The sequence below is a fragment of the Miscanthus floridulus genome, chromosome 5 (assembly GCF_019320115.1).
Source record: "Miscanthus floridulus cultivar M001 chromosome 5, ASM1932011v1, whole genome shotgun sequence".
NCBI classification, from domain to species: domain Eukaryota; kingdom Viridiplantae; phylum Streptophyta; class Magnoliopsida; order Poales; family Poaceae; genus Miscanthus; species Miscanthus floridulus.
The window spans coordinates 80,340,553-80,411,911 of NC_089584.1; the positions used below are offsets into that span (position 1 = coordinate 80,340,553).

Sequence of the window (71,359 nt, forward strand, 5' to 3'; positions counted from 1 at the left end):
TTCATCCACTTCCTCCTAGGGCCGACGAGCCCTCCAATGTTGTATCTGATGCCACCTCCGCACCGGATTCATCGTCAAACTCCTCCGACTCCTACAACGGCGATGACGCCCGATCTTTCCTCCAGGAGTGAAGGGTAGCTTAGGACCATTATTCTGAGGTAACTTGGGAGAATGGTCAGCTTGAGATCTATCTTGGGGCTTCTCAAGCCACCCTCCTCGCCGCCAAGGAAGAGGCCAACGCTGCTCAGGCATGGCTAGCCGAATCTAACGCCATGGTGGTGGGTAAGATGAACTCCAAGAAAACTCATCTTCTAGTTTCCACTGTCTTTATCTTGATAGCTCATTTATTTCTAAGATTGCTAGCCCTGACGATGCAGTTGGAGTCCCTCTGACTGGCGGTGAATGTGGCTATGGTGGTCGTCAACGCCCGAGCCCCCCCTCATCAACGCCTGCCTCCATGACATCCTAGCCCATGTCCAAGAGATTGCCCTTGATGGCGTCCATCATGGTGCATTGGTGGCGCTAGCCGTGGCATAGGTCCAGACTAGGTACATGCTCCATACCATGGAGACTGGTTTCCCAATGGGCGATGGCCCTGAGGAGCATGAGGAGTTGATCGAGGACTTCGTTGATGCAATGGAGGCCATCGTGGACATTACATCTGCTCAGGATGTGATAAACAATGTCTTTGATTAGTTTGTATTTAGGGCAAACTAATCAATGAATAAAATCTTCTGTTTTCTATGATCGTATCTCAGTGTACTTTCTGCAATGTCTTTGTATACATCATGATTGTCTCTGTGTTTGTTTTTTGCTCTATAGGCAATACATCTCATATTGTCTTTTCCCCGTTTTGGGGTAATTTTGAGCTAAAGGCGATACCCTTCTGGTACCGGCTATTAGAGCCAATGACTGAATAAATCGGCTGTCAAGTATTGATCCAAATGCTAGCATAATATCCCTTCAGACATTTTCCATTGATCGCTTCTTGATAGGTTGCACCACAACTCTTTAGACCAAAGATCAAACAATTGATCGATCTAGGCCAGGCATCTCATTGTATCCCTAAGCAAAACAATCTTTAAATTCCTTTAATAAATCAATCAACTCTTGCTTATACTCCGGATCCAACTTAGCATTCACATATGTTGGCCTAGGCCTATCTCTAGGACCAATGTCTATCTCCTTCAATTCATCGGCCGACATGAAGCCATGCCCTAGTTTACCATCTGTACCATCTATTGGATTATCCATTAACACAAACTCTCAGAGCTAATTGCTTGGATCAGCTGTTGGCTTTCATCATTGATTTTAATGAAGCCTCCTTCCCATAGCTTGCTAGAAAAACACTCAAAGTCTTCTAGCTCCCAATACATTGGATCAGCTGTTGCGATACTTATAGAATCATCAGCGTGAACCGGCTCAACATCATCTCCATGCCACTGAATCAAGCATTGATGCATGGTCGATGGTACACAACAATTTGCATGAATCCAATCGTGATCAAGAAGTAAACTGTATGAACCCTTTCCATCAATGACAAAGAATGTAGTGAGCAAAGTCTTACTTTCGATTGTTAATTCAACGTTTTATTGCCCCCTAGTCCTGGATGCCTTACCTCCAAAATCCTTAAACATCATGTCGGTCTCAATAAAATCTCCTGGTCCCTTGCCAAGCTTACGAAAACTAGTATAAGACATAAGATTAATAGAAGCACCTCCATCCACCAACATTTTGCTCATCGGCTTCCCATCAACAAAACCTTTTACATATAAAGCCTTTAAGTATCGATGCTTGACTGGCTTATCGAATATAGCTTGCTGTATCATGTCAACTTGGCAACTATCTCCTCATATTCCGATTCATTAAAATTTGAATAGACTTATTGATCTGCTGGAGATCTGAATTCTGACGGCAACAGAAAAGCCATTTGAATATTAGTCGATGGTCAACCCCTATCGGCTATTTGTTTAGCATGCCACATTTGAGATCTACCAAATGCCTAAGCCTGCTCTAGCTCTCTGTTCCTTAGGCATTGTACCCTTCTTTTCTGGCTTCTTGTCAAACCTCATGGACACCATTGCCCTTCCTGCCAAACATAATCTTCCTCATTACCTTCTTCTTCATAATCAGCCCAGTTTTGGTCAACAACTCGTTTCCCAAGACGATCATAAACACTTCTATTTTTAAGCGCCGATCCATATTATTATGATGATACTCATCTTGAGCATGGATAAACCTATGGTTGGTTTGAGATTGCCTAAACTCCCAATATTGTTCACTGCACTCTGGGCAATTATTTCTAGTAGGTAATTTCAAACCTTCATTCCAACAATATCTGAAGAAAGGATAATTCCAATGTGATTTAGCTTGCTATCTTTCATACCTCTCTTCTCCTTGTTGACACTGATATTCTTTCTCTTCTAACCAATGCTGATAATCCTTTTCCTTCTACCATTGCCATTTATTCAACAAAATTCGAGATGTGATACGTGGCTTTATCGCCCCATTCCTTGACGTCTCTCCCTGCTCATATCGGCTCTTCTGTTGGTCGCGACGCCTTTTAATCTCTCTATATTCATCAGCCGGTATTTGCATCTTTAGATCGATAGTCCCACTTTCTCTTGCCCTAGTTGATGTTAGGACTTTAGTCTTTCCCTTGAGCAACTTCACATTGACCATATTCTGATCTCTTGGGAAAGGATTATCATCAACTTTCATCTTCCGAGGTGTATCAAATTTAAGCTTCCCTTACTGAATAGCCCTCTGTATATGTTGTCGGAAAATTCTACACTCATTAGTAGAATGAGAAGTAGCATTATGAAATTTGTAGAACTTCTTATTCTTCAACTGATCAGGAGGTAACATAATATGGTTGGCGGGCAATTTGATCTATCCTCTCTCAAGCAAAAAATCAAAGAGCTTGTCCGATTTTGTGATGTTGAAATCATAGCTCTCTTCAACTCCTTTTCCCCAAGGATTTGGTACCATTACTGTCTTCTTACCCCAATTCCATTCGGCCACAGTAATCTCTTCTTCTTCATCGTTCTCATCGCTATCACTAACTAACTATGGATTATAAGCTTCAGCAATTGCGGCATTCTTTTGGCATTGGGTATCTCTGTGCATACTCTAGAATTGGCTATTGAGTGCTGCCACCCATTAAGCCAACTGACCCAAATTGTAAAACTCTTACCCCAGCAGCTTCTCCCTCCATGTTGGCAATATTCCTTGAACAGCTAAAGCAGCTAGCTGATCATCAGTTAGATTCAATGAGAAGCACAAATTTATGGTCTCTCGGAACCTCTAAAGAAACTCAGCACACAATTCATTAGTTCTCTGCCTTATGGTCATCAAATCTGTTATTTTCTTTTCTCCTGTTCTAGTATAGAAATATGTATGAAACTTCTTCCCTAGGTCAGTCCAATTGGCAATGGAATTAACTAGCAATGATGAAAACTAAGTGAAGGTTGGTCCTGACAGGGACAAGGAGAAGAAGTGAACTCGATGAGCCTCTTCAATGGATGCTTCGCCCAACTATGTAAAATACCGACTGCCATGTTCTATTGTACTTGTGCTATCTTGACCAGTGAACTTAGCAAATTTTGAGAGCCTGTAATTTGTAGGAAGAGCAACCAAATCATACCACTCTAGATATGGACGTTTGTAGGAAAAGGTCTGCCCTTTTGGTTTCAAACCGAACTGATTCTTCATCATCTCGGTCACCATGAGCAACAACTCATCAGCATTTGAATCTAGATTTCTCTGTAATTATTGACCCATCTGCGGATTAAAATTTTGGGTGCCTTGATACCCTAGATTTGGAATCATATGAAGGGTATTGTAATCCATTCCATAATGATATCCTTATGGAATCTCTATCTATTGGACCCTTTGCTCATTTGCTGCTTGAAGTCTCTAGTTGTAAATGCTGGGATCTGTATCTCTATGAATCCTTTGAACTGATGGTGCTATTTTTTGAGTCGACGATGGTATTTGGCCTAATATGCCAAAATTAACCATCTGATTCTAAACTTGCCCCATTGGCTGTTGCACATACTACACTGATGATCCAAGATTATTTTGTATTTGATTAGTGGTGGTACCTTGAACTTGCTCAGATGAGCCCTGAACTGCCTGGACATCATCATTACCAGTTAGTGCTACTTCTTGATGGCTAGTATCGGCTTGATTAGTCCCCTGAGTTGATGTATGTGGAATGTTATAATAAGCTGGTCCAACCTGATCAATTGGATATCTATGAAACACCTCTCTCTTGGTATTGTGGAACATGTTCAAGAAAGTTGTATTATGGTTCAACATGGCATCATGAATAGATTTGTTTATAGCATCTACGAAGAAACGCCTATCATCAGCTTCGTCTATATCTGACTGCCCATGCATCAAAACTCTTGGTAGTGGATACTTCTGAACAACTTTATTGTCACGTGTCTTGATGTAGGACAACAAACACTTATTCTAAAATTCTTCTATAGCTTTACTAATGACATCTTTATCCTCATTGGGTAGGTCTTCATAAGGCACCATAAGAATGTCTCTGTTGTTGTGAGTTGCCATGACAATTGTGGTGTCCCACCGGGTGTGCCAGAATATGTGTTGACATGAAAATGTCAACACACAGTAAGCCTGAAGGATATGCTTGATGGAGCAAGGCTGAAGATCCGCTTGGCTTCAACGTAGGACCAGTCGACCCTATGAATTTCCGAAGGTGTGCTAGTCAATTTGACCTGCAATTGATAAGGAGAGAAAGTTTATCAGTAATTTAAGGTGGAACATGCTGGGTTTGCCCAGACAGTTCCAAGGGTGCCGCTTCAGGAGCAGCCAAACGAGAAAATCGACTAAATAGCCAATACGAGAAGAAATCTGTTGTCAAGAACTGTAACGCTTGTCGGGTCATGATTGATTTAATATAATGCACCCAGTTTTAATGCTCCTTTCCCTTAAGCTATTAGCATGTATACGTCAAAGATACATCACTGGCTAAGTTAGATTTGATCAATACGTGGTGTAGAGCCAATGAACAATGGATCTACCACGTGAACAATGGACTGCTTGATATAAATAGACCTACGAATCATCTAGATCTAACCCATTACCATCAATAGTGAGGTTCGACCAGATCGATGCAGCTATGATGATGATGATAGTCTAGAACCAGAAAATCTATAGAACCGACCATACTTCAACAGGTTCATGAAAGCATGCCATATCTGTGAAAGCACAGGCGGATTGACTGAAATAGCCGATTCGGGTAGAAAAAGGATTACAACATGTGAATAATCGACTATTTAACATGGACAGATCTATAAACTCATCAGATCTAACCCATTATCCTTAACAGTGGGGTTCGACTGGATCAATAATAGCCATAATAAAGATAACAAAATTAAACCTTTAAAGTAAACAGATCTATTCACATTTAATAGAATCATAAAGACACACTGTAAGCGTTAAAGTACGGGCGATCGGCTTATTTAGCCGATGCAGGCATAGCAAACAGCCAAAGTCATGCCTGGTCAAAAGCAAATCTACCAGCTAGCATACTCCAATTTAAAGTGCTAACAGTGGGGATCGACCAGATCGTTACAGTCATAATAACGAGCTATAGACTAGATTCAACTAGCTAGCAAACCTTCTCAAGATCAGTATGCCTTGACCACGTGCTATGCGCAATCAAGATCAAAGTAGAACAGCCGATAAAACATAATTCGTCGTTTAAAGTAAGAAACATCGCAATGTGGTGAAATAAACGATGGACTTAAAAGGATATGAGGCCGATCTAGATCGATCTTGATCAGGTAGGTTGATATTGCTGAAAGTAATGACAGTAAGAACATCACCAAAATCAATAACTTAATGAATCTATCCGAAGGATGCCACCTTAGGTAGAGCCGATAACTTGACCTTAATCTAATTCAAGCAGTGGAGGTCGAACTTAACCGATGCAGCCGTACTTAAACTAGATAAGGATCGATAACTAGCTTACACTAGAGCTCGCAAGAGGTCGGCCAGACCAATGCAGCCTTACGAACAGAAGTATAAGTCATGACGGTACTTACAGACAAGTCGAAGGTCGGCCGGACCGATGCAGCTCTGCTTGTTGAAAAACTTATCGAGATCTACAGTACTTCTACTCTTAAGGGTTGGCGTAAAGCCAAAAAAAGTAATTGGTATTAATTGATTGGATGTCTTCTTACAATAATCGGGGTCCAATATTTATACCAGGGACTTAAACATGAATCCTACTCAAACACGACTTAATACAATCTTTGAAATAAAAGAAAACATTTCTAATTTAAGATAACTTAGACTCCAATCCTTTTTCCTTTTGTAGAGTGCGACATTTTTCTCCCTGACGCCATCTATACGTGTAGTCCGTCGATTTTGTCTGCTGACGTCATCCATAAAATAGCCGATTCCGACACTGCATCTGAATCAGCTAATATTGATCCTTATGCAATCGATGCCTTGATGACACAATTTTGGAAACTTCAAGTTCCCGCGTTCTTCTTCCCAAATTTTGATGTAAAACGCTTGTCTTTCACCCTCCTGTCCTGTCCTTTTATGATCAAAAGTTACAATGGATGTAAATGGATGGATAGCACCAGAGGTACTCCATGCTATCGTTCAGAATTTATCTCATAAAGACTAGTTAGATGGGGCCATCTACATTAAACCCACTCCACATCCGTCCATAAGAGCACCAGGTTGGATCCATGTGTATATTTTTTGATCTACAATAATGAAGTATATATGATGAGCACCAGGGTTATTTTTTGTCACCACTAATCTATCTAGGACAGGGGAGTATATATGATAAGTGTTTGTCAGTTGAGAGAGGCCCATCTGGTGAAATTCCTGATAACCCTGCATATGGGTACTGCTCCATATGTATTATGTATGTACAGTGGAAGATTCCTGAAATATCTTGAAGGTATCTTGGGCATCGACAAGAAACAGACATCTAAGCCAACTTGGTCCAGTTGTAGGTCCAGGTAAACCAAATATATATAGCTATCTAATTTCAAACATTACATTCCAAGAATTTTGTAGTACTCACCATATATATATTCACCATGTTCGCTTGTTGATTTTAGCTAGGCTTATTCAACCAGCCAATAGTATTTTCTTCTCACAATAAACCAGCACCAGTCAGTCCAAATCAGCCCAGAAGCCAACCAGCGAACACGCCGATTGTCTGAAGAGGCTGGCCTTTTTTAGGAGCGGCTGCAGCTGTGGCAGCTCAGTTTGTGTTGAGGGGTGCAGTGCTCAGCAAGCACTTCCTATCAGGGTGCACAGTAGGAAATGGATGTGTTCACAGCTGTAGCCGCTACAGCTTCTAGCAGAAGCGAACAGGTGCCACGCTATTTATAAATAAATATATCGATACTTGTCGGCATGAAAACGTGTCAATCATACCAGGCACATGAGCAAGCCAGAAGGGTCTGCTCGATGGAGCTAGAGATCTGCCTGGCTTCAACACAAGGATAATCGACCATGCATATTCCTCCCGAGACGTGCTAGTCAATTTAACCCTGCAATTGACAAGGAGAGAAAGTTTATCAGTAATTTAAGGTGGAACGCGTCGGTCTGTGTCTAGATAGTTCTAAGTGTGCCACTTCGCGAGCAGCCATATGGGAAGAACGATTAAATAGCTGATCCGGACAAGAAATTGGTTGTTTTGGACTGTAAAGCTCGTGGGTAGCAATTAATTTTATGTTGACAGGTACAGTACATGTATATGTAAATGAGATCATCAGCAAGGTGGATATTATCGGTATGAATCATTGAGCCGATGAATCTAACCAGCAAAAGATATAGCACGCGAGCGAATCGACTATCTGATACAAACTGATCTACAAATGCTCTGAATCTAATTCTGTTACCAATAACAGTGAGGTTCGATCAGATCGATGATAGCTATGATGATAGTAACAAACTAAAACCAAAGAATCTGCAAAAACATTCGTACTTCGATAAGCTTTCCGAAGGACATGCTATATGTGAAGGCTCGAATGAATCGGCTGAAATAGCCAATTCAAATGAAGACAACTACAACATGCAAACAATCGACTATTTCACATGGACAAACCTATGGACTCTTCAGACCTAACTTGCTATCTCTAATAGTAGGGTTCGACCGGATCGATGCAGCCATAAAAAAGACAACGAATCAAACCCTTAAAGTACACAAATCTATTCGTGCTTAACAAAATCATATAAACATGTTGTAGGCGTTAACGCACAAACGATCGGTTATTTAGCCAATGCAGACATAGGAAATAGCTAAGGTCACGCCTAACTAGGAACAAAACTACTAACTAGCATCCTCCAATCTACAGTGCCATCAGTGGGGATCGATCGGATCATTACAGCCATAATGGTGAACTATAAACTAGATTCATCTAGCCAGCAAACCTCTTCAAGATTATTTATGCCTTAACCGCGTACTATGCGCGACCAAGATCAAAATAGAACAGCCGATAAAACATAACATGTTGTTCATTGTAAGAAGTATCGTGTTGTGGCAAAGCAAACGATGAACCCAAAGGATATGAGGCCAATCTAAATCGATGTTGACCGGGCAGATTGATGTTGCTACAAAAACTAATGACGATAAGGACATCAGCAAGATCAGTAACTTAATGAATCTACCAAAGATTGCCACTCTTATGTAGAGTCGATAACTTGACCTTAATCTAGTTCGAGTAGTGGAGGTCGATCGGATCGATGCAACCGTACTAGAACTAGACAAGAGTCGATAACTAGCTTATACTAGAGTCGCAGTGGAGGGTGACCAGATCGATGCAGCCATACAAACAGAAGTATAAGCCATGACGGTACTTATAGACAAGCCAGAGTTCAGCCAGACCGATGCAGCCCTGCTCACTGAAGAACTCATTGAGATCTACTCTACTCCTACTCCTAAGGGGTGGCCAGAGCCAAAAAAGTAAATGACTTGTATCTGATTGATTGTGTCCTTTACAATAGCCGAGGTCCAATATTTATACCTGGAACCTATGCAAGAATCATACTTAAGCACGACTCATTACAATCTTTGGTATAAGAGAAAACATTTCTAATTTTAAGATAACTTGGACCCTAATCTTTCCTTTTTGTAGAGTCCAACATGTTTTTCCTGACGCCAACTGCAAGCTTTTATCGTTATCTGCTGGCGCTATCTGAAGAGAGTTGATTCCAGTACTGCATTTGAATTAGCTGATACCGACCTTTATGCAATTGATTCCTTGATGACACGATCTTGGGAGCTTTCGAGTTCCTGCAATTCTTCTTCCCAAATTTTGGTGTAAACACATGCCCCCCAATTTTGGGATAAAAGTAATTTTATTCTAAAATTATCATACCTATACCCCTCGATAGGTTCATGGTCATGGGTGGAGAATCTTAATCTAGGGTCTACTATCTGTCACTGTCTTTGCCAGCTTATGAGCCCATGCTTCAAAACTTTACGAGAGCATCATTGCTTCATGGGCACCTTGGATCCATCCTTCAGGCTAACTATAAAAATGTCTATCCGACTCTAGCGGGAGTAATTCAACAACTCAGTTATGTTTCTCTTCTGCATGCTTTCTCGAGTGCCTATGGCTCCACCAGGACCCTCCATGGTCTAATTCCTTGCTATGAGGATCTTGAGTGGTTAGAAGAATTCTTGTGCATAGGATGATTGTGTCACTCATCTTAGCTCCTTGTAGAGCAAGAGGATCAGCTACTATGTGGTTAGAATAATTCTTATGATATCACCTGAGTCTTCTCTCCATGATCACAGAGCTGTTCTAGTGTTTGCAAGGGCTAAAATGTGTGGACACCTTCTCCTTAGTTTGCTTCATCAAATGTCCCATCGGGAAAACCATAGACTTCTTTCCCATAGTTTCCCAGTCATCGAGAAATCGGTAGGGCATATTTTAAGCAGGTGGCCTTTCCCCTTCTCCTAATGCAATTCTATCGATGGGCCAATGTGACTCGGTTCATGATGACCTTCGGCCTTGTGGGGATCTGGACTCCCTTCAATCCAAAGAAGCCTTGGTGGGTTGATCAGTTGGTCAATGTAAATCCTTTCATATCCATCCCACGATATTTTGTGATCATGGGAAGCAATAAGTCTAAATTTGTTATCTCTTCATGATCCGTCCCCTAAATTTCTAGAGTGTCAATCCATTTCCATATCTGGACTTTAATTTCCATAACCCCGGCGAAATCTATCTTCTCACCTTCTCAGGCTATATATATGGGCCATGGCTATGGATCGAAAAACAACCTGCTTCATCCCAAACCTTTCGTGTCTTTAGTGTGGTTTCTGCTTTCCCATAGGTTTGAGATCATAGAGAACAACAAGAGGTCTACTGAGGAGGCCCTCAATGGATCTACATCATCATGCTAGTGCCTTCGTCATCAGGAGGGTGCAACTCGTGATGCCCCTACCATCCCGAGGCATAGGGCCGACTCTGTTTAGCCTTCAGGAGTTATCTTCATCAACAGCTCACCGCCTAGCTCCCCTGCTATCTAAGGAGATGGATTGACAACGATGATCTGCTCGCCTCCATTGATCGGGCTGGCTAGAACCTCATCGACAACCTCTCCCTCGTAGAATCGGCTCTGGCCATGGTTCGATGCCGATCGCCTCCCGAGGTTGATCCGATGGAGGATAGGTTGGCCGAGGCCGAGACCAAAATCACGGGTGAGATGCCTACCACAACTTTATGTCTCCTCTTAATTTTATCTTCAAGATCCTAATCATCTCCCCTTCGAATCTTTTTAGATCTATCGACTCAGCTGGAAAGCCTCCAATCAGCTGCGGAGTACGCGGCAGGATTCATCAATGCCAGAGTCGCCGTTCCAGTGGTTCACTTGCATGACATCTCGAACCGCATCAGGGAGGTCACTCTGCATGGCGTTCGTCATGGTGCTGTCATGGCATTGGCTGCTGCACAAGCCCGTTCTAGCCACAAGCTTCGGCTTCTTCCCCACGGTTTTCCAGCCATGGCACACCCTGGGGATCATGAGCTCCTGGTCGAGGATTTCTTCGATGCCACCAACTCTGTAGCCCTTACTTCTCAGGCCAATGATATAGTAAACAAAGTGTTTTTCCGACCCAGTAGCTTGTAATAGATGATATTAGCAAACAATTTCTTTGTCTTAAGTGATTTTTCTTTTGCTTCGCACTTCATATTCCATGCATCAATCTATCCGTGTTTGCTTTGCTCTTATAGGCGATACATATTATACCGGCTTCTACCCCTTTGGGTTTATTTTTGTACTAGAGGTAATACCCTTTTGGTATCGGCTATTAGAGTCGACGACCGAACAAATCGGTTGTCAAGTATTAATCCAAACGCTAGGATAATATTTCTTTAGATATTTCCCATTGATTGCTCTACCAAATTCTTCCTTTCCTCTTAGTGTTTCCAAAATATAAGCATTGCTAGGAACACAACGTTTAATCCGATAACGTCCTTCCCAATTAGGTGACTATTTGCCGAACTTGTTGTCTTTTGACCCGATCGACAATTTCACTTTCCAGACCAAGTTTCCTTCAGAAAATTGCTTGCTCTTGACCTTTTTATTGTAATATTTTGCAATCCCTCAGTTTATTGGCTTCAATATTCTCAAGAGCACGCAGCCGATGGCAACTCAAGTCCTCTAAGTCTTCTATCATAAGATTCTTGTAGACTTCGGCTGACAAATCATTTTGCAACATAACACGCCTCGATCCAGTTTGAACTCCCTAAGGAAGGACTACATTATGGCCATACACAAGTTCATAAGGTGATGTTTTAATCGATCCATGACAGGCCATCCTATATGCCCATAATGTGCTCATTAAGCGTTGAATGCCACTTTCTTGGCTGCTCCTCAATCTTTTTCTTGCATCAGCTTAATCATAATCTGATTGGACGCCTCTACTTGGCCATTAGCTTGAGCATAGTAAGGAGAAGAATTTAGTAGCTTAATTCCCATACTGGTAGCAAAATCTCTGAACTCTTCTGAATGTGAACATTGTTCCTTGATCGGTAGTGATAGTTTGAGGAATCCCAAAACAATACACAATATGCTCCTTGACAAAATCAACCATGTTCTTTGAGGTTACCATCTTCAAAGGAATTGCCTCAACCCACTTAGTGAAGTAATCCGTCGCTACCAATATGAACTTATGTCCTTTACTTAAGGGCAGAAAAATCTGGCCAATTAAATCAATTCCCCGGCTTCAAAATAGGCCATGATTTGATTATTGGGTTCATAGCCGATGCAGGACGATTTCTAGACATTACCAAAATGTTGACAGTCCTGACACCCCTTATAATACTCAAAAGAGTCCTCCAATATTGTTGGCCAAAAATATCCAGTTCTGCGAATAATCCATTTCATCTTATAAGTCGATTGATGAGCTCCACATATCCCTTCATGCACTTCGCCCATCAACACATTAGCTTCCTCTTGATTTAAGCATTTGAGCAACACCCCATCGACTATTTTGTAATATAGCTGATCATCCAGTAAAACATACTTAGTCGATTTATACCTTAGCTTTCTAGCAACTTTCTGTGACGGATTCCTAAGGTAATTGGCTATTTCAACTCTCCAATCATCATTCGAGGTTTCACTACTCAAGACTTCTTGAAACACTCGATAACCTGACGCATTTTGAGCTAAACGATTAGCATCTTGATTCTGTGCTCTCGGAATATGTTGAGAAGAGACATGAGAAAATTCCTTGAAGCAACCTTTGGCACTCATCATAGTATCCCCTTCAGAGTATCTTCTTTGCACTCATATAGGCCGATCAACTGATTAATAATTAACTGTGAATCTCCAAATATTTTAATTGCTTCGGCCTTTACTTCATGAAGAAGTTGAAGTCCCTTAAGAATAGCCTCATATTCCGCTTGGTTGTTGGTAATCATTAGTTCAGTTGGAAGAGCAAACTCAAAACTTGCCCCCCGAGGTGAAATAATAACAATACCAATGCCACCACCTTGCATGCATGATGACCCATCAAAGAACAACGTCCATGGTACCGGCTCCACATAGCCAACAATTGGCTTATGATGCTGGGTGACAAAATTAGCTATTACTTGTCCTTTGACTACTTTAGCCGATTCGTACCTCAGGTCAGATTCTGACAACGCAAGAATCCACTTTCCCACTCTCTCATTCAGTATTGGCATTGATAACATGTGCTTGATCACATCAGCCTTGGAAACAACCGTACACTCGGCCGATAATAAGTAGTGTCGCAACTTAGTGCAAGAGAAATATAAGCACAAGCATAACTTTTTAGTGGGAGAATATCTTGTTCCTGGATCCAGAAGTTTTCTACTCAGATAGAAAACAACTCGCTCTTTTCCTTCAAACTCTTGCATCAAGGTCAATCCAATTGTTTTGTCATCAACCGATATGTACAACTTAAAAGGCTTACCTTGCTGAGGAGGGACCAGCACAGGTGGACATTTCATATATTCTTTTATCTCCTCAAACATCTTTTGTTGTATGTCACCCCACTTAAATTCTTGATCATTTTTTCAACTTCAACAAGGGAGAAAATGGCAGAACTCTTCTCGACAAATTTGAAATAAACATTCTGATAAAATTAATCTTACCTAAGCAAAGATTGTAACTCTATTTTAGTAGTCGGGGACACTGCCTCATCAATTGCTTTTATACTTTTTTGACCAACTTCGATTCCTCTCTCAGTGGACCATGAAACCCAAGAATTGTCTAGCTGATACTCTGAAGGCACACTTATTAGGATTCATCTTTAGACCATGTTTTCTTATGCATTTTAGAGTCTCCCGCAAATCAGCTAGATGCTCCTTGTACCCCTTGGATTTTACCATCACATCATCAATGTAGATTTCAACAATCCTATCTGATCAACTTATGAAAAATATAATTCATTGCCCTCTGATAAGTTGCACCAGCATTCTTCAGACCAAAGGTCATCACAACCCACTCAAATAAACCGATTGCGCCAGGGCACCTGAAAGCGGTCTTTGCTATGTCTTCCTTAGCCTATGAAAATTTGGTTATATCCTGCATTGCCATCCATGAAGCTAATAACCTTATGCCCGGCTGCTGCATCTACCAACATATCAGCTACTGGCATCAGATAACCATCCATGGGTGTGGCCTTGTTCAGATCTCTTAAATCGATGCAAACTCTTAACTTTCCATTCTTCTTATACACAGGGACAACATTCGATATCCACTCTGCATATCGGCATGGTCGAATAAACTTTGCTTTCAGTAACCTTTCAGTCTCTTTTTTGATATCATCAAGCACGTTTGGGTTAAATCTCCTCAGAGCCTATTTAAATGGCCAATATCCAGGTTTAATTGGCAATCGATGTTCAACAATCGATCAGTCTAGACCAGGCATCTCATAGTATTCCCAAGCAAAACAGTCTTTAAATTCCTTTAATAAATTGACTAATTCTTGCTTATACTCAGGGTCCAACTTGGCACTTACATACATCGGCCTAGGCCTATCTCTAGAACCAATATCTACCTCTTCTAATTCATCAGCCGACGTGAAGCCATGTCCTAGCTTGCCATCTGTACCATCTATTGAATTATCCATTAAAACAAAATTTCAAAGTCGACTGCTTGGATCGGCTGTTGGCTTTCATTATTGATTCTAATGAAGCCTCCATCCCATAACTTGCTAGAAAAGCATTCGAAGTCTTCTAGCTCCCAATACACGAGATCGGCTATCGCGATACTCATGGACTCATCAGCACGAACAAGCTCGACATCATCTCCATGCCATTGAATCAAACACTGATGCATGGTTGATGGTACACAATAGTTTGCATAAATCCAGTCACGACCAAGGAGTAAGTTGTATGACCCTTTTCCATCAATGACGAAGAATATGGTGAGCAGAGTTTTACTCCCAATTGTTAGTTCAACGTTCATTGCCCCCCGGGTCTTAGATGCATTACCCTCAAAGTTCTTAAGCATCATGTCGGTCTCAATCAGATCTCTTGGTCTCTTGCCAAGTTTACAAAAAGTTGTGTAAAGCATAAGATTGATAGAAGCACCTTCATCCACCAACATCTTATTCATCGGTTTCCCATCAACAAAATCTTTTACATATAAAGCCTTTAAGTGCCGATGCTTGACTGGTTTATCAAATATAGCCTGTTGTATAATTGTCAACTTGGCAACTATATCCTCATACTCTGATTCATCAAAATCTGAGTAAACTTCTTGATCTGCTGGAGCTCTAAACTCTGATGGTAACAGAAAAGCTATTTGAATATTAGTCGATGGTTGCCTCTTATCAGCTGTTTGCTTAGCACGCCACACTTGAGGCCTACCAGATGCTTGAGCCTGTTCTAGTTCTCTATTCCTTAGGCATTGCACTCTTCTTTTCTAGCTTCTTGTCAAACCTCCTGGACACCATTGGTCTTCCTGCCAAACACATTCTTCCTCATCACTTTCTTTTTCATAATCAGCCCAACTTTGATCAACGACTCGCTTTCCAAACCGATCATGAACACTTTTATTTTTTAATTGTCAATCCATGTTATTATGATGATACACATCTTGAGCATGGATAGACCGGTGGTTGGCTTGAGATTGTCTGAACTCCCAATATTGCTCGCTGCACTCTGGATAGTTATTTCTGGTAGGCAACTTCAAACCTTCGTTCCAGCAATGTTTGAAGAAGGGACAATTCTAATGCGATTCAGCTTGTTTCCTTTCATACCTCTCTTTTTCCTATTGACACTGGTATTCTTGCTCCTCTAACCAATGTTGATAATCCTTTTCCTTCTGCCACTGCCATTTATTCAACAAAATTCAAGATGTAACACGTGGCTTTGTCGCCCCATCTTTTGACGTTTCTCCCTGCTCGTATTGGCTCTTTTGCTTGTTGTGACGTCTTTTAATTTCTCTATATTCATCAGCTGATATTTGTATATCGGGATCGACTGTTCTAGTTTCTATTGATCTAGTTGATGTCAGGACCTTAGTCTTTCCTTTGAGCAGCCTAGCATCGACCATGTTTTGATTTGGTTGATGTTAGGACCTTAGTTTTTCCTTTGATCAATCTAGCATCAACCATGTTTTGATCTCCTGGGAAAATATTATCATCAACTTTCATTTTCCGAGGCTATCGAATTTGAGCCTTCCTTGCTGAATAGCTCTCTGTATATGCTGCCGAAAAACCCTGCACTCATTAGTAGAATGAGATATAGCGTTATGAAACTTGCAGAACTTCTTATTCTTCAACTGATCGGGAGGCAGCATAACATGATTATCGAGCAACTTGATCTACCCCTTCTCAAGCAAGAAATCAAAGAGCTTGTCCGATTTCGTGATGTCAAAGTCATAGCTCTCCTCGACTCCTCTTCTCTAAGGATTTGGCACCATTACCGTCTTCTTACCCTAATTCCATTCAGCCATGGCAACCTCTTCTTCTTCATCGTCTTCATAGCTGTCATCGACTGAATATGGATTATAGGCTTCGGCCACTGTGGTACTCTTCTAAAATTGGGTATCTCTACACATATTCTGGAATTGGCTATTGAGCACTGCCACTCGTTGAACTAATTGACCCAAGTTATCAAACTCTTGTCCTAACAGCTTCTCTCTCCATGTTGGCAACATTCTTTGAATAGCCAAAGCAGCTAGCTGATCATCAGCTAAGTTTAATGAGAAGCACAAATTTCTAGTCTCTCGGAACCTCTGAAGAAACTCGGTGTCCAATTCATTAGTTCTTTGCCTTATAGTTGTCAAATCGGTAATCTTCTTTTCCCCTGTCCCAGTATAAAAGTATGTGTGAAACTTCTTCTCTAGGTTAGCCCAATTGGCAATGGAGTTAACTAGCAGTGATGAAAACCAAGTGAAGGCTGGCCCTGATAGGGATAAGGAGAAGAAACGAACTTGATGGGCTTCTTCAATGAATGCTTTGCCTAACTGTGTAAGATACCGACTGACATGTTCTATTGTGCTTGTGCTGTCTTGGCCGATGAACTTAGCAAACTCTGGGAACCTGTAATTTATAGGAAGAGCGACCAAATCATACCATTCTAGATATGGGCGTTTGCACGAGAAGGTCTGCCCTTTTGGCTTCAAACTGAACTGATTCTTCATCATCTCAGTCACTCTTAGCAACAACTCATCAGCATTTGAATTTGAATTTCTCTGCACCTGCTGACTCATCTGTGGATTGAAATCCTGTGTACCATGATACCCTGAATTCAGAATCATGTGAAGAGTGTTGTAATATGTGCCATAATGATATCCCTGTGGAATCTCTATCTGCTAGGTCCTTTGCTAGTTTGCTGCTTGAAGTCTGGTTATAGACGTTAGGATCTATATATCTACGGATCCTTTGAATTGATGGTGCTATTTTTTGAGCCGATGCCAGTATGTGGCCTGATGTGCCAAAATTAATCATCTGGTTCTGACCTTGTCCCGTCGGCTGTTGCACATGTTGCACTGACGATCCAGGATCATACTATATCTAATTCGTAGTAGCACCTTGAACTTGGTCAGATGAACTTTGAACTACCTGGACATCATTATTACTGGCTGGTGCTACTTCTTGATGGCTAGTACCGACTTGATTAGTCCCCTGAATCGATGGATGCGGAATATTGTAATAAGTCGGCCCAACCTGATCAACTGGAAACCCATGAAACACCTATTTCATGGTGTTGTGGAATGTGTTTAAGAAAACTTCATTATGGTTCGATATGTCATCATGAACAGATTTGTTTACACCTTCTACGAAGAAACGTCTATCTTCAGCTTCATCTGTATGTGTCTGTCCGTGCAACAGAACTCTTGGTAGTGGATATTTCTGAACAATTGTATTGTCACGTGTCTTGATGTAGGACAACAAACACATGTTCTAAAATTCTTCTATAGCTTTGCTGATGATATCTTTATCTCCATCAGGTAGGTCTTTATAAGGTATCATAAGGATGTCGTTGTTGTTGTAAGCCGCCATGACGATTGTGGCGTCCCACCAGGCGTGCCAGAACGTGTGTCGGCACGAAAACATGTCAATCGTGTCGGGCACACGAACAAGCCGAAAGGGTCTGCTCGATGGAGCTAGAGATCTGCCTGGCTTCAACACAGGGATAATTGATCCTGCGTATTCCTCCTGAGACGTGCTAGTCAATTTGACCCTGCAATTGACAAGGAGAGAAAGATTATTAGTAATTTAAGGTGGAACGTACTGGTCTGTGCCCAGATAGTTCCAAGTGTGCCGCTTCGGGAGCAGCCATACGGGAAGAATGATTAAATAGCCGATCCGCATAGAAATCGACTGTTACGGATTGTAAAGCTCGTGGGTAGCAATTGATTTTATGTTGATAGGTACAGTGCACGTATATGTAAATGAGATCATCAGCTAGGTGGATATTATTAGTATGAATCATTGAGCCGATGAATCTTACCAGGAAAAGATATAGCACGCGAGCGAATTGACTATCTGATACAAACGGATCTACAAACACTCTAAATTTAATCTGTTACCACCAACAATGAGGTTCGACCGGATCGATGACAGCTATGATGATAGTAACAAACTAAAACCGAAGAATCTACAAAACATCCGTACTTCGATAGGCTTTCTGAAGGACATGCTATACGTGAAGGCTCGGATGAGCCGATTCAAGTGAAGAGAACTACAACGTACGAACAATCGACTATTTCACATGGACAAACCTATGGACTTCTCAGACCTAACTCGCTATCTCTAACAGTAGAGTTCGACTGGATCGATGCAGTTATAAAAAAACATCGAATCAAACCCTTAAAGTACATAGATCTATTCGCGCTTAACAAAATCATGTAAATATGCTATAAGCGTTAACGCACAAGCGATCGGCTATTTAGCCGATGCAGGCATAGCAAACAGCTAAGGTCACGCCTAACCAGGAACAAACCTACTAACTAGCATCATCCAATCTACAGTGCCATCAGTGGGGATCGACCGGATCGTTACAGCCACAATGATGAACTATAAACTAGATTCAACTAGCCAGCAAACCTCTTTAAGATTATTCATGCCTTAACCATGTACTATGCGCGACCAAGATCGAAATAGAACAGCCGATAAAACATAACCCGTCGTTCATTGTAAGAAGTATCGTGTTGTGACAAAGCAAACGACGGACCCAAAGGATATAAGGCCGATCTAAATCGATCTCGACCAGGCAGATTGATGTTGTTGCAAACTAATGACGATAAGGACATCAGCAAGATCGGTAACTTAATGAATCTACCAAAGATTACCACTTTTAGGTAGAGCCGATAACTTGATCTTAACCTAGTTCGAGCAGTGAAGGTCGACCGGATTGATGCAGCCGTACTTGAACTAGACAAGAGTCGATAACTAGCTTATACTAGAGTCGCAGTGGAGGTTGACCGGATCGATGCAGCCGTACGAACAGAAGTATAAGTCATGACGGTACTTACAGGTAAGCCGGAGGTCAGCCGGACCGATGCAGCTCTGCTCGCTGAAGAACTCGCCGAGATCTACTCTACTCCTACTCCTAAGGGGTGGCCGGAGCCGAAAAAGTAAATGACTTGTATCTGATTGATCATGTCATTTACAATAGCCGGGGTCCAATATTTATACCCATAACCTACGCATGAATCCTACTTAAGCACGACTCATTACAATCTTTGGCATAAGAGAAAACATTCATAATTTTAAGATAACTTGGACCCTAATTTTTTATTTTTGTAGAGTCCAACATGTTTTTCCTGATGCCAACCGCAGCTTTTATCGTTATCTGCTGGTGCTCTCTGAAGAGAGCCGATTCCAGTACTGTATTTGAATCAACTAATACCGACCTTTATGCAATCGATTTCTTGATGATACGATCTTGAGAGCTTTCGAGTTCCTGCAATTCTTCCTCCCAAATTTTGATGTAAACAATACTTAAGGACAACGAACTGAACTTCTCAGCCAGAAGAATGTATAGGGAACTAGCTAATGAACTGACAGCAACACTTAACTGAAGAATTGCGCATTGACGGTAACCGCTCTCTTTGGTTCGTACTCCTACTTATCTCCACTATATACTACTAAAATCTCGTTCCCGCTCTCTTTGGTTCGTACTCCTACTGACATTATATCTCCACTATATACTACTAAAATCTCGTCACGTTTGGTTGGGCAAAAAAAAAAAAAAAAAGATATTCCGATCAGGAACATGCATGCATAACAAACTGCTGTTCTGAGGTTCCTGCTGCCTCGCCTGAAAGTAAAGCAAAGCGACGCGCCTTTTGCAGAAACGCTCTAGGGCGGGGCAGAGGTAGGCTCAGATCCCTTCTTGACGATCCAAGTTTAAAACCGATTAAACAAGGGCCTAAGTCAAATCTAAACTACTAGGGGAGGGGAGCGCCAAGCGCATATATATGGGCAGTGGAATATAATGCAAAGGAATTGCACTCGGTTTTTTCATCTCGCAAATGTGACAGCGGGTCCACTACTTGGTAGTGTGGTGTGGGTGTCGCAGGAGGAATCGTATGCAAAAATGCAGCCCACCTCTGCAAGTTTTTTTATGAGCTGGGGTTACCAGAGTGGGGGCAGCTTGAGACAGCAGGTTTCTAGCTGAGGTTTTTCAGAGAGACAGGATATTAACTACCCAACCGTTGCTCCTTTGATTAGAGGTTATAGGCTATGATTGTGTTTTCTGCCCTAGGGCTTGGGGTTGGAGGCTGCATATTCATATCTTTTCCTTATATAGCATAGGTTTCTCTTAATTGCATATGTAGTGCTCCTAGGAAATACGAAGCATCCATAAAAGTTTTGGTAAAGAAAAATATTTCTTCTGAAAAGGTCGCACGAGTGAGATATGAACAATTGTCATTACTGAAAAGCTCATCACAATTTGTCGGCCTATGTACGTGGATAGAATTTGCAGCGACTTTCTTAAAATTGATCCCTTCATCCTCTCATGTTTAATTAATGTGTATAGTAAATACACTAGTTAATTCAGAACCCCAGCTGTTCATAAGAAAATCTACAGCGACTTATGAATACACTAGTTAATTCAAAACCCCAGCTGTTCAGAACACAGTTCCATTCCATACAAAAACTTCCTTTCTCACAGAGACAGAGGTCAGAGCATACTGCTGACTGTAGTATGTTCCAAGCATGCTTCTGATTGCACGCACCGTTAGGTATGTTCATCATCTTCCACCGAATAAAACAGCGAAACGATGAGCTACTGTATGAATTGGGTCGACATCAAGGCCTAATAAAAAAGAGGTCAACGACCAGATTCCAACAAAGAATGATGCAAAAATAAAGAGAGGTATTTGGGGACACCACACCATTGTGAAAGAAAGAATAATGCCATATGAAAAGTCTCCAAATCCTCCTGCCGGTTGCATTTTACACGATCTCACCTGAAATTTCTCGATCGAAAACCCATTCCGTACTTTCTTCTTTCTCTTGTTAATTCTGTGGGCATTTCTTTTATGTGTTTGATTTTTGTCCTTTTTATTCCGTGTTTACACTTTGAGGCATTAGAAAGTGTTTTAGGAAGAAAAAGAGTAAATTAAAGTGGGTTTAGTGCCGAACATGTAATCTGATCAACCTTGAATAATCCAGAGCAAAAGTTTGTTCCGTTTATCTGGCTTCTTCTGAGCTGTGTGATAAATGTTCTTGCATGTGGTGGGAAAAAGAACACATCATCAAAAGCTTGAAAATTATTATTATATCATAAAATGCAGCTTTTCACATGAGCACACATATATTATTAATTATAAAGTTTGAAATATCGGATTTGATTCCATCCTTGGGTGGAACCATGCATTCTTTTTTTTAGCAAGGGAAGCATGCATTCTGTATGTATTTTTGTCAGTGTTCTGCGAGTTTTTTTAGTTATCAGCATTCAGCCACACAGAATACATGGTTACAGGTTTCACTTCTCCTTGCAGTAACTCCATCTGGAATTCTGGATTAAAGATGGAATGCCTGTATGCCCGTGGGCATGGAACCCGATGGGCAAGAATACGGGCACCACTTCTTACCCGCGGGCACGGGCGCGGACACCATCCTAAACCCAGAGGATAGTTCTTCGTAGGCAAAGAAATTTGCTATCCTCGTCCACGTATCCACCAGACCCGCTCCACAGGTCTGACATGTGGGACCTACAAGCAAATATATGTATATATACACGATTTGCTGTGAATCTGTATCTTTATATCTCTTGTAATGCACTATGGTTTATGTATATGCTCAACCTGGCGGGCACACGGGCATGCCCGCGGGCATGAAATGCTCGTGGATGGAGGGCGCGGGCGTGGTTTGTTGCCCGTAGCGGGTGGAGGGCGCGGGCGCGGGCGAGAGATTTAGCTGGTGGGCGCAGGCGTAAGAAGGTAGTATCCGCGGGCATGACGCTCGTTGCCATCTTTAAATCTGGATGCACTGAACTGGCCAAAAGAAAAGGCGAAGAAAAAAATTCAACAGAATAAAATGAGGACGACGTGTATGAAACCATCGTCGTTTCACACTTTTTTTTCACATGAAAGGAACTTTGCATAGCGCACATTTCCATTAACAACAATACCATCCATATCAAAGGGAAAAGGAATTTTATCTCATTTACCACTTAATTAAAAGCCTCTCAACAAGGTAAAAATAGGAAGAAGCATGAGCCTCAGGTTACTTAATTAGTGACAACAAAATCCATTCCTTCTTTGTAAATTTCTTAATAAATAAAGAGTTAAATGCACCAGAGGTCCATTAACTTACGAGGAGGTTTCGATTAGGTACATCAACTTCCAAAGTGGTTTTTTGGGGTCCATAAACTTTGTATACCATATCACTTAGTTCTATATCCCTCCACGCGGGCTTCTCATGCAGACATGGTCTGTTGACATGTCCTTCTAAAGCAGCTCTTGACAATGCATTTTGTCAAACAGCTTGTGGGCGAGCGGCACTGCCTCGGCGCCGAACATCGGATGCACACGGGATCACCGCGCGCCTGCGAGCAGGGCGCTGGCCATGACGGCACCAGGCGAGGCTAGAGCGGAGGCTCCACGCTCGAGACCCTCGCGCTGTGCCAGGTGCGCCATGAGCGGGCGGAGCATGCACTGCATGAGCGCCATGAAGGCAGCCCCCGACGCGAGGATATAGACCGAGAGCGCGGCGCCGACGAACACGCGGAGTTGGAGGAAGGCCACGCGGCGGTGGGATGACAAGCTCTAGTAGCGGCACGAGGGCTGGTGCGGCCGGCATGACAGCAGGCGTAACCCCTATCGTCCGCGGCTGCACGACGAAGACAAGAAGGGGAACGACAACATCAATGGTGGGCGCCGCGGAGGAGGACCTGCTCGCGTGCCCGCGTGGCCGCGGCAGCGGCTCGCCCACGCCCACAGCGGCGGCTGTGGCAGAACCTCCTAAGGAATCGGGCCCACATGCACCTATCGTTGTCTTAACAGACCTCGGATAGCGTACACGAGTTCCCAACAACTCAACAGGTCTGTCGGGTGTCCTCGGGAAACCCGAATCATCCACGATTCTCTTTTCAAACAGGATCCCAATCACAGTCATTGCAGATTACAACAGTTTATTCAAATATATATACCAGAGTAAAAGATAGCGGAAGTCTTAAGATAACATAATTACAAACCAGTTGTTTTCAAACTTACAATACCATAAGTGTTATACAACCATAGTAGCGGGATAATATTACGTTAACTTTATTTATCATACAAACTAGTGCCTTGTCCAAAGGCCATTCATCACTCGTCATCGTCATTGACTTCAGACACAGACATGCAGCAGGGACCAAAACAAGCCTGCGCATGCGACTCACCTGCAACAAGGGTTAACAAACCCTGAGTACAAAGGTACTCAACAAGACTAACCCGACGTAACGGGGTGTAAGACTTTAGAGATGCAGGGATTTGGGGCAAGGTAAGGATGTAGCAAGGTTCAAAAGTTCTTTGCCAAAAGCTTACTATCCTTCATTCTATTTTCAAGTTCACCACTAGTTCTTTAGTTCATTATCTCAACTAAATATATATTACTCATATTCCATTCCTTCTCATCATATTTTAGTAATTCACCAGTACTACATTGCTTCTGTAATGAATCGAGTCTCCATATCCGCGGAGCACCGGCAATTCGAATTGATTCAAGTCCCAGCTGGGGATTCCTTATCACACGACATATGTAGAACTTAATCTTGCATATATCAACCTCGCTATCGGATCTTCCTAGACTAAGCCGTCTTCACGCCACCCGAGAGCACAGCACACCTCAAATCCGGCCACATTCCAGCCACGAGGGTACACGCTACTCCCGCCATCTCTCCACTCCCAGTGCGCGGGCATTCGTCTTAGTATCGGATTAGCCGAAGTAGGCTTACCGGAGTATGTGACCAGTACTACAAAGTGTCTCGTTCAGAAGATCCACAATGAGTGGCCTTTAAGCGACATAGTCGGCAACATTACCCACAATTCAAGATAAGTCACCCGACTAGTCTCTAATTCATTCAACCTTCTTTCTTTCTTCGGCCAGTATGCCATCTTTGATTGTATCAAAACTTTTACTTTGAAAGCCTACCATTAAGCACACTAAGCAATCTACGCATTTATAAATGAAAACATCTTCAAGGATGGTAAACAATTATCAAGGTAGGTAATGCATCAAGTAGGTAACATTTGAATTAAACAACTTAATGCAATAAATAACATAGGTGATAACTTTTCAAAGTAAACAAGGTAATGGCTTAATGCATAAACCGGGGCTTGCCTTCGTTGACGATTTCCGGTTTCGGATTAGTACCACAATTATCAAATCCCGTGACAACCGGGGATTCTTCCAGAACTTGCTCAACTAGAATCGTTTCGTTCTCGGGTTCTACACGAAATGATAACATATGCTTTAACATGATGATAATGTAAACATGATGCTTTCACGGTACATGAAATGTAAAAACACCCGCAAATGATTTTATTTCTCGGTACAGTTGCAAGCCAACAAAACCAACCTGCAACCCTATCATCAAGAACCACACATGTGACTCGACCTAATGGATCTTGGAACCCTACTAGTCACAAAACATGACCAAAACAAGACCCAACACTAATCAAACGCTTAGGGTTTGCTTTTATCTATTTTTGAATTAATTTGGAATTAAGCCCAAAAATAAACTTGTTCCAAATGACCTAAAAATTTTATGTAAGCTTCCTTATGACAAATTAGTATACCAAAACAAATTTCATAATTTTTGGAATTATACAGTGACCTACAAAAATCATGGAAATTGCATTTTTCAATTAATGGACTGAATATTTGAACATTCAAAATTTATCCAAATTTCAAATTTCAAATTTTTAAATCATACTAGAACATGTACAGAAGCTACACAAAAATTTTCAGAATTTTTGGATGTGTAAATAAATTCCTACAAAATTACAAAACTGCTGCACTATTCAAAATCAGAAATTAATAAAAGTCACTATTCTCACTCACGCTCTCACTGACAGCCGGCCCCCACCTGTCATCCCTAACCTCGGGATTTGACCGTGGCTGCGACGGCGCTGACCGGCGCTAGCTCACCGATGGCGAGCTCAACTGTGACGACCATGGTACCAAAACAATCACAAGGACTAGCCGCGTCGACCAGTGGGATTTCGGAGGTAAATTACAACACGGAGCTAGGCTTACGCCGTCCATGGCGGACGCGGTGGCACGGCGATGTTACGCCGGCGAAACAAGGGCGGTTGAGATCAATCAAAAAGCTTAGAAAGGATCAGCAGCTCACAGTGATCACAATGATGTGCTTGGCGCAGTCGGAGATGGCCTGGAGTAGCCTGGCCACGGTGAAGGCAGTCGCGGCGGAGCTCCGACCGGTCACGGGGAAGACGGGTTGCGCCGGGCGATTCTGGCCAACATCAGCGACGAGAGCAAGTCGGGGAGGAGCACAAGACCAAAGCGCTCGCGTTGACGTAGCTAGGAACGACAGATTCGGCTCGACGAGACCTACGGCGAGCGGCGGAGCTACGCGGTGGCGGAGCAGAGCAGAGGGAAGAAATGGGAGCGACGGCGACGACGGTGGCTATTTATAGCCCGGAAGGAGGCGTACGGTGTCGCCAACGCACGGGCGGACTCGCCACGGTGACAACGGCGTGTCACCGCGCGTGAAAGCGGCGAAGAAGGGCGGCGGCAAGCTGACTGCGTGGCGCCGGCGGTGAGCAGTGAGGTGGAGGTGAAATTTTGAAAAATTTACTAAACTGCCATTGCGTCCATTTCTCAAATTACTCTCAAATTTTCTAAAGAAGTTGAAAATCTCCAAAAATGAAAGTTGCTCAACTTTTCAAGTACTACAACTTTGGTTTAAGAAACATTTTCAAATTCTGCCTCCATTTTGAAATTCAAATTTGGGGTACATTTAAAGATTTGAATCAATTCAAAATTACTCCAAATTTTATATGTAAACTTGAAAAACTTTGAATACCAAAGTTGATCCTTATAAAATAATCTCCAACTTTGCTTTTTGCCTCAACCCCAAATTCCTCATGGATTTTTAATTAGTTAAAAGGGTCAAAAAGGACTTTTATAATTTGAATGTGAATTCAAATTTGATTTGTCTTCCTTTTACTTAGATTTTGATTTTTGACCAGTAACATGGCCCATTAGGGTTATTTGAGTCAAAGGACATATGACCTCACATGATCACATAAAATTTAACCCCTGTAGTCATGATCTGTATTTAGGGTTTTTGAAACACATCACATGAAATAACAACATTATGAAATAAACCTTATTTAGTGAATGCATTCAAAACTTTATACTATATGAATGCTTTGCAATGCACATGATGACATGTCAAATTTTAGTATTAGGTCGAAACACCAGAGGTGTTACAGCGGCGACGGCGCCTCCTGGCTCGCCCGCGCGCCCATGGGGCCACGGCGGGCCTGCTCGCGTGCCCGTAGGGCCGCGGCGGGCCTGCTTTCGTGCCCGTGTGGCAGCGTCGGCGGCGGTGCCTACTCGTGCGCCTGCAGTCTATTTGACAAAATGCATTGGCATATGGCTGCTTCATTGAGCCTAGTCATCATGCCACATCAGCATGAGAAGCTAACGTGAAGAAGTATGGACCTAAGTGATACGGCATACAAAGTTTATAGACCTAAAAAGCCACTTTGAAAGTTGATGAAACTGAAATCTCATCACAGGTTAATAGATCTCTGGTGCATTTAACTCATAAATAAATACATATATGTGTGAGGCATCCGAAGCTTATGTAAACCTCATCTCCACGAACTAATGCCCTGAAAGCAACACGGCATGAAACGGGGATGGCATTGTCACCATCACCATCATCCGATTCATCACCGCCGCGGGAATTTCCTCTTGGTGTCCTTGGCGCCCTTCTTTTGGTTCCTCTTTGCCACTATTGTGAAACACTACAACACTAGCTGGAAGCTTATGGAATAGGGGAGAATAATGCAGGCACACCTTTTTTCTTATTTTTGCTTTCCTTTCCTTTTTATCGAAAACTCGGAGAATACCGTATCCTATCTAGCATAAGATGTTGATTTCATATACCCCTTACATCACAGGAAAGCTCAGTGATCAGTGTAGAGAGCTGGAGCTGCTGAAAAAGAAAGGGTGTAGGCAGAACAGAAGGAAGGAAGAACATCTATCAATAGAACAGCTAGACAGCACTGCCCATCAATTCTGTCTGCAAATAAAGGACGACCTGCAAGCAAAACATTTGAGGCTTGAGAAGTCGCCAAACCTAGTAAAGAATCTGATCTCCTTCATACCATACCGAAATTTCTGCGCCCGGACGGACGGATCGGATGTCGTGTCGCGCTGGTGTCACCTTCGTTCGCCGCTGGTGAATGGTGATCTGCCACCAGCGGCGGAGCATGGGCGGAACATTTGCCTCGCCTCCTCCACTTCGTCACCCACCCATTCACCTAGAGCATATTTTCAGTTAACGGGCAGCAACAGCAGCCGGCAAGTACGTCCCCTCAAGAGGTTTGAGGCTGGCAGTGGCAGCATCCAAATCCCGCGTCCTTGTCTTGTCACACGTCCCGGTCCCAGAACAGCACTTTGGCTGGCATCCCCAGTCACCTCACCGTCACCGGCGTACATGAAGCTCTGGCTGGAGGGTGGCCTTTCTGAGATTTTCCGTAGAACAGGGAATATTGCGGTATAATTTGCGCAGTCGAAAACTGTCATTTGCCGGGGAGTATTCGACTTCGACGCGTGTAGTGTAGGCACTAGGCAGCATAGAGTATGTAGTTGAGCAGACAGGCCAATTAGCAACTCAAATCGGCTACTGCAGCAGCTAGGAAAAAGCATTGTTGCAATGTTGCATTGTCGTTGAGATCACACATGATAAAGGAGACCTTTTTTGCTAGGATTGGAAAAGGCCATGGGAAGAATGGAACAAAGATAAGCAGATTGCCCTACCTTTTGTGCCTTTTGTATTTGCGAGCCCTCCCATTCGTCCAAACCGGAATTTTGCTATGCAACTCGTGCTGGCACGACAGGTGGTCGACGCGGAACAAGTGATGCAGACCAGAACCTCTTTTTTTTTTTTCTGAATGAATGCTGTCAACAACAGTCTCTTGTGCTCAATAGTCAATGTCTCAAAGGCCCTGGACCCCTGGTATCTTATTCCAGTATAGCAGGGCCGCGTCCTGTTCGTCCAATCTATGCTGTGTGAAGTCATTTGGCTAGCTCTGAAAAATCCATGTTACGGGCGGGTGTTACGATGTACGACCTCTGCTGCCTTGGCTGAACCTCAGGGCCTAGTTGGTTGAAGAGATCAACCATGTCCAACCCACTGTTGACAAGATGTCCATCCATCTCACGAATCGAAGATCAACCACAATCAAGAATGTAGACGTTTCAGAACAACCTGTGTCATTTCACTTTGTGCAGATGATTTGTAACGCAAAGAGCTGCCACAGGTGACATGTGCATCATACCAAACATTATTGCAGGATAAAAAAAGAAGCTAGAACCAGTGACAGGACCTTCTGTAACCGGACTAGGAGCTATTAACTCTTCACAGCATACATGCCACAAGCTGTACTCATTAGCACTGGGAAAATGGCATCATGGGCATAGTCACAGAGCAGCATAATTATTTAGACAATAGTCATAAAGTGATGGATCATCAAACTCTGGCTTCAAATTTGTCAACGATATAGGAGGCCTTTCGCAAATTTCCCAGCACACTAAATAAAGAAATGGGTCTGTTCCATGACTGAATATTACATGTCCATCACACCAGATGGCCATATGGTAACAAAAGAAAGCAATCTGATGCAGTCATCTTTTATTCGATGATGCTCTTAAAGAAATGCATGGGTCAAATCTCAAATAGCTTTTGTTTGGACAAAATCCCTAGGTGAAAACTGCCACCTGCTTGATGGCCAAATGTCTATTCATAAACAAGGATGCCGTGGAGCAGTCTGGTTCTAGAAAATGAAGTATAATGGATTCATATGCCTCATCAAATTCTTATTTTCAGAACCATAAGGCATCCTTAGTGATGTCCATCATCTTCATCATCATGACCATCTGGATCTCCACCATCACCGATGACCTTAAGCTGCACAAATCAACCAACCAAATAATTATATTAATTAACACTGACATCAGCACAGCAGTGTTCTTGTGTAGCAATAACTTATAGTAAAGCAAACAGCAATTTAGCGATTTAAATTACCACAAAGTGTTGCGAGCAGACTGGACATTCATGAGGCTCATCTTTTTTCAACCAGAACCATACAACATCATGTTCATCCTCTGCAAAAAAAAAGCAGGCGAAAAAAGGCCAAAACCAAGCAATTTGTTACACAAATGCTTCACACCACACCAGCTGTTAACTTTAGAAAAATAAAAGGGCGAGGACAACACTGACTTACCTCCCTCACCACCAGGGCAACCGACTATCCGCTTGTTATAGTAGGACTCGATGACAGCTGGTGCCTCCTGCAGGAACAGCACCAAAAGAAGCAATGAATAATACAGAGTACACAAGAAAAAACGTAGCAGACTCTCCAGGTTTAAACCGAAACTTCTGAAGGTAAGAAAGAAGGTAGAACAGCGAAACTCTGCATGCTTACATCCATGGTTTTTAAGGCAGTAAGCAAGGCATGGAAACCTACCCCACTTACAACACCAAGGCATTCACAAGGCGAGGTGAGGCGACGCCTTACCATTCTAAGAAATAGGAAAGAGTAAAGTCCGATTCACCCCCTGAACTACTCACTGAATTTGAAAGACCCCCTCGAACTTCAATACCGGACAACATACACACCTTAACTTTTCAAACGACGCCTTAAATTTCCGTTCATAAGGCGAGGTGCGTATGTTGTGTGGTATTGAAGTTTGAGGGCATCTTTCAAATTCAGCGACTAGTTTAGGGGGGTGAATCACACTTTACTCAATAGGAAAATAGCAGCAGGGAGGAGGAAAGAAAAATCAGAAAAGGGCAAATGAAAAGAGAAGTGGTTGGCCCAGCCCACGAGTGCCCTCCCGTACATGTCCCTTCTCAGGTCACAGTCTAACGAGGACACCGACACACACTTCCATGCCCACACATGCCACCTGGGCCTGGCTCTCTGCTTCTCTCACGCAGGTGCAGCACCGCCGCATCTCCCTCCCTCACACAGGTGCAGAGCGGACGCATCTCCCTCCCTTGTGCTGCTCTCGCTTGCATGCGCAGCCTGCCCTCCACTCATTCCCTCCATCTTGCTGCTGCTCCCTCAGATCGATCTCTGTCATGGTCCCTTCCGGATCAGCTGCCGCTGCCACCACAGATGTCCCAAGCAGCGCCGGATTTTGGTGGGGATGAGATAGGAGACAGCAGCATGGCCTTTCTGGTTGATTCCCTATCGTTTTTTTCTTCTGTTTTGCCTCCAGTCTCCTTGGACTTCTCACTACTTCTGGCTAGGTGTCGACGCCTTGCTCCCTGCAGGCACCTCATCGCCGAGGCGATGCCTTGGCAATACCGTAAAAACACTGCTAACATCCAACACTCGGTTTACAGAGCAAAGCACATTATACCCATTAACTGTCTCAACGGAAACTAACACCTAAAACTGTGGACCAATATTTGTACAAAAAAAGAAGAATAAGAGGGGAGGTACACAGCAAGACGAGAAGACATGGCAACACTGCAAGGTGATAGCTTAAATGGTAAAATAACAATGTCTCCAGGCCTATGAACATTTTTTCATAGAATGGATATGTCAAAACTCAATAACAAAAACAAACAGATCATCCTAAAAAGAAAAGGGAAATCGAGTTCAAGCCAAGTTACAGAAATAACCTAATACCCTGGTTCATTGATTCTTGTTCTTCATACTACCACAACCAGACTGCTAGTGTTTACCCCAGGTATGAAGCTAACATTGGCATGACAGGTTACAACCTTAGCTCACAAAAATGGAGTTAAATCCAACTTTGATGTCAAGACTCATGAGTTACACAAGGCCATTTGATAAATGTAATATGAGAAACTTGATATCAAGGCAGAGTTACATATCAAAACATATGCAACATGACGCGAAGTTACTTAAAAAGTGAGGGGTTTTGAAACTTGTGTTGATGGTTAAATTTTTCCCATTGCACCATTGAACTATCAAGCTTTTAGTCCATATAGCATTGTTAAACAGAATGCATTCCAAATAGCATACTCTTACGACTATACGGTACTTATCAAGCCAAGAATTAGTTGTATCAGACTATCAGTGTGACCAACGGCTCTCTAGAACCAAGTAGAATAACAAGAACACTGCCAAGATAGATATCTGCCATTCAAAAACCATTTTTGTTAACCATAAATGGAAAATTGGTTTTATGTGTTGGCGTGCATCTCACAATTTTATTAATGTGTCATCATCCCCTTTCACACCAGCATCTCAGCATGAGTAGGCAAAGAGCATAGCACAATGGCTATTCCAAAAGTACGTTGAAATGGAAAAGGAACATAAGTATGAATATAGATCAATGATTTCAGTTGGTACAATTATAAACAGATATTGTGTGTACTTTCGAAATTGAACTGTATTGTTAGCCCGATAGATATTAGGCAGGTTGCAACAATAATAATATGGTGTCTAATGCATGCCAGTTTAAAACAGCGACAGTATGTCTAGCATGTGGAAAGCAACTTGCTGAGAAGCAGCCAAGCAGGCTCAAAGCCTCACAGCTCTAGTCATAAAATTAGCTAGGGAAATGTGAATGGTTTGAATAATTGCGCGAAACAGTAGTAACAACATTCAGCAGAAAACATGGCATGGTAGAGACAATATGCAAAAGATTTAAAAAACATCAGCCAGACACATGATGCCAAATTTTCAGAACAATGTATGATATGATAAACAGGATTGATGTTCATTATTCGAGCATAGTAGTAAGACAACAAAGCATGGATACTGATAGACGAGGCACCAAGACGTCCAGACATAGTGCATTTTCCCTAATAACAATGCATAGTTTGTAGCACAATGCAAATCTGACCACTCGCGAGTAGTTTACCCAATACCCAGATATTATCAATTATTATCAGAACTATAAATATCAGACATTTCATTACAATACCAACAAATGAAGAACCCTAATTATCATAATAGACATAGAAAGCCTCGGTGTATAATCCGATCCAGGAACATCAGAAACAACGGTCAAATCTACGAGGGCCAACTAACCTTGGTACCGAAGGGGCCGACCGGGGGATCCATGTCAAACCGCTTCTTCCCCTGCAAAACCCAGTCCAGATCGAGGAATCAGAAGCCATTTCCCAGACCCAAATCGGACGTGCATTCCAGCTCCCCCCTCTCGAACAAGGAGCAGACCATCTCACCTGGACCTCGGCCTCCAGCTCCTCCCGCTCGAGCCCCGTGGCGATGGGCATGACGTCCTCCACCCTCGCCGGCTTGTCCTCTGCAGCACACACCCACGCGGCCACCGCCACTTCGATCAGCGCAGGACGCCGCCAGGGAATCGAGATCCAGGGGTACGAGATCCTTACCTGAGAGGAGCGGGCTGGTGCGGCGGAAGGCGGCGGCCGCCGAGGAGAGCGGCGCGGCGCAGGCTGCAGAGGAGGCGGGCGCCGCGGGGGCCCCGGCAGCAACGGCGGCGGTAGCCCTGCGCAAGGCGGGGGCTAGGGTGTGGAGGCGGCGCCACATGGTGGTGGATGGGCGGGTGGGGATCTCTCTCGGCGGCGGCGGCGGCGGAAATGGAGATGGATGGGCTCGGTTCGATTTGACCCGGGGACGGAGACGGCGGAGAGGAAATAATAAGGGCAGCCGGGCAGGGGAAGACGGGAAGTGGCTGTTCAGGCGGCGGGCCGGGGAGTGGGTGACTGGGTGGGTGGTTGTGATGCGCACCGGGGTTCGTGCAAAGGGTTCGATGGACGGAGGAGATCGGGTCTGGGCGAGTGCGCGTGAGCCGGCCCGGCCGTGCGGAGGCCGCCAGGCCGGAAGGGGGAGTGTGGCGCGGAGACGCGCGCGTGCATTGTGCGGGGTCTGCAGAGTGTCAGTGGTACGTCTTATTCTGCAATACGAGGAGACCGCGACTTAAAGTCAGAACCTTTCAATCACAGACGATAAGAATCTACCACTTGCACCAAGTGAAAAGATGTGCGCACGTGAGGTGGCACGTGTGGGAGAAATTTACTGTGTCATCGTTGTAATTTTGTATAATCAGATCGAAATAAAAAGCCCATGCTTCAAGTCATAAAAGAGAAATACCATCATCTACCTTATCAAAATCTAAGCTTAAACAACTTGTGTTTGGGAAAGAAATCCCATATGTGAACGGTACCAGGTCTCATATTTGTTAGATTTCATGCACCAGCCAAATAAAACCCAAAAGCTTAAGTGATTGGGAAGAGCAATTCACTAATACTTCACAACACTCAGCACGCGCGTGCAGCCAGAACAAGCCGCAAACGTGGAAATAAAGAAGGGAGCGGATGACTTAAAATATGCCTCTATCAGGACTCAAACTCGAGACTTTTGACTCTGATACCATGTTAGATTTCATGCACCAAGTAAATGAACCCAAAAGTTTAAGCGAGTGAAAAGCCTTCACAACAATATTATTGTCATAAGCCTTTGTATGGGATTTTGGTCGGTTATATCGCACTCTAGCCAGTAAGGGCATTTGATAAAAAAACAGTAAGGGCATGATTAGACTCTAATCAAAGCCAGGCTAGACTAATACACAAACCAATCACACCCTAATCGCTTCACCAAATCACCACTCATCAACGCGTAGGGCAGATTGTTTAAGAGCAACGGTGCAGCGGTGTTCTAGCCCGGATATTAGGAGCCATGTTCTCACAAGGGGGCGGGAACATGGAACAAAAATAGGAACTTGAGGTATTATTTTATAAAGTCAAAACGTAAATATTTCCGAATTAGAAACTGGACGTTCTTGGAACAACATTCTCGGAACGAGGAACGTGGCTATGTTCCACGTTTCGAAAACCTTAAATTTTTTTTTGAAAACCTGCCATGTTCCACACTTCCGGTGCTAATAAGGTCCGGATCGCCAAGGAAACGAAAGTAAATAAAATAAATAAGGAAAAACAGCAGCATCGTTAGATGCCACCGAACGGCGAACTGCACAGTGAGTCCGTGACCGTAGTTTTGACTGTCGGCCAACGTCACCGGGACCGGGGTTCCAAACAGTTGCTGCAGCCAGCAGCCTAGCACGCGCCGCGCGACTGCCGGAGGCGATGGAGGCGCCGGCACCATTGAGAGTGCTCGAGTTCTACAGCGGCATCGGCGGCATGGTATTATCGAATGCCCTGTTCTCTCCTCCCATTCACCCCGTCATCTATCTAATCTAACGGCGGCTAGGGTTTCGGCGCCTTCCCCTTTTGCTTGCAGAGGTACTCGCTGATGGCGTCGGGCGTGCGGGCGGAGGTGGTGGAAGCCTTCGACATCAACGACGTCGCCAATGACGTCTATGAGCACAACTTCGGCGGCCACCGCCCCTACCAGGTGCGCTCCGCTTTGACCCCAAAATCTTGCGCTCTTTCGTAGTCCTGAAACCGAGATAGAATGTGTTAGTATATGTGTCTAGTGCAACCGATTTAGTGTGAGCCTAGGCGCAAGGCAAAAAATTGCAGTTGTGATGATCACCTGAAGATTCAGTCAGAACCTTGGCTATGCTGCCTGATGTTCAGATAACACGACACTTTTTAGCCCTGTTTTCTTGGTACTGCAGCCATAATGTTGTTCGTGTATTTGCATTTTACAATTTTATTAGAAAGTATCTATTGCTAACTCGACTGTAATTGAGGATGCCTTCTTCATTGCTTGCCCATAGTTGACAAATTAGGGCGAGTTTCATTAACTTTGCAGTTGAAGGGATCAAGGGAATGGTGGGGGCAATGGTCACTTGTATTTCTCATTTGTGTAGAGTTATGCACCTGGGTCATGTACCTCACCATCAGAAGGATATTATCATTCTACCTATACATTGGTTTTTATATTTTAGTTTGACTTGTGAAGAATGAACTGAACTATGCTGTTATAGTTTTATTTACTGTATGTTTATGCATCATTCTTGTACTACAGGGGAACATTCAAACGCTCACTGCTAGTGACTTAGACAAATACAAGGCACATGCATGGCTTCTTTCTCCTCCATGCCAGCCATACACACGGCAAGGTTTCCATCTCAGTAATATATATTCTAGCGCTATATTCTCTTTTTCAGTTTTGGTTCATGGATCAACCATTGTGTAGGACTTCAGAAGCATTCAGCTGACGCTCGTGCATTTTCATTCATCAAGATTCTCAACCTCATGCAAGACATGAGCTATCCTCCACAAATGTTATTTGTAGAAAACGTAGTTGGATTCGAGGTTGGTATAAACTTTATTTGGATTTTTTTTTAATACTCGAACTTCTCAACAGTGGATATATCTTGTTCATTTATGCCAGGTGTCTGATACACATAATCAGTTGCTGGAGGTCCTTTCAAGTCTCAATTTTAACACACAAGAATTCATCCTAAGCCCCTTACAGTTTGGTGTCCCATATTCTAGACCTCGCTACTTTTGTTTGGTAAGAACTTTTTAGTGTTTGACATGTTATACTGTCATGGCATTTCACAGCCCTTATTTTCATTTTTATTTGCTCATCACTTCTTAGTTGACTATTACCTGAGGGATGTCCAGGTCTCCAGGGAATCTGTTGCCTATGATAAAATATGGTGCTTTTCTTTTTGTGTTGAAAAAGACACTCTTCAGAAATGAGAAAGTGTGTCTGTGTGGGGCATTTTCTGATAAGTGATAAATCCACTGGATTGTATGGATCAATTATGTAACTGCAGCTGATTTTTTATCAACAGGCGAAACGAGAACCTATGCGGTTTCGAAATGCATCGGTCAACAATAAGTTGCTCCAGACACCTATGTGCCTAAGCTTGACACTGAACAGTACATCACAGGGTAGTGACCACCAAACTGAAGAAGAGCTGGAGCCAGTTTGTAAGCCGATAAAAGATTTTCTTGGTAAGTAGGAAGGCTCACTTGCCAGCCTTTACAGTAAGGTCTATCGTTGTTAAGTTTACATGATTTTATTTGAAGAAGCTGATTTGTAGTTGTAATGACACTGTATCTTATGTAGTCAAGGAGGCTGATGGAGGCACTCGAAATGAGTCAATTTTGCAAGATTACATGGTCTCAGTAAACTTGATTGAGCGGTGGGGGAATGCTATGGGTATCCTTGATTCTTTCTTGTATTGAGTTACCTTCTTTATCAGTTTTTTATCGTTTATTAATGTGATTTGTTTGGTATGTTACATTTATTATTTTTATTAACTTCTAGTAATCTTTGATTTTGGTATTGTGTTGACTCCTTGACTACTTGCAAGATATTGTATACCCTGAATCTAAGCGGTGCTGTTGCTTCACTAAAAGCTACTATCGTTATGTGAAGGGGACAGGCTCCTTGTTGGCTACATCTGAAGTAAGATTCATTATGATCACTCTTCTCATTTTGTCTAGATTTCACTCATTTATATGGTGTCTGATTTTGCCTAATGATAATCTTACTTCAAATACTAGAACCTCAAATGGGTTCCTGAAGAGAAGCTTCAAATTTCTTCCCTGAAGAAGTTGGGCCTACGATTCTTCACCCCTCAAGAGGTAGCTGCCTGTTTACACTTCAGATGTTTAAATCCTTCCTCTGGCTCTTGATGTTACAACAACAACAACAAAGCCTTTAAGTCCCAAACAAGTCGGGGTAGGCTAGAGTTGAAACCCATCAGAAGCAATCAAGGTTCAGGCACGTGAATAGCTGTCTTCCAAGCACTCCTATCTAAGGCTAAGTCTTTGGGTATATTCCATCCTTTCAAGTCTCCTTTTATTGCCTCTTCCTCTGGCTCTTGATGTTGTTTATATAATTTTTCAGGTCGCCAATTTCCATTCCTTCCCTTCAAGTTTCAACTTCCCAGATTGCATAAGCCTTAGGCAACAGTGAGTTTAGGTTCCATTATACACTTCTGAGTTGCTTCAGTAAACTACAAGAGCATTTGAATTGCAGTACATATAAGAAGCATGAGAGATAAATCTATTTGTTTTGTAAGAAATAATGGGTCGCTATCTAAATAGTGTTTATAATTACAGGTTGTCATATAGGTTTTGAAATCCTCTTGTTGCAGGTATGCTATGCTGGGTAATAGTCTGAGTATAGCAGTTGTGGGTCCTTTGCTGCATTATCTCTTTGCTGAGGCCTGAGGCATAGAGAAGTCCAGTCAGCCTTGGTGACATTAACCTGGCACAAACACTGGCCGCAATCTGCCGAAACTTTTCCATACTTGATTTAAGCAAGGTTGGTATTTAAGGGGGTGTTTGGTTCTTTAGTCGCTCCTAAAATTCATGTCACATCGAATGTTTAGATACTAATAAGAAGCATTAAATATAGATTAATTACAAAACCAATTACATAGATGGAGGCTAATTTCCGAGACGAATTTTTAAGCATAATTAATCTGTCATTAGCACATGTTTACTGTAGCAACATGTTGTCAAATCATGGGCTAATTAGGCTTAAAAGATTCGTCTCGCAAATTAGTCGCAAGTTGTGTAATTAGTTTCGTAATTAGTCTATATTTCATACTCCATGCATGTGTCCTAAACATTCGATGTGACAAGAATTTTATGAGGATCCTAGCTGTAGGAACCAAACATGGCCTAAGTACGATATGTTCTTCTGCACTTCTCCGTGGGTTTACATGTGTTGGTCTCCAGTTCACTTTTTGAACCTTATTGCTTTGGTATGGTAGCACTCTTTGGAAAGATGATTCTCACATTGCAACGCACTTTGTAGGTTTTGGGGACTACGGTTTGGCCATTTGGTGAGGACATCGTGTATGTATCAACAAAAGTGTACCATTCAATTGAGAAGCTGTTTCTGTGCATACTTCCCTCCATCACATGCCTATATTGTCATGGCGAATGAATTTTGGAATTGTGACATGTGACCCACATGCCTATATTGTCATGGTGAATGAATTTTGGAATTGTGACATTTGACCCATTGATGCGTGCCTGGATGAGGCTGTTGTAATAATCGTTGATCTGAGCTTTAAGGAACTTGGAACCTACTTCCTGCGATGCAATTTTAGTTCTATTCTTAAATTATTTAAAGTTTGACAATATTTATGAATATAAAATGTGTATAGCAAGTATAAAAATATACTCAAGGAAGAATCTATATAATAAACATTGTCAAACTCAAGATTCTTTGACTTAGTATTATGCTTGAATTGTATTTTGTTTCCGGAGAGAGGGAGTACTTGCAACCAATGGTTAAGGCCAGTTCGATGGGGTATAACAACAGTTTGGGCATTAAATAAGTAGATCTTACAGTAGTATCGATGAAGATAGATATGACGAAAAGTTTCAGTGGGATTGATTAAGAGAGATGACAACTTTTATGGATGAAATGAGTTTCATGATAATAAATTTTATTTACACTGTTTTCAACACACGGGGTCTTAGTGACATGAAACTCACACAGAGATTGACTTAATGGAACAAATATATTTACTTCTGCTGAAGTTTCTGAGACTGACATAGTTTTGGGCATTAAGTCAGCATGCATTATTAGGGATCACCATTTAGGAAAAATTATGATCTTGAACCTATCAAGTGCTCCAATTGTGATTTTATCTCTGCTTTTTCAATTTTATGATTTTACCCTTGCTATTTTGAAATGAACGATCCATTTGCCCCTACTTTGGATGTCCTTAGATGGGCAGGGAATAAATGATTTAAAAAAATTCAAATCTAAAAAGGAAATGCGAAATGACCACACTTGCCCTTATCCTTATCTCTAGGATCTTCCTCATCCGACCTAGGTGCATCGGGCACGGGCGCATCTGGCGCGGGGTCGCAGCCGACCTCGGCGGCGGCTTCTGCACCAGAGGTAGGGCGCGCGGTGCAGCGGCGCCTCCTAGCCTCGGGCCTCCTGCGCAGTGCGGCTGCTGTTCGGGGCGCAGGGGGCGGCTGCGGTCTTTCGTCGTGCGCGCACCGGGCGGCGGCGGTGCCCGGCTGCGGGTCTCAGGCGGGCGCCCCGCCGCGGGTCTCGTCCGGGTCCGGCTCAGGGGCGCACGCCGCAGTCTCGTTCTTCCCGCACCACGAGTTCACCAAGATCACCGATGACGATGACGACGGGGACGAGGACGACTCGGACTCCCTGGACCCAGCACCGCTTGTTCCGGTTCACACTCGCGTCCATCACGCACGTCAAGGCGCTGGAGGGCCGTGCGTGCACCACGTTCGAGGCACTGGCCGGCTAGGTGTGGAGTGGGCGCTAGGGATATGCTCGTCGCGGCGGAGCAAGCTGCTGTTCGCGGTGGATGGGCGACCGCGGTTCCGCTCCCTGCGGGGTACTTTGCCAACGCCCAACGCTATCATGCTGACCAGCGTCGCGTGCCCCACGGGGGAGCTGCCGTCGTCTCTGGCTCTCTACCGCGCGCTGTGCGGTTGGTGCGCGGTGCCACGGGGGTTGTGACGGACGCCTACATGCGGTCCGCGTTGGACTATTTCGAGACGAATCCGCATGCTTGCATGGATACGACAGTGCTGCGTGTTATGGATTTGTGTTTCTTTTTCGAAAACTAGTTTGTGTTGAGTTGATGGCGCCTATGTTCCAGTGAACTCCTCCTTGTTAAAGATTATACAATATTGCTAATGTGCTGCCAAAAATTTGAATATTTTTTCAATATTAAATCTGAATCGAAATAATTGCAAGTTGTGCCAAATATATTTGACCAAATGTAATCATTTTTGTCAACATTACAATATAAATGTCTAATTCCAAATCATGGGGTAAAATCACAAATAGACATAACAAACGGGGGTAAAATCATATGAGGCATTTCTGTCATTTTGTACAAATGTTAATACCGTTAGGGGAGGATGACGGAATAGGGGCAAAGCAGTGCTTCGTTTTGAAAACGCAGGGACAAATTCAAAAAGTCAAAAAAAAACAGAGACTAAAATCATAATTTCGATACAAAACAGGAGTAAAAATGCAAGAGCCCCTTTCTAAAAAGTTCAATTTTTTTAGCAATTTGTAAAAAAGTGTTGGGTTCTGATGAAACTGAACCAGAATGAAGAAATGCAACCGCTATTCCATCAGAATTCTGAGAACCCTGAACTGAACGGAACCCCTTCGGCGCCACCATGCGCCCACCACGGCTCCTCGCAGCCGCCTCCTCACTGTTCCCACGGCGCAGCCTTAACACCGCCGCCGCCGCCGCCACCTCCACCGCGGCACCTTCCTCTCCGGCCCCGCCGCCGCAGAGCGCCGCCCAGCTCCTCTCCACCCAATTCGCCAGACCATCCGCTGCCCGTGGCCATGGCGTCGCCGATGACCTCGCTTCCTCCCTCCGCGCACTCCTCACCTCATCGCCCGACGGCCCGCACGCTTTCCATCTGCTCCGTGCCGCTGCACTGGATACGCGCCTCCCGCCGAACGAGTTCGTCGACGCCGTCCTCTCCGCCGCGGACGCTGGCTCGCCGGCCGCGGTCACGCTCCTCAGCCACGTCCTCACCTGCCTCTCCCGCGCCGCCCGCAACCGCGCGGCCGCCGCGGCCGCATACTCTCGCATGGTCACGAGGGGTGTTGTCCCGGACGCCAAGTCTCGCACCGACCTGCTCGTCGCCACGGCACGGGGCGCGTCGGCTGCGGATGCGCTCACGCTGTTCGACGAGATGCGGTGCAGGGGGTACTACGCGGATGCTAAGATGTACGACGTCGTGATGCGGGCCTGCGTCGGGGGAGGGATGCACGGTGACGCCGTCAGGCTGTTCGATGAAATGGCCGGTGCCGGGGTCAAGCCCGACGAGCGCGTTTATACCATCACAATCACAGGTTTGTGCAAGCTACGCGATGCAGACCGAGGCAGTCCAGGTGCTGGGGAAGATGATGGAGGCAGGGCTCAAGCCACGGGATTTTATGTACAATTCTGTGGTGGGTGTGCTTGTGAAGGTGGGGAGGATGGATGAGGCATTGCGGCTGAAGGATCAGATGCTGCTGGCCACGGGGAAGAAGATGGATGTGATTCTCGCGACGACGTTGATGCACGGATGTTGCTTGCATGGAGAAATTGGGAAAGCATTAGATTTGTTTGATGAGGCTGTCAGGGATGGTGTGACACCGACCAATGTGACATATGGGTCCTGATCAAAGGTTGTGATGCAGAGGGGATGACAGATGAGGCATATAAGCTATGCCACCAGATGATAGAGCAGGGATTGTTGCCGAGCACATATGAGTTCAATTTGGTGATCAAAGGCCTCCTAAGAGACAAACAGTGGAAGGATGCCATTGCCTTGTTTGATCTTGTGGTTGATACTGGGGTACCGGATGTCTTCACATACGGTTGTCTAATTCATTGGCTCAGTAAGCATTGCAAACTCCACGAGGCAGTCAACTTATGGGATAAGATGAAGGAAGCAGGAGTCAAACCTTCTATTGCGACATACCACAGCCTGCTGCTGGGGTACTGTGAGAAGGGGTGCATGGATGAAGCACTCAAGTTATACTCTGAGATGCCTGGTAAAGGATACCCACCAAATGAGGTCACTTACACAACTCTGATGAAAGGGTACATCAAGAAGAAAGCTTTTGACAAGGCCTATGCCCTTCTTAATGAAATGCATCAGAATGGAGTTTCTTGCGGTGAGTATACATATAACATTCTAATAAATGGACTTTGCATGGCCGATCGTGTTTGTGAAGTTGATGAAATATTGAAGAGATTTTTAAGTGAAGGTTTTGTTCCAACCACAATGACATACAATAGTATCATTAATGGATTTGTGAAAGCTGGTATGATGGGCTCTGCATTGGCTATGTATCGGCAGATGTGTGAGAAAGGTATAACCCCCAATATAGTAACATATACCAGTTTTATAGATGGTTACTGTAGGACCAACTGCTGTGATCTCGCAGTGAAGCTGCTCATTTACATGAGGCGCAATGGCATTCAACCTGACATTGCTGCATACAATGCTTTCATAAATATGTTTTGCAAACAGGGGGATATGTCTCATGCACTCCATTTTTTGGTTCTTCTGTTAAAAGATGGTTTAACACCAGATGTCACTGTCTACAATAGTTTTGTTACAGGGTACAAGAATTTGAAAATGATGGCAGAAGCTTCGAAGTTCTATTATAGCATGATCAAACAAAGAATTGTTGCTGATACAGAAATCTATACAACCTTAATTGATGGGTTCTCAAAAGTTGGCAATGTGGCCTTTGCTTTGGAACTGTACTCAGAGATGTTGGCCAATCACAATATTCCTGATGATAAAACTTTCACAGCGCTAACCCACAGTCTTTGCCGAAGTGGAGACATTGATGGTGCTAAGAGGTTATTGGACGATATGAAGGTTAGATGTGTGTCCAAATACTGTTACTTATAACATGCTGATAAATGCACACATCTGTGATGGTAAGCTGCAAGAGGCATTCCAATTGCATGATAAGATGCTCAGCAGTGGAGTCGTGCCTGATGATACTACATATAATATACTCCCTCCGACCAGTAATAGTTGATGTTCCAAGTAGCCAGGATTGCTTGCTGCTTGTTCAAGCCTCCAGTCGGAAACATCATGTATTTCCGACCGGAGGGAGTACCAGTTAGCTTGAAACTTTTGGAAGCAAGTCTTGCAAATGCTGAAAATCCTGTTTCAAATTCTGCCATTTAAGTATGAAGAACCTTAACCTGCGATTTCAGCAGATTGAAATTTAGGAAACTTGCACTGTAAATGAAGTGAACTTTTAACATTGTCAGATAGAAGCAAAGGCAAGTGGGACTATGAATGCTAACCAATCTGATGTTTTTACTATTTGACTTCTACATCACTGTTGCTCCTTTATGATATTATCCATTCCATTCGATCCCATCCCATACATTACTTTGTCTTTATCAGTTGTAATTTTCCTTTCCTAGTATATTTTTTCTTGTAGAGTTTTTTTTTTAATCAAACTTTCCTAGTTGTGTGCTTTTTGGGCCTGGTTTCCACTCAAATAATTGGGCTGGTACTTTGTGTTTTATTTTCTCCTAGTTGTAGTAAAGCTTTTGCTGTCCTTTTGGAAAAAAGTTTTTTTTAATAAAATCTTAAGCTCCAGTCCTTGGTTGATAATTTTGTGTAACATGCACATACTATGAATTCTAACATCTAGTTATGTGTTTTTTGTTGGATCTGACCTGAATGTTCAATTTTTACTCTATCAAATGTTGTAAATACTTCTGGTATCCACGACCTTTACATATAAGTATATTTGACATGTGTATGTGATATTGTTTGTTGCATTGTCTGATGCTCCCTCCCTTTGTAAATATATATGATGTTTAGGACAAGCTAATTACTAGTTCATTTTTGAAATGATTGGCTTATCCTAAACGTCATATATATTTAAAATTACAGCCACTATTTACAAGTAGTCTGATTAGTCGTGACACCCTAGTTTTTTTAGGAAACTGGAGGGCCTCCGTTAACAGGCCGAAATCGCAACCAAGGCCCAGTTTAGCCCGATAGAGCACTCAAGTATTATATATATACAACACTCTAGGGTTTCTCTCGTTCTCACCCCCTCTCTCTCTCTGACCACGCAAAACTTGAGCACGGCGGCGTCCCTCCCTCCCTCTCTCTCTCAGCCCCTCCCCGGCTCCTCTCCCGAGCTCCTCCCACGGCGAGGCAGCGGCACGGGCGCAGGAGTAGGCGAGGCGCTCGGCGAGATCCGGCCTGAGGAGGTGGCGGCCTGCAACTTTCGGCTAGAAGAGGTGGCGGCCAGCGACTTCTCGCGTGAGGAAGCGCCCTCCTCAGCACGCCCTCCTCCGACGGCGTCCAGCGGGAGAGGCACCCGGCGGTGGAATGCGTGAGGAAGTGATCGGTCCTTCTCCGGCAATGACAGGTCCTGATCCGGCCACGGCGTGTCTGGCGACGGGGAGGCTGGATCCAGCTCCGACGAGCGATGGCGGCAGCGGCGCGTGGATGGGCTCGGCGGGCTTGTCCACTGGTTTTTCTTTTTTTATTTGATTTACCGAGGCGGGCATTTCAACCGTCTCGGGAAAGATTGATTTACCATGACCTTTGCACCGAGGTAGTTGTGATGCCCGCTGATGAGATTCTAACATATGGGTATGTTAAGCCTCGGGTTCAATGGTTCCTGAATGAGGAAGACCCCCCGACCGACCCCTCTAGGATCGCCCGGGGGCTCAGGAGCTATACCCATCAGGTACGCTCACGCGCATCCTCTGAGAAGAAACCCGATCGAGCCTGACTCCGCTGTGACCTTCGCTTGGGGCTCGGGGGCTTGCCCGAGCCCCTAGGCTCCTGATCTACAACGACACTTTGGCCTGGCCCTTGGCTCCTGACCCTCCAACGACGCCAACCAAGGTCCAGGCGCAAGAAGACAAGCCCCGAGATACCGAGGCTCGGGGGCTCCCGGCACTGCCCCTTGGGCACGGCATCGCCAGCCACTTTTCCGACAAGGTCACGCATTGGGCAAGACACAAGAAGACAAAGCTTCCCAGTGGTCTCTAGGGGCTCGGATGCTCCCGGTCCCTCGTGTCAGCCCCTGGAGCCGACCTTCCTCACCACCAAGAAGACTTCAGAAGGTCCACCTGGGGGAGGCCGGTCCAAGCCGACACAGTCTGACACATAGAGTGTCAGAACAGAGCAGCCGAACGATGTCCAAGGCTTCTTTGGCTCCACAACACCACCACGGTCCACAACGCGTCGCTACAAGGCCCTCCTAGACTAGCGCATGTAGATCGTAGACTAGTTCCCCCAAACCGCCATGTACCCGACCTATCTCGTTATATAAGGGATAAGGTCGGACCTAGGGGGAGCAGACAGATCATTCGACTCCATTCCATTCCTTGGCCTCCACTCAGCACCGAGAGCAAGGAAACCCATGGAGGGGCACCGAGAGCTCCACTAGATCCCATCGTCTTCCTCCTCTCTGATGAGGGGAGGCACCACCGGCAGCGAGGCAACCTTAGGATTAGCACTGAGCTAACCTCCTACCAAATCTCTCTACAACCCTATTGTAACCCTCCGATTTTGGCTGCTTTTGAGTATAAGGATCATCAGTTGCTGCACGTTGGGCATTGATTGGCCCGAACCAGGATAAACTGTTGTGTCCTCTATGTGATTCTTGTGTTCTTGAGTCCAACCAAGCCACCGAAGACTCATACTCTGACACCGACTCGAACAACATGCTTGCCGTGGTTCTGACCCCGCGACAGCTGGCATGCTAGGTAGGGGGCAGCATCAAGTGCGATTCTAGCTCTACGGTGGCTGGAGCCACCCGCCTCGTCTTTGGAGCAAGCAGCATCGCCCCAAACGGCGGCGTCCGCTTCCCCGATGAGTTCTCCGTCATGGTCGGCGTCTTCGCTTCAGGCCAGGTCCTCAACTTTGGGAGCCTAGCCTATGTCACCGATTGCTACGACGAGCTTCGTCCACTCCATAGGGCCGCACCAATGGGCAACGAGCCCCCGGCACCACCCCCTCCGCCAGGGCTTCTGGGAACAGATCTCGGGGTCCCGGCCCGATAGATCCTGCACGGATCTACTGCAAGCCAGGGGCCATGGGGGATATCCCTCGCGCCTGGCTTAAGATCCCCTTCTTTCCTCCGGCCTACTGATGCAGGCGATGTCTGGTCCACTAGGCATCCACCACCGGCCGACCGGGAGGCACCTCATCGCCATCTGGGCACCATGGATGGGTAGTTCTCCCACCCACAAGAAGGCGGATGGCAGGGGGACATGCCCCTGACGTGATGCAACTCTACCCCATGGTCTTTAGAGGAGGACTGTTGGCGTGCCAGGTAGGGGCTCGTGCGCGCTGATCCCTGGTGAACCAGATGGCGTAACTCAAGATCAACATCCTTCATGGCAACTCGGTGGATCGCGTCAACATCCTTCAACAACCACGACGCATGTCTTCGTACGCGGATTGACACTGCCAAGCTCCAACTACGTCTATCCTACTCTAACATGAGATCAACTTCGTTCTAGCCGTCAAGCGAGCCGCTAAGCGAGCTGCCCGCGTCGTCGACCAGATAATGCCATACGTCGCTGACTAGACATTTTGTCTAAAGCTAAGTCACGCTTTAATATTTTTCTAAATATTCTCCAATCTTCGTATATCGCCATAATGTTTCTTCTAGCTTTTTTCTCCATGTTTGCTCTCCAACCGATTTTCTAAACCCCCGAACAGTCATGTTGACGCTCGGATGTCCCCAGAGACGGCCCTGTCTCCGGCTCCTCCCTACACGTGCATGAGCGTCTGCCCTCTGTGTTATGGGTGGTCGGCAGTGGCTCCTTAGCGACGCTTTGTTCTTCCTACACGCACACGGGCTCCGTGCTCCGCGTTATGGTTAACAGGCTAGCTAGGGTTGGAGACTTAGTTACACACTAACTGTTCGGACGGTTTATATTAAATATAAATACATCTTCACACCAACTGATCGCCGAGCTACATATGCTATTTCATCGCCATTGTTGATTTTTCTCCGGAGTTCATATATTTTTACATCATGTACTACCCGTTCTACATATTTGTATTGCAGGATCATCGTCTAGTAATCAGACCACCTGGTGCTCGGACTTCTCCACCGATCAACTGGTCGGACCGCTAGGTTCATGGACTTCGTCGCCGACCAATTGATCGGACTATTCGCCGGTCGTTTCTACTCAATGCTCACTTCACCACCGACCAGTTGACCAGATTGTTCGTCGCTCGTGCTTTATCGCCAGCTACACCGGGGGCTCCTCGGTGCTCGGACATCGCCAGATACGCCGGGGACTCCTCGGTGCTCGGACATCGCTAGCTACATCGGTTACTCCTCGATGCTCGGATTCTTCGTGCTTGAGGACTAAGTGGGCACACTTCACCCCACTTCACCTTGCGGACATCGCCAGCTATGCCGGGGACTCCTCGGCGCTCGGACATCGCCAGCTATGCTGGGGACTCCTCGGCGCTCGGACATCGCTAGCCACACCAGGGACTCCTCAGTGCTCGGACATCGCCAGCTATACCGGGGACTCCTCGGTGCTCGCACATCACCAGCTATGCCGGGGACTCCTCGTTGCTCGAACATCGCTAGCTACGCCAGGAACTCCTCGGTGCTCGAACATCGCTAGCTATGCTGGGAACTCCTCGGTGCTCAGACATCGCCAGCTACGCTGGGGACTCCTCGGTGCTCGGACATCGCCAGCTACGTCGGGGACTACTTTGGTGCTCGGACATCGCTAGCTACGCCAGGGACTACTTTGGTGCTCGAACATCACCAGCTACGTCGGGGACAACTCGGTGCTCGGACATCACCAGCTACGCTAGGGACTCCTCGGTGCTCGGACATCGCCAGCTACGCTAGGGACTCCTCAGTGCTCGGACGTCGCTAGCTACACTGGGGACTCCCTCAATGGTTGGATCTTGCTATGCCTCATCGATGTGCTATCAAGTTGCTCCATGCTGTTTAGATCAGGGTGATGATCTTGGCAGCACGTCTAGGGTCTTGATACGCGCATGTTAGACGATGTCGGTAAGCTTTCAGACTTCTTTTTTAACCCTGCTACAAGATTCATTCTTCATCTTCCAGCAGGCTTGGAGACTAAGTGGGCACACTTCACCTTGCGGTGAATGTGAGTTTTTCAATTCAAGGCTCCGCTCATGGACTAGTTGCCTGCTCAACCAGTCTTCTGCCTTTCTTCTACTTTCTAACCCTAGCACCATGTGACTACATCACCTACTGTCAAGCTCGAGAACTATATGCGGGGGTATGACCCCCGATATCCATAAGACAAGACATGGGCCACACCCTTAGAGGTGGCCCAGCCCACAAGATCAAGGCGTGCACGGCACTGGTCGACATGCACCACAAGATATTATATAGTACTAAATAGGATACTTTCCTTGTAACCCAACCCCTCCGGAGTATATAAGGAGTGGTAGGGGTCCCCTAGTGGACATTGATCTACATGGTCATCCAGATCAATATAATACACCAAAGACATAGGACGTAGGGTATTACATCGATCAGACGGCCCGAACCTGTCTAAATCGCTATCTCTACGCCTTGTGTCACTATCTGGTTCCACCTCCACCGATCAATCTTTCATCGTGGGATATCCCTCGGTGGACTGCTGAGCATCTTTTGTCGACAAGGACCGAGTCGGGCGCCCCCACGGACCTTCTAGGGGTATGCTGTGGGGGATCAACACGGTCGGAGGTGCCCATCACCTTCGGTCACCAAGAATTCCCCAGCACGTCCCCAACCCAAGCCGTTTCCCGCTCACTATCAACCCCATCATTAGATGGGCCCACCTCATGAAGGTGCTGATGGACGATGGGAGTAGCCTCAACGTTCTCTACGCCGACACCCTCGATCGTATGGGGATGTCGAGGAAGGACCTCTGTCCTGGCGAGCTCCCTTCTTTGGGATCATCCCTGGAGTCTAGGCTACTCCTCTTGGGAGCATCCAGCTCCCCATCATGTTCGGGGACCCTGCCAACTTCTGAAAGGAGGTTCTCTGACTTTGAGGTCGTTGATTTCACCAGCCCCTACTAGGCTCTGTTGGGGCGGCTATGTTACGCGAAGTTCATGGTTGTCCCTCACTATGGCTGCCTAAAGCTCAAGATGCACGGCCCATGGGGGGTCATCGTGGTCACCACCTTCGCGGCCGAGGCGTACCGCTGTGAGCAAGAGGGCACGACCCTTGCTACTGCTGACCTTGCTGCTGCCGATTTTGCCCGAATCTAGCGCCAGCCGGGTGAAGAGCCCCCGAATAGAGCGAAAGGGAACCCAGCGGTGGCCTTCCGCTCGGCCAATGACACCAAGATGGTCTAGATCCATCCTCAATGTCTCAAGAAGTGGCTCTGCATAGGCGCCGCCATGTCCCCGGACATGAAAGCGACCCTTACAGAGTTCCTGCGCGACAACGCCAACGTCTTCATGTGGAAGCCCCTTTAACATGCCCAGCATCCCCCGTGAGATCGCCGAGCACTGCCTCAACATCAAAGCCATTGCCAAGCCTATGCAGCAGCACCTCCACTGCTTCGACGAAGAGATGTGCAAGGCAATCGATAAGGAGCTCACTAGGATCCTGGCCGCCGGCTTCATCAGGGAGGTCTAGCACCCAGACTGGCTGGCCAACCCTATCCTGGTCAAGAAGAAGAGTGGGAAATGGAGGATGTGCATGTACTACACTGACCTCAACAAGGCCTGCCAAAAGGACCTATTCCTCCTTCCTTAGATTGATCAGGTGGTCGATTCCACCGCCGGCTATGAGGCCCTCTACTTTCTAGACACATACTCTGGGTACCATCAGATCACTATGGACCCTTGTGATTAGCTGGCCACTTTGTTCATCACCCTATTTGGCACCTTTTGTTACACTTCCATGCCCTTTGGCCTCTAAAACGCTAGAGCCACCTTCTAGCGGTGCATGCAGATGTGTTTCAGGAGGTAGATCGGCCGCAACCTAGAGGTCTACGTCGACGACATTGTCGTCAAGACCCGTATGGCTGCGCATCCAATCGATGACCTAGAGGAGACCTTCTCTGGCCTCCGCGCCAACCACATCAAGCTCAACCTAGAGAAGTGCGTGTTTGGGGTCCCCGCTGGGAAGCTCCTGGGCTTCATCATCTCTAAGCATGGCATCAAAGTCAACCCTAAGAAGATCTCCACAATCATGGACATGGAGCCAGTCAAGAACCTAAAGGGAGCCCAGAGGCTCACCGGTGTGGCAGAACTACCCAATTTAACCTAATCCCAAGTGCACTTATTAGCCATTTGACACTAAGTACACAAGAGATTAAATTAAATCTAGTAGTCTATCGAGCACACCCAATGGGAGAACTTGAAAATGATCATAAACAAGTGAATAAAGCTTACAACATTTGTTAACCATTTCATACATCACAAGATTACATAAAATCAGAGTTAAAACTGATTTCATACAAGCAGCAGAAGAAGGGTTATTTTATACAAGAGCAGCGGAAGTAAACAGTTTTGAATATTAAAGTAGGAGTATAGATTATGAGAGTAGAACTGCTACAGTCGCGATGATAAATGAATCCTCACTAAGCCCACCAGGAGGTATCCACACACAACAATAATTAGCTCTAGCATCCACCTGCTACCTGCAACAGGGGGAATAAAACCCTGAGTACACAATGTACTCCGCAAGACTTACCCGACTAGGTGGGAGTAGCCTCCCGTCTCTGAAGGATATGTAGGAGCTATTCGAATAGCTATTTAGTTGCTTTGCAGAGAAGCGTTACGAACAATGCATCCTTATATTCAAAGTTTTAGCGGTCACATCAAGTTCATTACTTAACCATTCTAGGTAAGCACCTGAACTACTCTCAAGCATGTGGTAAGCAATCAGAATATTTTTCATCATCCGGCAGAAGCCTCATCATCTCCATATTCTAGTTGTGTTAACTACAATGATAGTGAAAATGACAAGTGGTATCCATATCTGAGGAGGGTGGCGATTGCAATCGATGTACATCCAGCTGGGCAATCCCAAACACACGCCCGCACTTCTCTCTACAGAGCATGTACAAGGCAACCATTCCAACTGTATGACCAAGGCCCGAAATGACCTGACCACCTCAGGGAACCCACCCTATGAGGCTCGCCCCAGTGAACCGGCGATGGGTTTCTCTCCCTCATAAGTTTTACCATGGACATTCCCCTCCCAAAAACAACCTGCTAGAATGGCCTAGAGGAACACTTCGATGAACGTTTTGCAGCACCTTAGTCATAAGGAAGTACTAAGCTTCATGGTCAACTATAACTCAGGCCCCTGTTATGTGTTTGGTACCTTCATACTTGTCAAATGGCCACCAACGAACAGTCCTTAATCAACACAGGTAGGAAAATGCAATCCAGAGCATCTGAAAGCTCTAGTTTGGTTTTGTTGAATTGATGAAACCCTAAGTGCTAACCTAGTTTATCAAAGTGATTATGAGATAGGTAGCACATTCCAAGTAATGGAGCAAGTGGTGAAGATCATGATGATGGTGTGACCAGTGGTGATGATCAAGTGCTCGGCTTAGAAAAGAAGAAAGAGAAAAACAAAAAGCTCAAGGCAAAGGTGAAACTTGATAGGAGCTTTTTTGGTTTAGTGACCTGAGACACTTAGCGAGTATGATTACATATTTAGGATCGATAGTTATACTATTAAGAGGGGAGAAACTCGTATCGAAATGCAGGCTGTCAAAGTGCCACTAGATGCTCTAACTCATTGCATATGCATTTAGATTCTAGTGAGTGCTAACACCCTTGAAAATGTTTGTGAAAATATGCTAACACACGTGCACAAGGTGATACACTTGGTGGTTGGCATATTGGAGCAAGGGTGGTGAAGTTTGGGAAGTCGAGGAGGTCACTAGTGCTTACCAGACGCTTGGACTGGACACTGATGAAAGGTCCTAATGGCTAGAGGGGGGGTGAATAGGCCTATTAAAAATTTCTACAACAACAAAGACGAATAATTAGTCAATAAGATGGCGAAGCGAATTTTACGCTAGCACTATACTTGGGGTTGCAAGCCACCTACCCAAATCTATTTTGTATAATCTCTATCCACACAATGGCTATGTTGCTACACTAGGTTAGTGTGCTCTCAAAGGCTAACTAAAGAGCCACACTAACCAAACTAACAAGTTCTCATGACTAGCTACATTAAAGAGCTTGACAACAAGTTTATGGTAATGTAAAGAGATAGAGCAAAAAGGATATATCGCCGAGTTGAGGAATGAACCAATCAATCACAAGGATGAATACCAATCACCTCAGAATCAAATGATGACACAACGATTTTTTACCGAGGTTCACTTGCTTATCGGCAAGCTAGTGCTCGTTGTGGCGATTCACTCACTTGGAGGTTCGCGAGTTGATTGGCATCACCCGCCAAACCCTCAATAGGGTGCCACACAACCAACATAAGATGAGGATCACACAAGCCACAAGCAATTTACTAGAGTACCTTTTGGCTCTCTACCGGGGAAAGGTCAAGAACCCCTCACAATCACAACGATCGGAGCTAGAGACAATCACCAAACTCTGCTCGATGATCCTCGCTACTCCAAGCAGTCTAGTTGGCGACAACCACCAAGAGTAACAAGCGAATCCCATAGCGAAACACGAATACCAAGTGCCTCTAGATGCAAACACTCAAGCAATGCACTTGAATTCACTCCCAATCTCACAAAGATGATGAATCAATGATGGAGATGAGTGGGAGGGCTTTGGCTAAGCTCACAAGGTTGCTATGTCAATGCAAATGGCCAAGAGAGTGAGCTAGAGCCGGCAATGGGGCTTAAATAGAGAGCCCCCATGAATAGTGCCGTTGGCTCTCTGTACCCTAAAAAGTCGAGGCGACCGGACGCACCGGTCAGATCGACCGGATGCAGGACCCCAGCGTCTAGTCACGCGATGCACGCCACATGGCCCCTACTTCAAATGCTGATTGTCCGATCTCAACGGTCATTAGTGCACTTAAGTTATGACCGGACGCTCTATAGTGTAGGACTAGACACAGGACTCTAGCGTCCGGTCACTTCTAGTAAGGTTCCAGCCGCGACCGGATGTGTCAGTTTGATCATGACTGAATGTAGGACCCCAGCGTCCGGTCACTTCTAGTAAGGTTCTAGAGGTGGAAATTCATGACCGGACGCGTCCAGTTAAGCCCGACTGGACTCGCCCAGCGTTCGGTCACTCATGGTCTTCTCTGTGCGCTGCCACATCAGTAGGACCAGACGCTGAACAGTGTTTAGTCAGAGTCCGGTTGCCTAAATTCGGTCAATAGACCGAGGGTGGCCTTCACTGCGTGCCACTGACCGAATGCAGGACCCAGCATCTGGTCACTACGTGACGAGTATCCGATGCACTCTGTGAAACCCTATCTTTTCTGTATAGGGTGCCGGTGGCACCGTCGGACTATCCGCAATGTCCAGTCACTTCTAGTAAGGTTTCAGAGGTGGAAATTCGTGACCGGACGTGTTCGGTCAAGCCCGACCGGACTCGCCCAGCGTCCGGTCACTCACGGTCTTCTCTGTGCGCTGCCACATCAGTAGGACCGGGCGCTAGACAGTGTTCAGCTAGAGTCTGGTTGCCTGCATCCGGTCAGAGACCAAGGGCGGCCTTCACTACGCGCCATTGACAGGACGCAGGACCCAGCGTCCGGTCACTGCGTGACCAGCGTCCGGTGCACTCTGTGAAACCCTGTCTTTTCTGTGCATGTGTGCTAGCATATTTTCACAAATGTTTTCAAGGGTGTTAGCACTCCACTAGATCCTAAATGCATATGCAATGAGTTAGAGCATCTAGTGGCACTTTGATAACCACATTTCAATACAAGTTTCACCTCTCTTAATAGTACGGCAATCGATCCTAAATGTGATCACCTCGCTAAGTGTCTCGATCACTAAACAGAAAAGCTTCTATCAATTACACCTTTACCTTGAGCTTTTTGTTTTTCTTTCTTCTTCTCCAAGTCCAAGCACTTGATCATCACCATGGCATCACCATCATCATGTCATGATCTTCATTAGCTTCACCACTTGGAGCAATGGACTTGCGTGTTCGATCAGTAGTGGAGCAGTGGCGTGGTCTCGACCTAGTTGATCGGACGCTGGCGTGAGGAAGTGATCGGACACGTAGCCTCTAGGTCTAGTCAACGATGATGTATGGTGATGTAGCGACGAAACTATTGGTGTGCAGTGGTAGTGAGGACCGAACTTGGCCCTAAGTCCGGTCATGCTCCCTCGGACGTGTCCAATCAAGAAAGTGTGGCTCTAGATGCTCTCTAAAAGTGACCGGACTGCGCGTTGATGGAGCGTTCGATCATTCCATCGATGCATCAGGTCGCTAGGTTAGCACCTCGAGCAAGGGCACAAGCAGACGCTGGGTGGCCACGTTCGATCTCAGTGTGGTGCGTCCGATCGTTCATTAATTTGAGCATGTGATCGAGTTGACCGTTGGGATTGGATGGCGCACGTTTGAAGCTATGACACATGGTAGTGATCCCATGACTAGACAAAGGGGGCCGAGTGTCCAGTCGATCTGACTAGCGTGTTCAGTCACTATGCAGTGAGCTATCCATGGTGCCCAACGGCTCTATTTTGAGGGGACGCCTATATAAGGCGTTTGGCCAGCTCTAGCTCACTCTCTTGTCCATTTACATTGACATAGCAACCTTGTGAGCTTAGCCAAAGCCCTCCCACTCATCTCCATCATTGATTCATCATCTTTGTAAGATTGGGAGTGAATCCAAGTGCATTGCTTGAGTGATTGTATCTAGAGGCACTTGGTGTTCGTGTTTCGCTTTGGGATTTGCTTGTTACTCTTGGTGGTTGCCGTCACCTATACGGCTTAGAGCAGCGAGGATCATCATGCAGAGGAAGGTGCTTGTCTCCTGTAACACCTGTGTGTTAAGCATTGCAATTTGCACTTACATTTCATGAGCACAAGCATCATTGATCATTCATGAGCATGAGCATCTCAAAATTTATCTCTAGGATTGCTTATATCACATGTGTTTATTACTAAATGCTTTACATATGGTAGGATTTACATGTGACCATTGTATAAAATGTTTGTTGGACCTTAGGAGTACCTTAAACATGTTTAGAATGTCACATGGAACAACTTTGGTATTCATGACTTGGACCCATTTGGCCTCTAAGTCATGGTTAGTGTAGGCTTTCATTTCAAGTTGTATGTTTGACCTAAGTTGAATTATAGCATAGAGTGTTTCCATGGTAGTGCACCCTTAAGAAAAGTTGTAGTACTTGACTAGAGTAACAACTTTTATTTTTGGGTCAAGACCTAATTCAGTGCATAGCATGCTAAAAAATAGCTCACAAGTAGCAAGAAATGCTGTTTTGGACTTGCAAATTTTTTTCTAAGAATTAGTGTTGTTTACAGTTTCAATGTACCTCTCTTGGGAGCATTGTAACTGGCTAACCATTGAGAATTTGGGGATGCTTCTTAAAGCAAGTTTGTAGATTTCATGTAGCTCTACAACTTCTATTCAGGGAATTTTTGCTAACTCCAACTGGTTTGGGAGATACTGGGGATCAAAGTCGCTCTATCAGTCGGTCATCGAGGCCTGATGGCCACGGACGCCGTGCCGTCAGTGGCCAATCGGGGGCAGGCCAGGTGCATCGTGTGGTAGCCGTATGCTGGCGTCGGCCCGGCCGGTCAGGCCAATGCTGGCACAAAAACACCGCGCACCCTCCACTCCATCCACTCACCCGCTCTCACTTCCTCCTGCTTGCTCCACCTCTCCGTGGCGCCACGCCGAGCTCGTCGAGCACCGCCATAGTCGCTTACCGCCGCCGTAGCTCCACTGGCCGATTCGTCTTGGCCACAGCTGCTATGCCATCACCTCCACCTCCTCGAGCCACCAGCACCACCTACCGACCACAAGTAGTGCAGCATTTTGCCTCGCCGCAGCCGTCGTCGTCACCGGAGCGCCACAATGCTCATGGCTCATCGTGACCCTGCCATCCCACTGCATCGCATGCCTTCATTTTCTTTGGTCCAGCACCACGCTAGAGTCTAGCAGCTTAGGCCAGAGTTTGGGATGACACCACCACGTGACGGTGCCAGAACGAGTCACCGCTCCGCGCGCCTGCCATGGCCGCCATGGCACTCGAGCTCGCCGCCGTCGAGTTTGTTCACCATCTCCCTCCTTTCTCATGCGCCTTAGGTCGAGTAACCCTAGGCCTCACTAGTGGCATGATGGAGACCTGCCTTTCGCTGTCGTTTAGCTAGAACATCATGAGCACCGTCGCACGGCCATGCACACGACCGAGCTCATCGACGCCACCCCAAGCCCTCACATGCGCCTTGTAGATCCGCTAGGTCACAAGGATGGAGTAGCCATCCTCGCCTGAGTGCACCATAGCCGGAGATGGCTGACGTATCACCGCCGACCTCCGCCGTCCGCCATGGCTGCCATCGAGCTTGCTTCGGTGAGCCACCGGACTAACTAGGCCTACCATTCGATGCACGTGGTTGAGGAGAGTCCAGTGGTGAAGACGCTACCACCGGAGACCTCGCCGTCGGTGAGTTCTCGCCGGTCAGCGCCGTCCTCTGTTTTATATCGCTGATGAGTGGGTCCCTGTTGACCGCAGGCGCCGGCTATCAGTGTCTAGGATATTTGTTTTTCTAGATTTATTTCACAGATTTGAATACATGTTTCAAAAATTCATATCTCAAGCTAGGAGTGTCCAATTTTGGTAAACCAAATTTTGTTAGTTTCATCTTGATGTGTAGTATTTGATAAAAAATATGAGATGCACTGTTTCTAGGATTTTTCTGGGATAATAAAATGTAGCTAGATAAATGCTTTTTAAATGGTTTCTATCTTGTAAATTGCATAACTTGAGTTAGATAAGTGATAAAATTGTGATTCCAATTTTGATAGTCTTGTGTTGATATGCTCGAGCTAGGAAAAATATTAAACCTATAGTAAGCATACTTTGAATATGGTCTTCATATTTAATCCTAATTAATTGCTAATTTCTAGTGAAATTAATTGGGGTAAAAATACATAACATATGATCATGCAAATTTTTATACAGTATTCTTATGCTAGGAGAAAAGTAAGAAAAATATTAAATCTGTTGTTTGACACTTTTCACTATGCTAAACTATTTTTGCTAAAATAAGCCTATGTGACTTGTTATTTTTGTAGAGGTAGTGGTACTTATGTCAAATAGCATGAAATTTGTACAGTACACTATTGAGGTCATTTGTAGATACTATAATTTTATCATAATTTATTAAGCACTGGAACTATTTATCCTTTAAATCACCCTATTATTTAAGGAAAATAATAAATGGATATAAATATGTTAGTTATGTTTAACCATGATGTTTTCTATGGTGCTTGTGATACATATGATCTGCTAATATTGTTAGTAAGGCTTAAAAGCAATTGGTTGTATGCAACTAATTAATTATTGCTTTATAATTCAACTAGATGGCTGTATGTATAGTTTTCGGTTGAGTTGATAATTTCATGGTGATAATGGTCTTTTCTACAAAACTGTGTTAGTAACAAAGTTGTAGATAACTTAATTATCTACCTCGTCTTAAATTTTCATAGTCATAGCTTGGTTTAAAAATTATGGTTGTTAGAAGTTGCTGTCAGAAATGCTTGCTCTCTGGACATATCTGAATGATCAAATTGTTTGACTTAGATTAACTGCTGAATCACACTAAGTGTATTAAAAGAAAGTTGTAGGCAATTTCATAAGATTTCTAGAATGTCCACAACCATATTATTTTGAGGTCTATAACTCCAGTTATGGTTGAAACAATTGGCTATTGTATTATGGTCTAGAAAATGATTTACATAAGTGTTTGTTTAGTTATTAGAGAAGAGATATGCACCTACTCAGTAAAATAAGATGCACTTGTTATTGATTTAATACCATGCTAGTTGAAAACACTTATAAGGATGCATTCAGTTACATCATATCATATTATACTGTGTCATCATATATGCATTCATGATATCTTATTTCATGCTCATGCATATAGGATCATCCTGAAGAAATAACTCTGTTGGAGTTCAATGAAGAAGAAGAGGAGAATCAGCAGGAGACGCCTCAGGCCTGTAGCTCCTAGGAAAAGAGGAGCAAACTCTTGAAGATCTCCCTGAGTGCCTGGATCACCGACCAACCTCTTTCCTCAAAGGCAAGCCTCGGAGCATTCTAAGTCTCCCATATTTTATAAAATATTACTTGAGTCATTTATGTTTGATGCTTTAGGTTATAAGATTTGATTGAAAACACTTGATGCGTGGAACTACCTTGTCTAGATACATATACCTTTAACCCTGTGTAGGTCCAGGATCGAATATATGCTTAGACATGCTTAGACCGATAGAAGTCGGGTGATTCTCTGTCACCTGTGAGATATAGGTGGATACCAAAGCACGGTTGGCTATATTTGCTATCATGGAAAAGAATCATAAGGTAATATAAATGGTGGCCGAGCGGAGTCTATGTGTAGGTTGACTCATGTAATTCCGTCTGTGCCGATTAAGGACCGTACCGTTGTTGGACGCTTTTGATAAGATTGAACGCATGCCTATCACTTAGCTGGTTGGATAACTCGTTCCGACCGTGAAGCTGAGTATCTCAACTTAGGTCGGGCCCCGTTCTATTAGAGTGTGCACTCTGGATGGTAGTAAGGATGTGCGGGGAGCCATACATGAGCCCAAGGGTAGGCCAGGCCTGAACGTCCTGGCAGCTAGTTGTCCCTGATTGTGCGGCGCTGGGCGAACCCACAAAATGTGGACCTGAGTTGTACCAAAGGTGACCTAAGATGACTGTTGATGTGGTCTGCCTGGGTTTGTGTTAGGAATAAATTTCTAACTGGTTAAAATCGATTCGAATCGCCATCTCTCTCAGACAGTGAGAAACTTGGCTAGTACCAACATCATAGTAACTATGATATGGAATAGATGGTTCGGATAAACATGGAATTACTACACCAGCTATGGTTACTATGGTATGCTACTAAATGATATACTACATGTTTGGCACAGGCTAGTTGCTAATCTAGAGATGAATAGCTATAATTAACTTGATGACCAAATTATAATTGTACAACTGAGTTAGTCGCTTTTACGCAAAATGTTATCAAGCTACCTCCACTTATAAAGCCTTGCATAATCCTTGGAGTCACTTTGTTTTTGGTTTATGATGGTTACATCTAGCTGAGTACCTTCTCGTACTCAGGGTTTTATTCCCATTGTTACAGATGGTACAATTTATCACTGGCTATTGCAAGAACTGCTTCTATCCCAGTCGTGGATGAGGAGTGAGCCCTAGGCAGGCATCTCTTATTAATCCTTCTTATATGCTTTTGTGGGAGTGTGATCACGAACTGGCACTATGCATTTAAACTATGATGGCAGATGTTAGTTTCAAACTTTAAATTGCTTCCGCTACTATTTACTGAACTTGGTTTGTAATAACCTTAATTTGTACTCTAATGAATGAACTGTATTTGTGAACCTTATGTAACATGTGACATGTATGATCTTGGTTGTATGTTGATGGTTAATCGAGACCCGTCATGGTACTCGACGGACTACCAGGGTTTATATGGGCTCAAGTATGACAGTGCGAACTGCTTGCGGACTGCCATTGTACTTGTGCTCTTATAAATTGGTCGGTTCTGCTACATCTCTAGCTCCTGATCGTGGTGATTGTGAGGGGTTCTTGACCTTTCCCCTGGTGGAGAGCCAAAATGTACTCTAGTAGATTGCTCATGGCTTATGTGATCCTCATCTTGTGTTGGTTGTACGGCACCCAGGTTGTAGGTTTGGCGTGTGATGCCAATTAGCGCTGTGAACCTCCAAGTGAGTGAATTGCCACAACTGGGGACTAGCTTACCGGCTAAGCAAGTGAACCTCGAAGGAAAAATCATTGTATCTTTATTGTCTCCTTGGTATTCATTGGTATTCATTAATTGATCTCTTGCCACGGCGGATATACCTCTCTACCACTCTCTTGTATTACATTGTGCCCTTACTTATGTAGACCTTGTGATAATTGAAACTAGTTAGTGTAGCTCTTAGATGTAGTTCTCTTGCTAGCTTGCTCACCTAGGTGTAAATTAGTGACTTAGCCTTGTTGTGATATACTAGAGATGATAGATTTTAGAATTGGGTAGGTGGCTTGCAACACAAGTGTACTGCTAGCGCAAAATTTGCTTTGCCATCTTATTTACTAATCACTTGCCTTAGTGTTGTTGTAGAATTTTTAATAGGCTATTCACCCCCCTCTAGCTATTAGGACTTTTCAAACCGCCAAGCCCACACATTGGGCACCGCAAGAACCTACCCACAAGTGAGGGTAGCTCAATGACATGCTCAACTAGAGTTGCTCTTCATGGCTCCCACTGGGGCGAGCACAACACCCCTCACAATCACTTCTCTGGAGCACCACACAATCTTCTTTACGTGCTTCGACGAAGACCACCACCAAGCCATCTAGGTGGTGGCAACCTCCAAGGGTAACTAGCACCACTGGCTTGCAACTCGAACACCTAGCGCCACTCAAAGCAATCTAACAAATCAACACACTAGAATCACACTCACTCTCAATCAATTTGCACTCTTGCAAGCACAAGTGAGTTAGAGGGCTTCCAAACACTCCTACCCAAGCCACATAGACATGAGAGTGCTTAGCAACTAGCCCAAGGATGGCCACCACTTCTATTTATAATCACACTCGCAATCAATTTGCACTCTTGCAAGCACAAGTGAGTTAGAGGGCATCCAAGCACTCCTACACAAGCCACATAGGCATGAGGGTGCTTAGCAACCAGCCCAAGGCTGGCCACCACTTCTATTTATAGCTCCAAGGGCTAAAACAGCCATTACCCCCCTTCACTGGGCACCTTTTGTACTAATCGGACTCGCTGCTGTAGTGACCGGACACGTAGGTCATAGAGTTCGGTCGTAGAGTCTGGTCGCTCCTCGTGCACCACATGTACTAGCTGTTTGAAGATGATTGTTGCTCATCAACGGCTAGCTCCCACACGCACATACTCCTAACCAGATGCGCCTAGGTCCAGCGATCAGACGCGCCGAGGCCGAGTTCGATCACCAACGTGTCTCTGCACAACTGACCAGACTCCCCCTTCTCCTATGACCGAACTCGACTCTCCTAGAGTCCGGTCACTTCCAGAGAGGTTCTAGAGAGCTCTTTTGATGACCAGGCACGTCAGGTCATCACTGACTAGGACGCTCCTAGCATCCAGTCACTTTAGCACATGAAAGAAACACTGACTGAACTCTATGACCGGACTCGCAGGTACTGACCGGACGCGTAGGTCATAGAGTCTGGTCATATACCTTTCAACACTAAAACAACTATAACTCTTAGCTTCAAAGTACGATTTTGATTATCTTAGACATTTTGGAAAGCTTACTCAGAGGGCTACACAACCCACTAGTAAATTTGATCCAAAGCAAAAATGGATCAACATAGAATTCTAATCCAATAGCCATCACATAGTTCGGAGCACACTGAAAAACCTTTCTCTCTTCTTCCATGTTGATCCAATTCAACTCCAACAACTTCTCCTTAGCAAATGTGCCAACACCACCTAGTGTACACCACCATGTGCATGTGTGTTAGCATTTTCACAATTATTTTTCAAAGGATTAGTCACTAAACTTGCCATGCCACTCGATCCCTAGCAATGATGCAAAGTTAGATTACTCGAGTAGGCACTAGATGACTATATTGCAAACAAGTTTGCCCCTCTTGATAGTACGGACCATCTATCCTAAACCCTGGCCAATCAACTTCTCTACACACCTATGATTGGTGAAATGAAATGCCCTATAGGTTATACCTTTGCCTTGCACATTCTATTCCTTTCTCCTAATGTTGATGCAATATATGCACCAACATGATTAACAATGATATGATTCACTTCATATTATCGATCTTGGACCTCACTTGCTCTTCACCATTGCGTCGGTCTATCGGCGCCAAGTCTTTGCTCAAGCATCCCGCCACATGGACCAGCTGCTTCAAAGCCTCCTGACTTGCCCTTCACTCTTGCAACCGGTCTATCAAGCCAAGCCTCATCTTGATCTTCTCCACCTTAGTCACATGACTCCATGTAATGTCTCATATGCACTGAGCTCCTTCATCACATGTGTGAGCCTTGCAACAAATCCAAACCATCTTCGCCGTCATGGCATGAGTTGCTCACACAAGTGTACCTATGGACTAATCACCCGTGTAACTTCACATTTAAACACATTAGTTTACCTAGGTTGTCACTCAATTACCAAAACCAAACTAGGGACCTTTCACGTAGCAATTTTGGCCACTGAGGCTATAGTCATGGTAGCCTAGCCCACTGAGGGAATAACAGCCCTAAGCTATAGGCCCATCTGAGCCCCTGAAGACTTCAAGGCCCTAGCAGCCTTGGGGGCTACGCCAGCTCCCTAGACGGAGCAACCCGACCCCCCGATCGACGGGCACTCGGTTGGAGCATCCCCCAAAATGAACCAACTCCCTAGAGTTAGGTCGGGAGTTGCTGAGTAGTGGGCCCAATGAGGGCCTCTATCCAAGGCTCGGCGCGCTCCCCGCACCCTAATCTATGGTCATGGAAGGTTGGCTCCAGAAGGCTAGCTCGAGAGGATCAAGACATGCTACCATAGCCCTCAGAGGGGCATGGCGCTCTAGATGATCAGTTGGCCCCGAGCCAGATCCTAGACGCTCTCAATCACCTAAACCACGGCAGGCCTTGGTAAAAAAGGAGGGCGCCCTTGGGCCTAAGGACGGTAAATCCTAGACGAGTTCACCGAGCCCTCGCTTGAGTCGAAGACCTGTGCGACATAGACTCACAGAAGGGGTCAGCATCATCATCGCCCCGCCACGACAGCCGAGCGACACCCATCACAAGAAAGAAGAAGACCCCAAGCAGGGCACAACACCCTTCTCAGTAGAAGCCATCCCTGCCAAGGAGGGTTTGGTCACCAGAAGATTGAATTTAGCCCTTCGTTGCCATCACGCTAAGTGAGGCCACGAAGGGCTCGGGGGCTCCTGACGAGATCCTAACACATGAGTATGTTAAGCCTCAGGTCCAATAGTTTTTCGAACGAAGGAAGACCCCTCGACCGACCCCTCTAGGATCGCCCGGGGGCTCGGAGGCTATACCCATCAGGTACGCTCGCAGCGCACCCTCTGAGAAGAAACACGGCTGAGGCTCGGGGCTTCCCGGCGCTGCCCCTTGGGCACGGCATTGCCAGCCACTTTTCTGACAAGGTCACGCACAGGACGTGACACATGAAAACAAAGCTTCCCAGCGGCCTCTAGGGTCAGTGATAAAGGGCGTAATACATGAGGCTTAGAGGTGGTGAGTTCGATTCTTAGGGGTCGCATATGCATGGATTTCTTGCGAAAATGAATGAAAACATTCAGAATCGTGTGTGACTACCTTGTGCGCGAGCCTCCTCAGATAAATTTTTTTGAGCCTAATTTGTAATTTTTGAAAATCATTTGTAGTGGCGATTTTCTTAAGAAAATAGCCAGTGTAAATCATTTGTAGTGACAATTTTCTTAAGAAAACAGCCAGTGTCACTACTACAATAAATCTTTTCCAATGGTGTTTGCCAAATGGCCTCGGAGGCGGGCAGGTTGGTTGCCCTGCCTCCATTATTGGGTGGTCAGGCAGCCACCACAGCAATCTATTAATATTTATTAACCGTGGCTGGCATTCTAACACAATCGTCTCGGTAAATCATTAACCGAGGCGGGCATTGTAACTCAATCGCCTCAGTAAATCAGGCTCAGCCCACTAGCCCACACCAACCCACTATCATCTCCGCGATGGTGCCCCTTCCTTTCCTCCACCGTGATGGTCTCTCTCTCTCTCTCTCTATCTATCTCTCTCGATTTCGGTGTAGGGCGTGGGCGGTGGCGCGGAGGAGGTGGATCTAGTGGAGGGCAAGGTCGGCGGTGCAGGCACTGCGAATCTGGTGGAGGTGCCCCGAGCGGCGAATTTGCGAGCAGCAGATCCGGTGGAGGGCACGGCGGATCTGGTGGAGGCGCCCCAAGCGACGAATCTACGAGTGAATCCGGTGGCGGGGAGGCCGGATCCGGCGACGGTGCACCTCCTGGTGGTGGATCCGACGAGCGACGGCGGCGGCGACCCGTGGATGCGCTCGGTGAGCCCGTGGGTGGGCTCGCTAGGCTTGTCCATGAGTTTTTAATTTTTTTTGTTTTTTATCTGATTTACCGAGGCGGGCGACCAACCGCCTCCGTTAATGCCAGATTAACCGTAACCTTTCGACGGAGGCAGTTGGCAAAACTGCCTTGGTTAAGGCTTTTTGTCCGTCTCGGTTAAGATTGTTGTAGTAGTGTGGAAATCATTTGTAGTGGCGGTTCTCTAGAAGACGTCTGTGAAGTTCGCGATTTTCACTGGCCTTTCACAGTGGCGGTGGAGAAAGGTGCTAGTAAAAATAGGTTTAGAACCGTCACTACAAATGTTCTGTGTACAAGTGAAAGGGGCAATGTAAGAAGAGATGTTCAGTGGTTTCTTCAACTCCAACGGCACAGAGCTCACAGTTATATGAATCCAGGTTCATGTGCTTTCTAAGGATATTCCTTGTGCTCAGTCTATCTTAGAGCAGCAACCAACATAAAACCTTGTGCTTAGGCTAACATAAGCATTTCCAGACCCAATTGAAAGCTAGGTTGGTTGGATGTGACTAATCAGCTTTTTGTAGACTCTTGAGGAGAGAAATTTGCTCGAGCTCCTGCTATAGGACCAGACATCATCACTATTTTCTAGAGTTGTAGCTTCATTAGTTGTTGCAGACTTTGCAGCTGTGTGAAGGCAATTTGAAAGAGAGGTAGGTTGAACATTTCTACGACTAACTGAGATAAGCTTATTTTTTTTGGCAAAAGAATGGATCTCTGGTAGGCTCTGCTCAAGGGGCTGGGGGCTAGCCATTTATCTTTCCAAAACAAGTAAGTTTTTTTGTTTGAGAATTACATAGTACAACGTAAACGCTTATAACATATATGCATATTCATCCCTATGAACACATGTACGCAAATCCTACCCCTATATGAAGCACCTCCGAAGGACTGAACCGGCCGATCTCGAGATTCATGAAGTCAATCCAGGTGCCTCGCTATCGACGGGAACGACGCCTACCACTAAAAGTATAGTGCCATTAAATCCTAGAATAATTCCCAAAAAATGCGAGCACCCATGTCAAGTCGAGGACTTAAATCCGGGTGAACAGGTTCCACCATAAGGAACCCAACCAACTAATCTACGATCAGCTCCCAAAAACAAGCAAGTTTGACACCCTAGTTGTCTGGGTCTCTTGAAGTCTTTGGAAGGCGCAGAACCAAAAATAAAAAAACAAGCACCATGTTCCACTAGTCTATAACCGACTGTTCTCTTAGGATGAAGATATCACGAGAGTTTTATACGTATTAAATAGGGTGACACATTAGTAAAAATAAAATCTCTGCATGATTTGAGGAAGGGAGAGAAGGTAAATGTTACATGGGGATGAAACGATTAGGCGTTGTTTCCCATCTCGTGGAAACTGCGTGAAACCCGCACCGAGGCCGCTTCGTTTCATCGCCGGATCAAGTACGGCCAACTACGTGCGCACGTCGTGGCCATCTCCGTTTCCCTTCCTGCCGGAATCTCTTTCCTTCCCGCCGATTTCCTTTTCTCTTCCACAGAGCAGCACACGAATCAATCTGGCCATGTCCCTCCCCTCGCATTCGGTGCACGCGAGTCCAATCTACAGGTCCCCTGCTCTCCTCCCCTGCGGGCTCTGGCCATTCTCCTCGGTCTCTAGATGGACACGGCTCCGGCGGCGGCAGCGCAAAGCTCAGGCACGGTGGAGGTAAAAGGGCGCGGGGGCAGCTAGCGCAAACGCAAGGCGACCTCCTGGCATGTGCCGCCGCCGTTGCATGTATATTAATCTAGCTGAATAATCGTTGCAAACCTCCCTGAACTAAGGAGGATGTACGCTATCTCTGAAGGGGATCTTTGCCTCAAATTTATCTATCTTAGTTATCCTATTTGCATTTTATCTTAGATGTGAAAACAGTCATATTAGTTGCTGAAATTTCTGAAGTGTTAAAGCTGTGTCTTATCTGAATTTTTTTGGTGCGAGACTGAATATGAAACTGCTGTATCTAGCGCATGGTGTATTGTTCTCCACAGCTTCGAGGTACAGATGCAAGGATTATAGGGCTACATATTTTGCATTGCACATTTGATCATAACACAGAGCAAGAATTAAATGGTAAAGCTAGCCTATGAAACATTGAAATGAAACTGTGCATTGAGAGACGCTGTTTCGTTCTTGGTGTCACCTCTAGGAAAAAGAGACATGAAATCTTCCATTGAGGCTGGTCTTAGGGAAGTCTCAGTGGTGGATTTCATTTCGCAATTTTCAAGACTTGTCAGCTTTGTAGACTTGGAATTGACAAATGAAATTTCATTATTTCCATGACAAGCTGCAACAATGAATGTATCCATGATATTGTGATCCTATGTGCCATATAAATTGTGTAGCCATTTGAAAATATATCGAAATTAAACATAGTCACTTTGTTAACTACAATATATCACATGCAGACAAATAATCATATAAAATATAATATATTAATTAATCCAATATTCATGAGTGTATACGCTATACTAAAACGATTACATATAACTTAAAGAGATTATATTTCGTACATATCAAACTCATTAGTGTATACGCATATATACTAAAATGATTACATATACTAATCTTCTGCATGCAAGCTGCACTACGACAGATTTGCACATCACTGCCTGGCATTATTCACTGCCTGGATTTGTGAGAACCGGCAGTGATGTACCTTCACTGTCGGTTATGAGCTTGAAAATGAAAAAAATGATTGGGGCTGGGCTAAAATCGGCAGTGAAGGACCACATCACTGCCGGTTTGTGGCTTGAACCGGCAGTGTTTTGGCGGCCACTCATCACTGCCGGTTTAAGCCAAGAGTCGACAGTGATTGGGCTCTATCACTGTCGGTTCTAGCCTAAGAACCGACAGGTGATAAGCCTATAACACAAAAGACTGCAGCCGTCCTCTCCTTCCTCCTCTCTTCCATGCCGAGAACAGAGGCGTGTGTTTGGATCCCTTCCCTCCATTGTTGCGGCTGCTCTTCACCATGAAGCTAGTGCTTGATATTTTAAAGAATGGCTTGATCTTTTTGCTTTAAGGTTAGTAACAAACATCCACTCCTTTGATTTTGTTGCTTAATTAGCTTCGTTTTGATGGCTATATTGCTTGATTCTCATTCTAGTTTTTTCTCCATTCTAGAGAGCACTTTTCCAATTGGACATTTGTGCAAGGCTCAAGTTATGGTGAATCCATCATCCAAACGGTTGATTTCTATGAACATATTTAAATTCCTAGCTAATTATTCCATGGTGGTCAAGATCATCATTGCTAGTATATGATGCTATAATTAGTTCTTAGAAGTAGAGTAGAATAGATGTTCTTCATTATTGCGCAATAATTGTTTTTTACTACTGATTTTTAATTTATAGGGACCGGGGCTACCAATTTCAATTTTCCTAATAATTAGTGTACAATAATGTTTTTCAAAAATGGTACTTTCGAGCTACAATTGTTGTTCATGAAGCTCGATTTTTATTAATTTTTTGTAATTACTGTCTCAGTATTTTTTTTGTGTAGAGATGGATCGAGAGTGGATGCATCTGTCCCGAACGGACAAGCGGTACATACATGGTGTCAGTCAGTTTATCACCGATGCCAAAGCCCATGCTAGGAATGGAAACCATGTCTTCTGCCCATGCAAAGATTGCAAGAATCATAGAAACTTTCGTCAAATTGAGTCTATACGATCACACTTGATTACCAGGGGGTTGATGCCAAACTATACAATATGGACTATGCATGGTGAGGTTGGTGTGAATGTTTTGCAGGAAAACGATGATGAAGTGGACATGCCTGACGTAGCCATCTACAATGCTGATGAGGAATCCGGTGTCAATATGGAACATATGGCCACAATTAATAATGTGTTTAGGAACACGCTAGCTGACAACACCGAGGATAACGATGGCATTTCTTAGCTTCTACGTAATGTAGAGACCGAAAATCTTAGTAAAGACAGCTGAGAAAGCTAGAGAAAATGAGACAAGATGACGAAAACACCATTGTATAGGGATTGTCCAATGAGCAAACTAGAAGTCTACATCATGCTGTTAGAGTTCAAATCGATAAACAGATTGAGCGATAAAGGCCTCGATCAGTTGTTAGGTATAATAAGGAAAATGCTCCAAAAAACCTGAGTTGCCAGAAAAGACATACTTAGGTCAAGCAAATGATCTGCCCTATCGGTCCTCGAGGTTGAAAAAATCCATGCGTGTTCCAATGATTACATATTGTACCGTGGAGAAAAATACAAAGACTTGGACAAGTGCCCCAAAGTGTGAAAGCTCCACTGGTACAAGAAAGGGTCGTCAGATGAGGGTACCAAGACCAGAGGAGGTCCCGTAAAGGTCATTTGGTATTTCACTATAGCTCCCCGGGTGCATAGGCTGTTTGCATGTGCAAAGTCAGCCAAGCTGTTGCGCTGGTATGGCGAAGAGCGTAAGAAAGATACAATGATGAGGCACCCCGTCGATGGGCATGACTGGAGGACTATTAATACTATGTTCTATAAGGACATCGGTGGAGAGGTAAGGCACCTTTGGTTTGCTTTGAGCACAGATGGGATGAATCCTTTTGACCAGGTTAGAAGCAATCATAGGGCCAGTGACGCTCTATATATACAACCTTCCACCTTGGGTCTGTATGAAGCGGTCGTACATCCAGATGCCACTACTAATCCAAGGGCCAAGACAACCTGGGAATGACATCGATGTGTTTTTGGAACCAGTGATCGATGAACCAGTGGAGATGTTTAAAAAGGGTGTGCCGGATGTTTGGGACGAGTACAAAAAGGAACATGTCACGATCAAGGGAGTACTTATCGCTACAATCACCAACCTGCCAGGTCGAGGTTCGTTGTCTAGAGAGAAGACAAAAGGCTATACTGGATGTGTCGAGTGCTTGGACGACACCGACACGGTAAATATGCCAAATAACTCAAACATAGTTTATATGGGACACCGTAGGTTCCTATCTAAGGATCACCCTTACTGCAGGAACATAAAAGATTTCAACGGTACTATTGAGAAATGCTTAGCTCTAAAATATCGAGACGGGCCTATGATACTTTGAGAACTCAACAAACTAGAGGTTGTCCTTGGGAAGAGGGACAATGCAGTAGTAGCGCCTGATGAGAGCGTTTGGAAGAAAAAATCGGTTTTCTGGAAACTACCTTAATCCCATGCACATCACTAAAAATGTATGTGCTAACACTCTTAACACCTTGATGGACACTGGGGGGATATCGAAGGATTCACTAGCCACACGCCTGGACATGCAACACATGGGAATCAGGAAGGAGCTGCATCCCATGGAGCTAGAGAATGGCCAGTTCAAACTTCCGGTTGTGTCATGGACATTGAAGAAGGAAGAAAAGCGTGCGCTTATTTCTTTCTTCAATGAACTCAAAGTCCCGACGGGCTACTGTGTGAACCCGAAGAGGCTATTGAACATGAGAGAACTTAAGTTCAACTATGGCCCTATGAAGGCCCATGACTGTCATGTCATTATGACTCAGCTGCTCCCTGTTGCCCTGCGTGGTATCCTCCCCCCAAAGGTCCATGCCCCAATCATAAAGCTTTGCTCGTTCTTCAACGCGATCTCAAAAAAGGTCATTGATGTGTCCACGCTAGAGCAGCTGCAGCGGGACATAGCCGAAACTCTCGTTAGGCTTGAGATGCATTTTCCGCCGACTTACTTTGATATCTCATTACATCTGCTTATTCATCTTGTTGACCAAATTAGAGCCCTTGGCCCAATGTACCTGCATCAGATGTTCCCTTTCGAAAGATTGATGAAAGTTTTCAAGAGGTATGTTAGAAATAGATTCAGGCCAGAAGGGGGCATGGTTGAAGGATGGTCAACGGAGGAGGCCATTGAGTTCTGCACATATTATCTGGACATCAAAAGGATCAGAGTTCTAGAATCTCGTCATGAGGGAAGACTACGTGGCAAAGGAACGATTGGGGAGAAATCTGTTACAATAGACGTCCCTATTTCTTTTAGACAGGCACAGTTCGCTGTTCTCTAGCAAGCCAAGGGTGTGATGCCATACATTGACGAGCGCAGGCAATCGCTGCAAACTCTATATCCGAACATGTCACAGGCTTGGCTGGATAAAAAACATAAGGAGGAATTTGTCAACTGGTTGCAACGTCGCTTGCTTGGAATAAAGTTGGGTAATCAACTGGATGCCTTAGCCAAGGGACATTTGAGTACATATCTTAAGTACCAAGGGTATGAGATCAATGGATTCATATTTTACACAAAAAAGCAAGATGGAAAGAGCACATACCAAAATTGTGGTATTCGTTTTGATGCTCATGATGAAAACGGCAACATGTAGGCGACATACTATGGTTTCATAGAGGAGATATGAGAGCTAGCCTACGGTCCATTGAAGGCAGCTCTTTTTCGCTACCAGTGGGTCCGGCTCGAGGAAATCAACACTGACAGCGAAGGGTTCACTACCGTTGATCTCACTAAGACCGCATACAGAGACGACCCCTTCGTCCTTGCAAGAGATGTTATGCAAGTCTTCTATGCAAGGGACAACAAGACAAAAGGAAGGCTAAAAGTAGTCCTAGAAGGGAAAAGGAAGATTGTCAGTGTTGATGGAGTGACGGATGAAGAAGACTATAGGGGCTATCAGGAAATGCCTCCATTCAGGGCAAACGTACCCCTACCTATCCTTCAAGAGGGTGATGAACTTGCTTACATATGGCTTGATCACAATGAGGCCCTCATTGTTGATGCACGTAAAGATAGTTAGATTATTGTTAACTATGTAATCATTATGCACATAACCGTGAAGGATGTTTGATCCTAATGAAACTCTCATCTCCTCTCTCCTCCTCGTTAATACTCTGCCAACTCAGCAAATATGCTGACGTATCATAGCAATTAATGAGAATGAAAGTTATTTAAAACTACCATTGAGACTGACCTTATTACTATTCAAACACTCGATTAGACATCGGACGTAACATTTCTAAACTTTACTCTATGAATTTAAACACCAGCTAAATATAAATATAAATAT

General features: G+C 44.8%; 2 protein-coding genes and 1 pseudogene across 5 annotated transcripts; 2 read left to right on the forward strand and 1 right to left on the reverse strand.

The window, feature by feature from the left end:
• Positions 1–29,186: 29,186 nt before the first annotated feature.
• LOC136452430 (putative cytochrome c oxidase subunit 5b-like) lies at positions 29,187–33,358 on the reverse strand. Its single transcript, XM_066453044.1, has 6 exons — positions 33,036–33,358; positions 32,868–32,947; positions 32,713–32,763; positions 29,923–29,989; positions 29,724–29,803; positions 29,187–29,606 (listed from the first exon to the last, which is right to left on the reverse strand). The coding sequence occupies exons 1-6, from the start codon at positions 33,190–33,192 to the stop codon at positions 29,541–29,543; spliced, it is 501 nt and encodes a 166-aa protein (XP_066309141.1). The 5' UTR covers positions 33,193–33,358; the 3' UTR covers positions 29,187–29,540.
• A 1,211-nt stretch (positions 33,359–34,569) lies between these two features.
• Positions 34,570–38,661, forward strand: LOC136452431 (tRNA (cytosine(38)-C(5))-methyltransferase 2-like). 4 transcript variants are annotated; one of them, XM_066453045.1, is made up of 12 exons: positions 34,570–34,805; positions 34,903–35,016; positions 35,596–35,689; positions 35,767–35,885; positions 35,965–36,087; positions 36,374–36,536; positions 36,652–36,744; positions 36,899–36,993; positions 37,092–37,172; positions 37,438–37,502; positions 37,688–37,857; positions 38,356–38,661. In XM_066453045.1, the coding sequence occupies exons 1-11, from the start codon at positions 34,749–34,751 to the stop codon at positions 37,761–37,763; spliced, it is 1,080 nt and encodes a 359-aa protein (XP_066309142.1). In that variant the 5' UTR covers positions 34,570–34,748; the 3' UTR covers positions 37,764–37,857; positions 38,356–38,661. The 4 variants fall into 4 exon arrangements, with proteins under 4 accessions (XP_066309142.1, XP_066309143.1, XP_066309144.1 ...); XM_066453046.1 differs by lacking the exon at positions 38,356–38,661 and having other exon boundaries at positions 37,092–37,362; positions 37,688–37,759; XM_066453047.1 differs by lacking the exon at positions 38,356–38,661 and having other exon boundaries at positions 37,092–37,311; positions 37,688–37,733.
• Positions 38,662–40,718: 2,057 nt separating this feature from the next.
• LOC136452433 (pentatricopeptide repeat-containing protein At3g54980, mitochondrial-like) lies at positions 40,719–43,346 on the forward strand (annotated as a pseudogene).
• Positions 43,347–71,359: the final 28,013 nt, after the last annotated feature.

What these genes read in the sequence shown, in the direction of transcription:
- LOC136452431 (XM_066453045.1), top strand. Translation starts at nt 34,749, where the DNA reads ATGGAGGCGCCGGCACCATTGAGAGTGCTCGAGTTCTACAGCGGCATC. An exon ending in GATTCTTCACCCCTCAAGAG is followed by an intron (nt 37,173 to 37,437) that starts GTAGCTGCCTGT and finishes ATAATTTTTCAG; the next exon opens with GTCGCCAATTTCCATTCCTT. An exon ending in TGCATAAGCCTTAGGCAACA is followed by an intron (nt 37,503 to 37,687) that starts GTGAGTTTAGGT and finishes CTCTTGTTGCAG; the next exon opens with GTATGCTATGCTGGGTAATA.
- LOC136452430 (XM_066453044.1), bottom strand. Translation starts at nt 33,192, where the DNA reads ATGTGGCGCCGCCTCCACACCCTAGCCCCCGCCTTGCGCAGGGCTACC. An exon ending in AGCTGGAGGCCGAGGTCCAG is followed by an intron (nt 32,764 to 32,867) that starts GTGAGATGGTCT and finishes TGGGTTTTGCAG; the next exon opens with GGGAAGAAGCGGTTTGACAT. An exon ending in TTGCCCTGGTGGTGAGGGAG is followed by an intron (nt 29,804 to 29,922) that starts GTAAGTCAGTGT and finishes TTTTTTTTGCAG; the next exon opens with AGGATGAACATGATGTTGTA.